Below are 72,089 nucleotides of genomic sequence, written 5' to 3' on the forward strand. Positions count from 1 at the left end.
TATATTTCCATTAGCTTCATAGAGTTACAATCTTTTGAGTGAGAAAATACTTTCATACTCAAAACAGCCCACCCGTTCTTGATAAAAACTATAGGAAAACAATTTCTCGCAGCCTTCTTAAGTGAAAATAATATATTTTTTTTTTCATTTAATTTTTACAACATTCAACCAACCATTGCAATGTCCAGATATAAAGTTTTTCGTGCTGAACAGCAAACTACGCTCCAATAATTTCCTCATTTAAAATAATCACCATAATTTTGCTTCAATTCAATTTAATTCACTTCACCTCGCAATTGCATCATTTGCCCGACAACAACAACCTCCTTCTGCTGTAAGCGCATGTGTGGTGGTGCACCCCTTTATCGATCGATCAGCCACAAATCGCTCTATGCATTGCAAGCAATTAATCTGAATAATGAATTTTAGAACACTTTCACAGGCACTCATCTACCAGGCCACCAAATAAGAGCACCACATTGCGCTCCATGATATCAACATGCGTTCACACACACACACCCATAATGCGATGCTGTTCACTCGCATAATCCAATTAAGAATAATTGACTTGGCGCGCGCGTATTTATTATGCTGTCAGTGTGGTCAACTCGTGCAGCTTACAATGAGCTATGAGCAGCGAGCAACTTGCCACAAGTACATTGCAGTTATATTTAGTAATATATACGTGCATCTATGTGTGTGTGTTTGCATGCTATGCAGCTGGAGTAGTAGTAGTGCAGTACATCAACGAGCAGCAGAATACCCGCATTCGAGCATTGCCATATTGGGCATAGACGCTAAGCTATGCGCAAATGATTGCTCGCTCGATTTCGCCTGTTAATAAGGAAAATCATTTATTCTATGAAATTGATTCTTATCCTTTTTTTGTTTGCATAATTTTTATGATTTTTTTATCGCCGTTGTTTTTCATTTTTCTGCTATTACTTCTCTAATGCCTTGATGATTGTGTCCATTCGCATGCGGTTCGTTGAGGGGTATGCAATTCCCAGCTAACCTTATGAGTCGTGGCAGAAACTTTACTAAGGAGCTTACAACTTAATAGTGCGTGAAATTTATTTAATATATTTATTTGAACATATTTTTAGATGTTCTAGGCTTTTAAAAAGCTATAAACTAAACATTAAAAAAAGGGTTGCTTTACTTTTACTCATATTCCAAGTCACACGAATAGCTCAACCTCAAACAATTTTTTTTGCTCCAACATAAATATTTATCCCGCCTCATAGTGAAGGTTTCTCAACAACTACAATTAAAAGTGATCATCGAGAAGCGGCAGATCGATTAGACCTGGGTGATGTTATTATGCCTCCTATAACAATATTACGATAACTGACAGAGGAAGTGGAGAAGAAGCTCAAGTTCATTTGATCCATGCTTTTGCTGTAAGATTATAAACAATCCGCATATATTTTTGTGGAATGCTACTAAAGTCGTATTCGTATCGAGGAACCGACTGTTGTAGAAATGTAACTTCCGTTTTCTTAGGCTAAAAGAAATGAAAAGTGTTGGAGGTCTTGTCTGAGTGAATCATTTTGATACACCACTTGTAGAAACACTACTTTTTATCTAACTATAAATCTGCCTATGTTGTCTATTTTCATTTCTGGAATTTCTTTTAAGTTAACCATCGAGAATTCCTCCAGCATTGTATATCGTAGAGCAGATGGACTTGGGCACTCGTGAAAAACTGTTTCCTTAGATTCTGCTTAATTACAGCTTCTACATTCATTTTTATACGGCCACCTCATTTTCCTGGCATGGTCCCCCAAAGGACAGGTCTACCAAAGGCCTCTTTTACCTCAAATTCTATTCGAAAGTCTATAGTAGCGGTAGTAAATTCTTATGAGTTGCTAGTAAGCCTTTCGTTTACTAAATAACTCTAAGACCAAATATCCTAGCATTCCAAAAACAACCTTATTTTATTCTGAAGGCGGTATTAGTTGCTGTTAGTCATAGTTTAAGTCTGCTGGACACGTTTTCATAGCTCATATTATTCCTGATGATTCCATTGATGAATTGCATTTTACTTGGGTTAAAATTTAGGCCACTGCTCGCAGCCGATTTTCTTAGTTTTTCTAGAGCTCCTTCGCTAATAGTAGAAGTAAATAAATCTGTTATTTGCGTACGCGACTACCTTCACTTCCCCTCTATTGAGTCGCAATAAAATCTTGTCAGAGCTAGGACCCGTAAAAGTGGAGACACGATCCCACCCCGTGGAGTACGTCTGCTTATAAATTGGGCAACCGATACGTCTGTGTGTGGTGGTAGAATAATTCTGTTCTGAAGCATACTTCTGATCCAGTTACTCATGCAGTCAGTCGTTCTGATAGTTACTAACGAATCGATTATGGTTTCTTCTGATATTTTGTTAAATTCTATGCCTAGAAAGGCTGCCATAGTGACTTGTTTCTGATGTATTGATTTCTCAATATGCCCAATTAATACCTGAAGGGAGTGTTTCCGAAGATTTACCTTTCATGCAGGCGTGCAGCGCTTTCTATAGTACATCCTCTTTTGCTGCAGACCTAATATGTATATCAAAGACTCTTTCTAGCGTTTTAAGGAGGTAGAAGGTAAGACTCATCGGTCGAAAATCCTACGCTGCTTCGCTGAAAATTAGTTCGCCCAAAAAGTTGTATAGCAACGGTTGGGATAAAAACGAGGAGGTTTGCATTTCTTTTTTTTTTTTTGTCAAAGAAAAGAAAATGTAAGGAGTTCACAACAAAACTATCGCGTCGATATTTTTACTCTGCATGTTAAAAACTAAAGAAAACCAGTTTTCAAAATGATCTAGTAGGCTTTCGAATGAGCCTACTTTCGTAAGCATAAGATTTGTGCACCAAGAGATATAGTACAGTCGATTCTAGGCACGAGCATTTTATTGCGCTCCTTGACAGGGCGCATTGATGGCTCATTGTGGGGGTGTTGCAGGGGGACATGAGCATCCCGTGATTGTGCTGACTGCAGTCTTTTGGCATGTTCCTTGGAGTCTTTGTAGCCGCTCACAAAGCACCCTCTATGTTTACAGACACTCCATGACTGCATGTCTTGCAATTATTAGCCTCTACTGCAATGAATTGAATTTTTATTAACTTTGATGGCACTTCAAGATTTATAGCACGTATTTGCTCATTGCATACCACTTTATTTTTATGTTTGCCCATACATACGTGTGTACGTGTATGTCTGAATGCATGAGGATCAACGTGGAACTGATCTTTTAGTGTTTATTTTTTATTGCGAATTTTCCATTATTCTAAATTGAAATTTCATTGAGTACCATTTATTATCCAATTGCTAGAGTTCTATTTTTATTTGCTTTACTTAGATGGTGAATTGGACGAGGCAGTGTCAGTCAGTCTGTCAGTTTGTCTTTCATTTTGATCGTTGGTTTAATTGACTTTTTACTGCTTCTGATTTATTATGGAAAGGGAAAATTTACTCTTCATTTTTGTAAAAGGAGTAAAACCTATTGGAAATTTTTTAATACTCGCACTACGAAGAATTAATTACTTCTATTTGGAGCTGATGACTTTCACTTTTGGGGAACTTTGGTGTATTTAAGTATATTTGTACGGAATAACTTTTAACAAATATTCTGAGAAGCGCTGTCGTAGTTCTTTCGTCGTTTTGAGCTTTGTTTGAGGAATCTTTTGAAAGGTGTACGCCAATACTTCAAAAAGCAGTTCTAAGCTGAAAGACGAAATTCGAAGCGCAAAAATTTCTTCAAAGGTAACCTTTTATCGGATATTGGTTTCTAGCACCAGAGCAATTATTATTAAAATTACACTTTATTTGAGCGTTGGACATGTTTTAAGTTCGCAACAGAGCCGGAATGTAACCTTGACTAAAGGTGAAACACCCGAAAAAATATGTAAAAGACCTCCTTTTTCCATTAAATTTATGCTGTAAAGGTATCCTCATGGTTAGGCCAAGCATAGGGTGCCGATTTGCTTCGTTTTCGCAAAAATATACTCACAGTAAAATGTGCGGCTATTGCATAAAGTTTTGATTACACTTTAATGCTAAAAAATTGTTCTTCTTAAGTTGATTTTCCAGCGAAATGAAGCAGTTATTTAGATTCAGGAGGTTATCAAATTCCCGACCTATCATGAAAAAAATTCAAAGATGTTGCCAAACTCAGCATCAGAACGTTAACATGTAAAATGATCGTGCAGAATTCGACTAGCGGAAACCTCTCTTGTGACGAGGCAATCGAAGTTACTCTCACAATTTTGTTTTTCACCTTAGCGTATGGTCAAAGCTGGTAATCTTGCAGTCTTTTTTTTGACCAGTCAGCTCTTGGTCTAGCTCCTAACCCAATAGAAATTATTTGGTCGATGCTATCAAGGCAAATTTTTTATGATGGATGCCCATTTAAGAAGGTTGTGCAGTTTAAGGAAGAAATGGAGAAAAAGGGGAAAATTGACGCCACCTACATTTCTCCATTGAAAAACTGTACGTCAAGGCATTTAGAATAAGTGATAAGCAATAATGAAGGAACACAAAGTTCTAAAATAACTGCCAAGTCTGCCAACCTCAGCATTTTGACCAGTTTTGATTATATTTGGTTTTTTTTTTTTTTTTTTTTTTTTCAATAAGCTTTGCGGTTTGCCGTGGAAAACACAATTTGATGGTTCGAAATACATTTTCTGATTTAGTATAGTTTCCCTGAACATCAATACACCGGTTCCAACGAGGTTCCAAGTTATGAATTCCGTCTCTGAAGTGAAAATCTGGAAGGGCTGCAAAATACACTTCCACAGCTGCTATGAACACGTCATTGGATGAAATACGCTTATCATAGGTCTGGAAGCAAATGAAAGTCGCTAGGGTCCAAATCTGGTGAATTCGGTGGATGCTCCAATAATTTTTCCTGAATTTTTCGAGCTTAGCCATTGCCAAAATGCTTTTTTGGCGATACATTGACCTGATGCAAAATATTTTTTTTCTTTTGGCGATGTTGACCTTCAGTCTAGACAGTGCGTGTCAGCGTAACTAGTGGGACTAGAGGATGCAGATGTCATCGGCAAAGTCCAGGCCCTCAAAATGTCTGGAGAAACTCTATACGATGACTTTTTTGTGCAGGGCCAAGGGGCAACAGGCGCAACCTCGCTTTATGCCTGCGTTGGTGGTGAATAGATCACGGGTATTGCCATTGTGAAGCTCTGCCAATTCGGAGTTCTTATAAAGGGCTCTGATGACGCGTATTATCTTAGCCAGAACTCCCTCTCTACTCAACGCCAGCCATATTGCGTATCGTTTGATTGTGTCGGATACCTTCTTAAAGTCAACGAACAGCATGGATCCACGTTGCCATTTCGACCATCTCTGTTTCCTTCTTCTGTTTCTTGCTCAGTGGTTTCTTTTATGATTTTGAGTATTCATTTTCAATTCTTCGGAGTCCCGATTTCAGGTCGCTATCCTTTCACGAAAGTGCAATTGGCCTAAGCGGTTATCTATGCAAGCAGGGAGGTCATGTGAGGGTTGACTCGACGCTTCATGGGCAATAGAGAGGAATGTATACTTTTCCTCGACCCGCTATGCACTTATAAGTAGGAGAAACTCATAGATCCTACTTATAAGTATATAGATATTAAGGATATAATTGTATTAGTATTAGTTAATTAAATAAATAAAATCAGAAATGTCACCAACTTTTCAAGTAACGTCCTTCAATTATGAAATTAGTTATAATTTAAACTATTTCCTGGGTACTTTTCACGAATTTTCCTCCGGTCTAAAAGGTTACAATAATATTCAGAATTTCTAATTTTACCAGTTTTCAAGTTATACACAAAATTTCGCAAAAAAACTGGTGCTAACACCTTCTTGGTCATTTTCTGGGCACGAACTCGTTTCGGAGCCAATGAACCAGGTTCACAGCAAACGTTAGCCTCTTGTTTTGATTTAGGATCATGGTCATAGACCCAAGTCTCATCGATAGTGATGAATCTATGCACAAAATCCAATTCTTGCCTTTCGGAAATGCTCTGAGAAAGACGCATTCCAAAGTGTTTTTGTTCCATTGTTAGCGAATGCGCACAGCTTTCTGAAACCCAATATTTCAGTCCAAATATTACTTACACAACCCAATGAGATATCTAGGGCTTCTACTAAATCTCTTTCAGTCATTCGATGATTTTCCAATGTGATTTCCATTATTGTTTCTACGATTTCTGGTGTTGCTGCTGTTTTTTGACGTCCTTGACGTGGGTCGTCTTCAAGGCTTGTACGACCACGTTCAAAGACAAAGGCAGAACACTTCTGTTTACAAGAGATAAATTATACACAAATTAAGTGGAAATCCGGAAAAACAACCTGGCAACATTAGATGTTTTAAAACGAAAATTATAAATAAACATACAAAGTTTGAAAGGACTTTAGAAATAGCACAGCTGTGCACCCATTTGAAACTTTATTGACGTAAAATGGTTACAAATTTAATATTCAAAATATTGTCCATCGCTTACTACTACTTTTTCCCATCTTTCTGGCAATTCACGGATTCCCTTTGTGAAAAATTCGGTCGGTTTTGCCGCAATCCACGAATCGATCCTTTTTTGACTTCATCGTAATTACGGAAGTGCTGGTCAGCCAGGCCATGTTGCATCGATCGGAAGAGATAGTAATCGGATGGCGCAAGGTCTGGACTATACGGCGGGTGGGGTAGGACATCCCATTTGAGCGTTTCTAAGTATGTTTTGACCACTTGTGCAACATGTGGCCGAGCATTGTCATGTTGCAAAATAACTTTGTCGTGTCTATCGGCGTATTGCGGCCGTTTTTCTCGCAGTGCTCGGCTCAAACGCATCAATTGTCGTCGGTAGACATCCCCCGTAATCGTTTCATTCGGTTTCAGTAGCTCATAATACACAACACCCAGCTGGTCCCACCAGATACACAGCATAACCTTCAGGCCATGAATATTCTGCGCCGACGTCGATGTTGAAGCATGGCCAGGGTATCCATACGTTGCCTGACGTTTTGGATTGTCGTAATGGACCCACTTTTCATCGCCAGTCACAATTCGATGCAAAAAACCCTTTCTTTTGTGCCGTTGAAGCAGTTGTTCGCATGCCATAAAACGGCGTTCAACGTCTCTTGGCTTCAATTCATACGGCACCCAATGGCCTACCTTTCGGATCATTCCCATGGCTTTTAAACGTTTGGAAATGGTTGATTGATCAACTCCCAAAGTTTTTGCAACCTCTTCTTGCGTTTGAGCCGGATCTTGATCGAGCAATTCCTCCAATTCGGTATCCATGAACTTTGGCGGCGCACCCTCGCGTTCTTCGTCTTCCAAGCCAAAATCACCACTTTTAAAGCGTGCAAACCACTTCTGGCACGTTCGCTCAGATAGAGCATGCTCACCATAAACTTCCACCAAGATACGATGACTTTCGGCTGCTTTTTTCTTCATATTAAAATAATGAAGAAGAATTCCCCGCAAAAACACATTATTTGGCACGAAATTCGACATTTTCAAGTGTGGTAAAAATATTGTTGTTTACGCTTCAAATAAAAAACTTATACTGACGTTTGTGCCTTACGACAGTAGCTCTCCAATGAATGTTTGGAAATATTATATTATCTATGTAGGTAGGCCAACCGATTACTGCCTGGACGTAGGCTCTTAAGCACGTGCCACAAAAACAACATTCACAGCAGTAGCTGAGCAAGCCGTCGAAAGAACTAAACAAACAAACCTCTGAACATATGAACTGTCTGACTAAAAGAGCCGGAGTAAATGAAAAAGGAATAATTTTCCGCATATGCAAGTACTTGCTTTTGCTTATCCATTTATTTATTTATTTCTTTTACTGGGTTGGTAGGCTAGGCTGACTTTATGACTTGACAAAAGAAAACTGTCAACATTATTTGACACTTTTCAATTCCAAACGCACTGACAACAGACAAAAATGATGGCGGGCAGCAATGGCAGGCAAGAAAGTGAAAAAATGGAGGATACTTTATTTAGTTGGAAAACAAAGTTTACATAGAGGCTCTGCAACACAAACACAAAGTGGGACAAACTAAATATTAAGTGAAGTAGGAGAAACGGGCGGGGGGGAAGCGCAAAACGAAAGTGGGGAGTACAAAGGGAGGCATAACAATGAACTCCAAGTGATGTTTGTATAGGCTTATAGTTACATACACATGCATGCTTGCGGCCAGTTTTGTTGGGAGCATATTTAAAGGGTGTTCCAAAAGGTGACTCCTTTTTTAAAATACTAAACAATTAAAAAAATTCAATTTTTTTGTTGTAGAATTCGTTAATTGGAAAGAGCAAAAATTCTCTCAACCTGCCTCGGCTGTTTTTGCAATAGCGTATCCACACTTCTCCGGCCAACTTTTTCGACTTTGGACGTGAATTTAACATATTTTTTTATAGCTAACGACTTGAGCTTCTAGGTAGCTGCCTAGAATTTAATTTTCTATAGATTTATGGATATATCCTTTTAAAAAGTGTTCTCGAACAGGGCAAAAAAAACTACATACCCGGGAGCCGAACCAGAGTTTTTAAAAAAAATCTAATAATCAGAATCTTCTTCTTTATTTGCAAATTCTTAATACAGAATGTAAGCGATCACAGCAATAAATCTGAGTGATGGAGGGCTGAAGACCTGTTTCGTAAATGAATTATTCGCACAACATTAGTCCTTGACGGATCCCCCAAAAATTTAGATCACTGTTCCAAGGTGATCAATTAGTATTGAATGTCTGGTATCGCGATTGTCAAACTTGGCGCGCAAAAGATCGATTGTGGCATGAATGACCTGTGTGGCATGGCGTGCTATTCTGTTAAAACCAAAGTGCGTCTAATTCTGATTCTTTGATCTTCGGTCAGAAAAAACCATTTATCATGCCTCTGTAGCGCTCACCGTTGGTCGAAATGGCGCATCCAAAAGAATTTTCAAAGAAAACTGGGTCAATGTCACTGTACGGGTCAATGTTCTATCACTCTCTGAGGATACATACAGATGCGTCACTTTTGCTTGTTAGCGTAGCTGCCGAGGTGCGCTTTGTCAGAGAAAATGATTTTTCGAGCAAATTCGTTGTTCATTTCGAGGTTTTCTAAGGCCCTAACCTTGATTGTATGTTTAGTGATTCTTTTCAAATTTTCATTTTACTTAACTTTTACTCTTGTTGGGTTGAAGACTCGCGCTTATTTCTTGCTAATCAAATATTATCAATGGAATCAGCATCGTCCTCAGAACTGATCTCATCATCGAATTCGTTGTCCTCATCGAAGCCATTCTAGACGAAGTAACTGTGTCGTTCATGCGCACTGATGGGCGGAACTCGTCATACGTTTTCAAATTCCTCGCCTCATCGGATGTCTACTTCAACATTACAACTGCGGTCGAATGCTGATAGTCACATAAATTGACCAGAATGATATCACCTTGATTGATCCAAACCTTCTTTAAGGGTTTGCCCCGAATGTGACACATACGTTTCACACCGTCGAATCCAGTCGCCTTGAGACGTCCATTACCAAGCATTTCAGAACTTGAGCATATTCTTGCTGATCTTCCTTGAATATCAATTCATGTTTCTATAATTCATTTTCATTCTTTCCGCGACGACGATTTTTACCTCCTTTCCTTTGTTTACTAAATGCCTAACTGTTGCTAGTTTAGCTTTCAGTTCGCACAATTTCGGATGAAAATTCTCGAAAACTTCGTGACAAGCTGTTTTGCTTCGAGTCTTTCGACACTTTTCTAAATCGAAGCGATGCGTTTCGTTCCGCGAAAATATGACTCGTTCTTTTTGTCCAAAATTTCCAGCGGGGAAAGACCTGTCACTGTCAAAATAACAAATCATTGAAAGGTAATAAAATAATTTAACCATTCACCCAATATGGACTACCCTGTATACTAAACACCAAACTTTAGCCTAAAGAATATTATTATATTGCCACTTTTTAGTTCACCAAACTTATTGGTTTTTTCACTCGATAAATTCGATTTCGTTTTCTCAATTTCGGGTTAAGTATTTATGTCTTTGTAATGAATTCGCAAAGCTAAGGCCGAAAAACTGTCCAAATCAGCTGTGTCAACTTCCTTGTAGGCTTCTTCACAATTTGGGTTGCTTTTTTCATATTATTGCGAGGAGGTGACGAAGAACGCGAGTGGGATGTTGACTAGTAAAAGTAGATAGTTTAACTTTCAGGAACCCAGTTAAAGTGCGCACTCCGCGGAAAACAACCATCATTGCTTTGAAATTTGTTTTACTCATTCGAGCTTTTCAGTGCTCATTGAAGCCAGTGAAGGTGAAAAGAATGAAAAAGGTATGGCCAATGTGAGGCCGTTAACCGGCTCTCAGCGAACAAAATCAAAGGGGCGGACGTCACTTCGGATGTGTTTACAAAAATACTGAGATTGTGTTAGTGATATGCGAAGAAAATAAACACGATGTCATTTCGTGGCCATCCGAAGAACGACTAATTGGACGAGTGTGTGAATGTATGTGAAATGATAGTGCGGAATTCGGCTGCCGAATCTCCCTTGTGACGTCGCAGCCGATGTTCTCCTCACTATTTTCTCTTTCCCCATAGTTAAAGGTCAAGTCTGATAAATATATCATGCTTGGTTGAAGTTAGGTTATTTCAGCACGTGAATTAATGATTTATTTCAGTCGCTTCCAATGCGTCGATCAAAATTTTGAACATGTTTGCGTGCTGCTCTGAGAATTTTGAAGCACCTTGACATTTTACCAGCGAAATAAAAGTAATAGACAGCTCCTACTCGAATGCGTACGAGGAGTTTACCCAGAAATTTTATAAAGATTCTTAAAAATCTAAAAATTTCATTGACATTTTTTTTTTCTTCTGAATTTTGTTCAAATTTTGGAAGTGTAATTTATAAAGTTTCTGTTTCACAATGAACTTAATTTTTATAGAAAATTAACGAAAAAAAAATTTAGCATGGAAAATCTTGGAAAAAGATAAAGTGACCCAATTTTCTGAGCGCAAGTGTATGCAAATTCAGATACCTACGTACACATTGACATGTTTGGTGTTTTTTGCTCATGGCTGAAATGGGCGTACACAATGGCAAGTGGAAAAGCAGGAACAATAGCAAAAACTATGAATTCTCAAGCAAAGTGAGGGACTGGCGAAACGCATAATTTACTAATGGAAATTTAAGGTAAATAAAGAAAGTAGGGACACTAAAAACAGAACAGGAATAGTAGATGTGAGTGACACGAAAAAACTGTTCTTTTGATGTGGCTCAAAAGAATAATTTAGGCCAAATATTTACATATCTCCATGTTAACAAGTCAGCTTTGCGTGTTCGTCTGTTGATATTTTTTCGTTGTGTGGGTGTGTAGAGGCAAAATCATGTGCGAGCATGTGACATAATGACATATGATGACTGGGAAGCTGGTTGGTTGCCTGTTAGGGAATACAAAAAACAAAGACTTGTTAGGAGATTTTTAAATGGAAAGTTGCTACATGGTTCATATTGGGTCTATGCACTCAAATTTGTGTTAGTTTTTGTTTTGTGTGTTTTTTTTTTTTATTCACTATGTTTAACTCAGAATGCAAAGTTTCGAGTGCTTTTTTATATGTTTTTATCTTTTTTTTTCTACTTCTTGTTTTTTTTTCTTGTTGCTTGCCTTTCTTTACAAATAGATTTTACTTGTTTTTTTTATTATATTTTCATGTTTTTCGAGCAAATGACACTATTTGGTGAAGCCAAGCTACTGTTTCTCCTTACCTCTTCCTGCCTCCGAATGTTTTATGAATTTCGTAGTTAAATCAACCGGTCATCTAATGCTTTTAGATCACGGGAGGTCACATCACAGCAAAGTTATTTAGTATGAGCTGTGACTTCTGGTGTTCAACTTGGAAACTTGTCTGAGGTCAAAGAGACGTTCTGGTTCTCGATATGGCTGATGGCAATGTCTTGGTTTTCAAATAATTTGATGGCCATAATAAACTGGCGGTCGCTGTAGCCGAACGAGATGATGCTTGACTACCATTGGGTTGTGGACGAGTTCGAAACTCCGGATAAGAAGCATCGAAAAATAGAACTTTTTTTTTTCTTACAGCAGTCAGTCGCTTTTCTGGGTGTTCAATAGTAAACTTCCGAGTGAATTTCTGACATAAAGCTCGGCCAAATACTCAACTAAAAAGTTGTCTACAAGTTGCTGTCTACAAATAATTTGTATGCCAGCATTAATACCAGTAATAATGTGAGCCAGAGATGCTCTCTTGCCAACAAGTAATGTTATGAGCTGAGTAGGCGATTGAGCAGTTATGTCCATAAGTAATTCACAATTCAACAGGCTCGTAAAGGACTTTTGATGTTGGGTTACGCGTGTTGCTTAATCTAATATTACCTTCTTCAAGTGTGCATGTAACCAAGAAGCTGAGGAGCGCGAAAGGGTTACCTGAACTTCGAAAAGAGCTCAACTGGTCCTTGCAACTCTTAGTGCAACCGAATGTGTCATAGCTAACTACCTGTTTTGAACCTTTCGGATCTGGAGACTCCCATAAAGAGTCGGACCAAGGAAAAACAGCGTGAGTCCATTGATAAAGTTGAACGCGCAGTACACGCTTTCAGTTTAGAATTTCATAATCCATCTACAAAATGTAGTTATTTACCAGGCAAACGAAATGGTAAAAGAAAATTGAAAATTATTGCAAACTTACATGTGAGGAATCGCTTAAACAGTGTTATTGAGTAAGATATGCTCGATCAGCTGATCGACAGCAGAGTGTAATATTTGAAAAATAGTGTATATTTTAAACACAGAGTGTTGCGTTCAATATTCGAATAAAAAAATTCTTCTACCTCGTGATGAAAAGTTAAGGAAGAATAGTATTCAAATATGGGCCTATGAGTTTTGAAAAATTGTGGTCAGCGGCTACATTTTGTATCCCATCGAAAACGTGATAGGTAAGATATTTTATTTGTGGGGCATACAATAGAGGAAGCTTAACTCTGGCCTATAAGCCCAGTGATTTATAACATTGAACGGGCTAAGATCTGATCGATCGCAGAAAAAAAGAAAGCGCGAAAGATTACTAACCAGATTGACAGGATGCTTACTAGATTATCAAAACAGGATCCGAAGAAAATTGCTGCTGGCATTCATCGAGAAATTTTTGTTCACTAATGAAAAGACAAGAAGAAGAAACCATTCGTAACGGCATCGCAACGACAATGCCGAATTGAGTTTGCTCGAGAAGCCATATTTTGGACTCAAAATCAGTGTTGTTGTATTTTATTCCGCGATGAAACGAAAATTAATAGAGTTGGATGGCAGGAAGTACATCCGGCGGCTAAAACGTGCAGCATTTGACCCCAAGATCTTCCTACCGATCGTAGACTAGGGGGTATGCTTAATAAGGGTGTGGGACTGGTTTTCGTGGTCCGGTGTCGGGCCTATTCATCGTATTGAAGGTAATATGAATGCGGTCAAGTACGTTCAGCTGCTTCAAAATGTAATGCTGATACCTCATGTGGAAGAGAATATCCGGTGATTTAGAAGACAACAACAAGGCAATGATCCGAATCACACATATTTTTTTTTTTTGTCGGGACAGACTAGCAGGTACAGCACTCAGGCACAATTAAGTCAATTGTACTGCACTCGGATTCCCTTTTAAATTTTGTGTAAATCTACTCGACCGCCGAAGAAATCTGAGTAGATCTTCATTCATTTCCGTTGAACGTTGTAGAGGTTGAATAATCTCAGTGCATCAGTAATAAAGCAAAAAGGATTTTTATTTGTTTTTTTTTTAGATAAAAAGACTGCTACAGATTTAAAACATTTTAAATTTATAAAATAAAATCTTGAATGCAACATTTAAGTGATTTTATTAAAAAAAAAAGTCTCAAATGGAGAAAACTGGTTATAGTTCTTAAGTATTTTTCAACGGCTGTATGTATGCATGTAGATATTTTTTTTGAAACGCGACCAGAACCTAAAGTGATGGAACAAAGTAGGAATAGACTCACCACCTTGAGTGAAAACCATAAAGTTATCTTAATCTGGGTCCCGGGACATCGGAGCATTGAAGCTAACGAAAAAGCAGATGAGGTGGCAAGAGGGAGATCTGCCATGAATAACGCTCTTGCAGTATCGGTATTCACACCAGACGAAATGCAAAATTAGCAGAACGTTATAGCCCACCTACAACCGCAAGCAATCGTCGACATTAATAAGCATGAAACGACGGGACGCTTGGCGACTCATGGCAGTCATAACTGACTTTTGGTCTATCGGAGAACAAGCAGCCAAAATGGGTATTCCTCACAATACATACTGTCACAGTTGTAAACAACCGGAGAAAAAGCATTTCCTCTGTGAATGCCATGCCCTATGTAAGAACATAATGTTAACCCTGGGCCAACCGCTGTTAAAGAGTCTCGAGCAACTGTCTGACTTAGACGTCAACAACCTAATAAGTTTCTTAAACAAGTTGGTAACGAGGATATGGCAACAAAATGGTGCGGAAGCGCTAGTTGGATTCGGGAAGAATCACCACTTTACCCAACCAACCAACCCAGCGACCAGAGTATAATTCTGCTTTCTCGGTCACCTTAAGCTTCTTGCGCTCGCTAAACCTTGCTTATTTTCCTCTCTACAGATCTCGCAATAATCGTTTCCATTTTTTAGCATGAGACTAGTTAGAACAGTGACGAGCGTCCTGGACTTTTCTGAATCGAATTGTACTCATATTCTTTAAGGCATCTGTTTTCCATTACGAATGAAAATTGAATCCATTGCTGGTTTGAGAGAGAAACTGTAACCAATCAATGTGGCATGAACACTTTTTGTTTTTTTTTAGAAAGCTAGAAACGATAGCTTAACAATACTCTTTGGACAATAATAGTTTCATCAATATTCCATTTCCTATTACGGTTTCCTTTTGTTTCGTGGTGATTGCACTCGTGTTCGTATGTTTAGGGTTCCTGAATAGGTGCGCTCTAACTTTAGCTGTGTGTAGCGGCCATTTTTGCTAAAGCTGCGGTGGCCAAATTTAAGAGAAATAGTTATTTTGGGCTTGATGTTAATACATATGGTGTTACATGAGTCGATCGTGCATTGAAATCATCAAAATTTATTAAGAAAATCAGTACTCTGCTCTGCAAACCTTTCGAGCGCTCTATTATGAGGCTTTCGGTGATGAGTGTCATTTATAATAAAGAGACTTCGCAAACAAGCAAAATTTCTAGAGAGATGCAATAGATACCTATTGGCGCTTACATCCTTTTTGGGTGTCTGGCCGAGTTCGTGCTTCTATTTGTGGAGTGCGCCTCGAGATACCTACAGTTTTAAGCCGATTTCGAACGGCAGATATTTTTTTTGAGGAGCTTTTTGATGGCAGAAATACACTCGGGGGCTTGCCATTGCCTGCTTAGGATGATTGCTGTTAGAAAAAAGTTTTTCTATCATTTTGGTGCTTTATGCACGGAGGTTCGAACCTACGCACTTCCGAGTAGTAGACAAGCACCAAGCCATACCGCGTTGGAAGCGTCGGCCCAAGCAGATTTTTACCATGGAACAATACACGCCACGCGAGCGCTCCCAAATTGTTGAAATTTGCACTCAACAAAAGAAGTCAATTGTGAAAACTCAACGTGCGTATAAAAAATTAAATAATGTGAAAAGTGCACCTTCTAAGAACACCATTAAACGTTTGTACGAAAGGTTTGCGACTGGTGATGCTCTTTCTAATCCAAAGAGGCCAAATCAAAACCGACCAAGGCTTCGCCGAGGACATTCCAAAATCGCCGTTCTCAGCAGTTGGGTATTGCTCGGACCACTTTACAACGAATTATCCGCATTGATATGCATTTATTCCCGTATAAGATTCAATTGACGCAAAGATTGTTGCCTGCGGACATGCCTCGTCGATTGGAATGGGCCCAATCATCGAAATCCGTCGGGTCCGTGTAATATGGGCAACCCTATATGTGCGCAGAGCTGCGCGTTTACTGGCAGCCATCTAAAAGCCGTCCATTAGGAAGCGCAACCTACAGCAGAGCTGCTGCGGCGCTTGTTTGCTTCAAATTATTTTCGTAAAATTTGTTATTTTATTAGTGTTAATTTCAAAATTCGTGTGCTCTCAATGAGAACCCCTACGCTTTGATCTACTAATGTACATATGTGCTTACTTACTCACACATACAACGACATCATCACAAGCAGCGTACAAATGTTGGTGACCTGGAAAGGGACTGTCTTTGTCAGGCGAGATGAATTTTAAATTGAATTTGTTATGTCAATCGAAGAAACAACAACAATAATAATACCAACAAAAAAGCTCACAAACCTTGTCACCCAACTACTAACCAACTTTGGTAGGTAGAAAGGACAAAAGGAGGACATACTCGAGTTCACCTCTTACGTAATACGATTTCCTTCAACAACCACAACAATAAAAATATAGAGTACATACATAGGTATGCCAAGGACTTGGAGATGTCAACGTCACCCTTTTTTATGCTTGCGTGAGTGTTCATCAACACTTGATTACGCCAAGTGCGTGCAAATGTGTGTGTGTGTGTGTGTAGGAGCGCTCGTTAGCGTGTGCCACATATCGAATTTGGCCCTTATTTAAACTAAACACCATCATGGGGCAAAAAAACACAAATAAATACATCAAATTGTTGGGGTCGCTGCCTGCCTGCCTGTGTCTTGAAAATAAAAAAACTGCGCTGCTGCAAGTCGCGCGTGTCTCTTGCCATTGTTGGACGGACATACAGCTCACTAAAGAAAAATCAATAGGCACACACGCCTGCATAGTTGCGTGCATCTATTTATTTATATCTTTGTACATTTTACACTGTAAACTATCTTTTTTCATTCAATTTTCCCCCTCGTCTCAATTGTTCACTCCTTCACTCGGCCGCGCCAGTTAAGCTGCCACACAGCTGCGCTATTTTTATTTTTATGTACATACATCCATATATTGACTTGTCTGTTTACTCTTCTTGCATGTGAGCCCATGCTCAGCATGTTACTTTTTTCTGGTAGTCTTCAACCAGCGTTTTGTATTAATTTATATTTATTATATGGAAGAAAATGCATGTCACCCTCGACAAAAAGCAAAATAATCAAAGATCAGTGCGAATTTTGCGCTGCTTGAAACTAGCACTTAATTATGCTGGAATTGGTTAGGCTACTGAACTGCATATCCAGAATTTTTTCAAAAGTTTACTAAATTTAAATTAAAAATTTACTAAATAACTTGACTAAAAAGTTTGAAATTTTGTTAAAAATTTGTTGATTTTCTTGATATTTTCTAAGAAGTGTGAAACTTTAGTGGCATATCTAGGGTAGTAGTAGGGTGGCACAAAATTAATCATCTGTTTTGTTTTTGTTTTTGGGAAAAACGTTTTTAGTAAATATAAGGAATTATTATTTTTTGAGTGAAAAATTTACTTAATAAATTTATCCAGAATTTTTCGAATAATTTACTAAATTTAAATAAAAAATTTACTAATAAACTTGCCAAAAAGTTGGAAATGTTGTTAAAAAATTGTTGATTTTTTCAATATGTTGTAAGAACTGTGAAACTTGAGTTGCATACCTACATATGTATATGATTTTTGTAGTAGAAGTAGGGTGGCACAAAATTAATCATCTACTTTGTTTTTGTTTATTTTTACTTTTTTACTAAATAAAATCACTATTCTGAGTGAAAAATTTACTAAATGAATTTACTAAAAAAATATTTTGAGTGAAAAATATACTAAATAAATGTACTAAAAGATATAATTTTTAGTGAAAAATTTACTAAATAAATTTACTATAAAGTTTGAAATTTTATTAAAAATTTTTTGGTTTTCTTGATATTTTGTAAGAAGTGTGAAACTTTAGTTAATTTTTGTAGTAGTAGGGTGGCGCAAAATTAATCATCCATTTTGCTTTTTTTTATCTTTTTTACTAAATACAAAAAATTTATTAAATTAATTTTTCCATAATCTGCATACCCAGAATTTTTCTACAATTTACTAAGTTTCAATAAAAAAATTGCTAAACAAAAAAATATTTTGAGTGAAAAATTTACTAAATAAATTTACATATAAAGTTAGAAATGTTGTTAAAAATTTCTCGATTTTCTCGATATTTTTTAAGAATTGTGAAACTTAAGTTAATTTTTGTATATTAGTAGTAGGGTGGCGCAAAATAAATCATCCATTTTGCTTTTTTTTTAACTTTTTCGTTAAATACAAAAAAATAATATATATTAAATTAATTTATCCATAATCTGCATAAATTGCTAAACAAATTATTTTGAGTGAAAAATTTACTAATTAAATTTACTAAAAGAAATAATTTTGTTAAAAATTTGTAGATTTTGTTGATATTTTGTAAGAATTGTGTAGCTTTAGTTGTAGATTTTTGTTGTAGTGGGGTGGCGCAAAATTAATCATACTTGGTTTTTTTTTTTAAGAATAAAGTGTTTACTGAATAAAAAAAATAATTTTCAGTGAAAAATTTACTAACAGAAATAATTTTCAGTGAAAAATTTACTAAATAAATTTACCAAAAAGTTTGAAATTTTGTTGATTTTCTCGATATTTCGTAAGAAGTGTCAAACGTTAGTTACACGTACATATATATGATTTTTGCAGTATTGGGGTGGCGCAAAATTAATCATTTTTTTTATTAATTCTTTTTATTAAAAAAAAAAAATATTTTGAGTGATGGACCTAATTATTTGGACCTTTACGCGCTCCATTGCTGGTCTGTTGATATACTGCAGTGGTCTAGTTCACAAGTGCCAAATATGACAGACGTACGACGCCATTTGCAAAAATTATTGATCTTCCGATAGGGTGATTAATTTCGCGCCACCTTGTTTAGCCTATTCTTTATAAAAACAAGGTAAAAAAATAAAATAAATAAATAAACAATCAAAACTTGTCAAAACGTTGCTGTGCTTTTCTTCCGACCGCGTCTGTATATGAACGCAGGCTCAGCATGTGTTCGATGATGATAATTTTTTATTCCCGAGATTTCTGCACCAGCGTTCAGAATATTAACATAAATTTATCTGCGTGCATTTTATGTATATTCTCATGCCTGTCTGTCCATATATCAGTGAGTGTGTATGTGTGTGTTTTCATGGTTCCGTTCTCCGTGTCGTACTCCGCTCTGTTCTGTTCTCTCAAGCTAGCTGTGCGTGTTTGTTTGTTCTTGCGTGTGTATGCGTGCACGCCTGTGTATTTGTTTATGCACAGCGTCATGATTTATTTGCGACTATTACATTTTTAATGCATTTGACCCAGTTTTGCTTCGCAATGGACCATAAATTATTATCGCGCCGTTGTTGTGTTTGGGTTTTTTATTTTGTTCTTGTTATTGTCATAGGCTCAAATGTGCATTTCATTGAACTGAGTTCAATTCTTGTGCGTAATTTTGTGCATAGTTTTTTGAATTGTTTTATTCGACTTCAAAAACGGAGGATTATCAATTCGATATAAAATGGATTAAAATGTTTATTTGCGATTTTTCCGTCTTGCATTTTTATCTTTATCGTAATGCGAGACAGATGCTGATTTAGGAAATTTACGATAGCAACGGGCAGCTGTTTAGCGCGGAAAGGCAGTTCGAGAAATTGCAATTTGAGATTTTTTTTTTTAATAATAATTTCTTAGTATCAGGGTAGCTCATACCTGTATTTGTTGTCTGCGGTCCACCCAATTTATTATCTTGGGTCCATCTTTTATTGGCGAAAGTATTCAATGTACAAATCAGCTGCTCACTACATCACGCAACAATTTTAATCAGAATTAATTCCGCCAGTAAAACTATTAAAGAGAAGGACCTCTGTAGGCTATAAGAGAAGAGTCGAATTTCACCAAGAGACCAAAAAGTGCAAAAAAATCGATTTCATAACAATCTTCATTCCATTTTTATGGGATCGACCAGATTTAGTGGTCGGAAATATTACTCACCATTACTTCATATCTTCGATTGCTTCTTAAAAGAATACGGTAAAAATAAAAATTAGCGGATTGGGAAAGGAAAGTCATAGATTCTGCATCAATACGCTGGCTCATTCTGCATTGTCTGTCAAAAGGTTTCTAGCCAACTACAACATCGTAGTGTTAAGCTTTGCTTTACATATATGGTTTTTGTTGTAGTATCGACTATAACTATTGGAATAAAATGAATTAATATTAAAAAAAAAAAAATAAATAAGCAACACCTGTCAAAATGTGTGGAGTACGCTTTCTTTTGACGTTGATTGTATATGTATATTCTATAAGTCTGTTGAGAATTACATTCCTGGTGAATGAAATAGTTAACTCACACTACGAATCAGTGAATACGCAAGACTGCACGTTAGGCCTAAATAAATAGTACTGTGCAAATTTCAAAAATTGGACATCCATTTCGTCAGATGTTTTCCAGTTTTCAAGATAACGGTACTTAAAATTTTCTATTGGGCAGCGCTGAGAGCTCATTTAGAAACAACCAAACAGCATAAATTTTGGAATCGAAAACTATTTGAGTCGTAATGTACTTGATATACGATGCACAAGCTAAACAAAAACAAAACACAATCTCCAATATAAAAGGTTTTCCAACAACAGGCGTTATTTTGGAATGGTTTGCGCTATCGAGAGGTGATTAACAATTTTATATGGCCGGAATTGGATGGTATTGATCTGGACAATGTTTATTTTCCACAAGACGGCGCTACGTACCACACAAGCAACGAAACCATTGATCATTTACGGGATAAGTTTTCGGATCGTGTTATCTCTCGAAGAGGTGATCACAATTGGCCACCGAGATCTTGTGATTTAACTCCTTGTGACATTTTTCTTTGGGGCCACGTGAAAAAGAAGGTCTATGCCAACAGCCCAGGGTCGATTCAAGACCTCAAAGATGGAATTCGTGAGGCTATCGAGGACATAGGGCAGCCACTTTGCGATTCGGTTATGGGGAATTTCATGAAAAGGATATTGCCCAGTAAGCGTGGTCGTGGTGGTCGTTTGCCTGATGTCATTTTCCACTACTAACGGCATACCTTCCTCTTTATAATAACTAATAATAAACATCCGATCATTTATATTAAAAAATAGCATTTTTCTTTGAATATCAAAATAACACCTCTTATTGGAAAACCCTATATTTGAATAAGTTTTTTATTCTCTTTGTTTCTACGTCTTTTTCTATGTATTTTTTTGTTTAAAAAAATTTGCTTAAATTAAAGTTTTTATAGAAAGCTCCCTCAGTTTTAAAGTTAGGCGTTAATTAACTCATATCAACTTTCAAAACTTATGGCCACTAAAAACAAAATTGAATGTCCGAGCACTGTGTGGCCATTCGGAATACCAAAAAGTTTATATTTAACCATATTTACACCAGTTTAAGCAGGGCAAGACTAGGCTGAAGATAGTCACTACAATTATTCTATGACGAGGGGACATAGGTAAGGTTAGGTTAGCCAGCGACACCAGATGAAGGCCGACCTCTATGAATACTGAAAGTAGACATAATGTAGGTTGTAAGCGCTTTTGGCGAATCTAGGCAGAGCTGGGAGATCCGCTTTTGAGACTTCCTCCAGACCCCAAACAGTGGGACTCGCAGGCATTTTAAACGCAGTCTAACAGCACTTTTTGCTACCTCATTTGCTATTTCGTTTCCCCATAATGCCTTTGAGATCAGGTACCCAATAGATATGCAGCCTTTTGTTTGCGGCTAGCCTTTCTATGGCCTCCCTGATTCGTTGAACTTTTGTACTTAAAACAATATGAGCTTATTGCTTTTATTGCTGCTTGACTGTCCACGTATATATTAATTATTGAGTTCTTTCTTGTTCTTGTGTAGGCTAACTTTCGCTTGGAACATACTGTTCTGGTCTGGCAACTTGATAGTCTGCCTAATCTAATTTTGAGCAGTAAATATCCGTTCACACTCCGTCTAAAGTTTTAGAGCCGTCCCATGGCCAGGTTTCATGCCTTTGTCCCGTCCCTTCTCTTCACTTGTCGTACGAAACCTTCTCCCCCAATTAAAGTGCGGAGTCATGTAGTCTGTGCAAACTAGGGACAAAGGCTTTTCAGATAATTTTATTTCTCAAAAAAGCGAAATAGTACCTCTTCTAAAAAAAATGCTTACGCTGGCAATATTGGTAGAAGTATTTAATATTTCAGCATGCAAAAGATTATTTGATTCAGATCTTCAACAGAATGGAGTTTTGAAGTTGAACTGTCGAATAAATGCCATTCATAAATAATTCATCTGCGACTTACAACAAAAATAGTTCTATTTATGCCTTAAGAAATATTTTAAACTAAAGTGGATTATATTTCTTTATCAAAAGGGTTTAAAGTCTTTTTGATTCCATTTTTCTTTTACCTCCCACTCAATGCTTCAACTGCCTAGCGTTATGATTTACGAACTCATAGCTTTAGTGTGAAAAATTATTTATTTATTCAAGCTCATTTATTTGCACACTTAATTGAATGGAAAGCACATCATAAAATTAATTGATTAAAAAAAATCTAGCAATAATTCGTCGGCAGTCGACACAAATAAATTACGTTCGTTTAGTCACACAGTTGGTCATACACAGTTAACCATACATACATACACAAGTGTAATGGATTATGTGAAAGCTCTGTGGTGGCTTACTTTTGTCATATGGAATTTCATTTGAAGTTCTCGGCAATGTAGAGCGAACTTGAAATATGAATTACCATACAAAATACGCGTATAATATAAGAAATTTTTCAACTTTGAGTTTACTTTTTAGCAACTTAAGTTTGTTTTGACATAATTGAGGGAGGAGGGTCTGTTTTGATAGATGTTAAGCGGAAAATGAACAGGGTCTGGCACTGGAAGTGTAATCAAATAAAAAGGCAATAAATTTAATTTGGAAATTTACTTTCTTTAATTCAAAGCAAAATTGTGAAAGTAATACAAAATTAAGAATAAATTTACTTTTGCTCGGTATGACCACCTTTTGCCTTGACTATGGCCTTGAGACGGTCTCGAAACGAATAGCAAGCTGCTCGAATTTGACTTGCAGGTGTTTTGGCCCACTCGCAGACAATGGTTTCTTCAGCGCCTCGAGACTGGCGAATCTTTTAGTTCGGACCTTGCTCTTCTAAATGGTCCAAAGAGAATAATTCATCGGATTCGCGTCTGGTGAATTTGAGAGCCATTGTGTAGACGTTATGAAGTTCGGAACGTTGTTTTTTAGCCAATCACTCGAGCTTTGTGAGTTGGTGCCGAGTACTGTTGAAACGACCACGGTCTACCACCGAAATTTTTATTTGCCCACGGCTTCAAATCAACCTTCAGAACACTTTTCCGATAATATTTCGCATTTACTTTGACGCCAGACTCGATGAAAACGATTGGAGAGCGCCCTTCTGCGGTTACAGCGGCCCAAACTATTACTCGTGACTGGTGCTGTCTCCTGGTGGCCAATCAATGATTCAAACTCCCATATGAACTATCTGCCAAATAAACCCTATCGTTTTGGGAGTTTGCGAAGGCAAGCGAAGCAACTCCTTCGCTCTCTCAAGTCTGACTTATTGCTGCTTTAGTGTGAAATCATGCGCCTTTTGGATCTTGTAAGGCTTCACTTTGAGATCATTTTTCAGGATGCGGGGATGCTACGGTCAGATATTTTCAGTTCTTACGTCATTTGATTGGTACTTCGTTGGGGGCTTCACTCAAGTCGCTTCTCCACCTTTTGGCATAGATTGCCAACCAGTTATATGAATGAGTAATCCCTTCGAAAATATGTAATCTCTCCTGAACCACGCTAAGATGCAATTAGTAGTTTTAGAAATGTACAATAGAACATAAATTTTGGCAGTAAAAAAAACTCCCAGGCGCAGTTTTCTGTTAGACGGAATAGAACTTTCATATCACTTGAGTAAATGTTCATCTCCATTTTAGCTTCGTTTTTATTAAAGAATAAATTTTTGAAAAATTCGTTTTTGGAAAAAGTTACCCGCTCCAAATTGGCTTTAAAGCTATGCAGTCATGAACTTTCTTCTTTTAGCTTTATGTAAAATCAAAATCTCTTACAAAGGCTGTCAAAAAATAGTTGACTCCCCCTAATGTATATTTTTTAGGCTAAGTATACACGAAAGTAAAAGTAGGGAGCGCCACAATAACAAATCAGCAGATATCGACCCCAGAGAGCATAACCTTGAACCTTTGCTTTGTTCCCTTTTTGCAATTAGCGCTTTCGTACCATTTTGTTGCCATATCCTCGCTACCAACAATTTAAGCGAGTTAGTCCTTCACCACTATATCCAGTCTGCGAGCTTAAGAAACCTTACAAGGTTGTTTGAATCTGTACCAGCCAGCTCTTCAAGGATCTCAAAATGCGGTTTGCCAAGGGTTAAATCCTCGCCTTCTATAGAGCAGGTCATCCACAGAGGAAGGTTAGGTTAGGTTAGGTTTGGTTGAAGCGGTTGTCCTGTGGGACACACTCAGGCTCATAGCCCATTGTGATGCCGCGTGCGGAGCTTGTCCCTATCTCTCCTAAAACTAATGTGTGCTTTTCAAAAATTTTAGAATAGCTCCTATTTCTGCAGAACTGAGATCTTCCAATTCGTTAAAAAATTCTCTGCCTAGAATAGCAAATGTCCGTCTGGATAGAGCAGGACAGTGGCACAGTGGGTGCGAGATTGTCTCTTCCTCCTCCTCATCTAGACAACTTCTAGAGAAGTCATGTGCATGTGATTTTATCGCCGCCTGGCTGTCAGTGAAAATCTAGGTGTCATTTCCAGATATCGCATCATGCAATGTACCAGTGTCGCGGCTTTTATTATTGCCATCAGTTCAGCCTGAAAGACACTGCAGTAGTCGGGGAGCCGAAAACTAAAGGGGATTCCTAGATGTTCGGACTACACACCTCCGCCCGCCCTGCCCTCGAGCTCTGAGCCATCTATGTATACATGAATAGATTCGCCCTGTTTACATCGTCCCGTTCCCACTCTTCTCTTGAGTGTAGAAGGGTCGTCAAATTTGTAATGGCAAGTGTGGGCGGGAATGCATAGCCCACCAATCCGGGAATCTCCGAAGTACCTGTCAGGATTTTACCGTCACCATAATCCGTGTTTGACCACTTACTTAGAGTGTTCAGCCTAATTGCCGCACTACGCGCGATATATTTTGCCTGCAGATCTACCGGCAGGAAGTTTAATGTCGCATATAATGCTTCGATGGTGTGGTTGACATCACGGCAGTTATGAGAACCTTGTCAAGTTTTTTGATGCTCTTCTGAAGGGCATTCATACAAATCAACAGTAGAGATAGTATATCATTCTGGGTTCCAATCCCCATTTTTTTCCCCATTAGCAGAGGAAGTTTAAGACAGTTTCATTTTTCTTCCGTCGATTACAACTATGACAGTATATATTGTAAGGGATGCCAATTTTGGCTCTGCTATAGACCAGAAAGCAGTCTGCGGGCATCTCTTCGGTTCATATTTGTCAATGTTGCCGTTTGCTTTTGGTTGTAGGTGGGCCACAACTATTTCCTCTCCCATGGGTTGTGTCTTTTTTGAGCTTTTACAGTTTGAAATTTAATTTTATGATTTTTTAACACATTTTGACTCGTGGACACGTTTTCTTTGAAAGATTCTGCAATTTGTGTCTGTAAGAACCTACCAGAAAATATTAGCTGCAAATAAAAAATCGCGCTGTGCAAATCAGAGCAGTCTGTGTTTAGTTATTAGCTTACATACATATTTTTGGACCTTTTTTCATATGATGTGGAGAAGAGAAAAACCGCTAGCTTCTGAATGAGCCTGACATTTCACAATTAGCTTACCCAAAGATACTTGAACTATTTGAATTTTATTGGTCCGATTCTCGATAAAAGACAATACATTTTTGTTTCCATTTCCATCGTCTGTTGCGCACGAAAAAGCATCCTTCAAATATTGTAACGCATTACTAATTTCCGTCATAAATACAAACATACATTTGATTTTGGCTTTGACACTTAAATTATTTGAAATAATTTCAAGTGTGTCCCAAATGCTCCGTTCAAGCACTTCAAAGGCGCGCCACAGCTTAACTGCCATTCTTTTCAAACAAATCTGAATTCTTATACTCCTTGGGTATGTATTTGTTATGTGAATGGGTGTGTGTGTGTGTGCACAAATAAATGAGTTTCGAACAAGTATCCTTTACATTTACTTTTCCAGTTTAAACTGATTTCCCTCAAAGTATTGTACAAACCCCTTTATTTTCTTTTACTTTCTCAACTCACGTACGCTCGCACACTTCCACACCTTGAAACTATCTAATATAGCTTTTAGTTTTGTTTTATTTGTTTTTTGTTTTTGGTTTTTTTCTTTTGTTTTTGTTTGTGCTTTTTTTGGTGGCTCATTTGTGCAAAAGTTGCACGCACAGTTTGCGCTCTCAAGCGTACACAGTTTGCAGATACTTTTCGGAAGCATCAAACCATCCAACGATGCAGCACCTTTTCCACGGCTTATCTGGCTGTCACATCACCAAAATCGCATTCACTCTACGTGTGCTTTGGGTTTAGGTGTGTTCTATGTGATTTTTTTGTTCTTTTTTTTTTGTTCGTTTTTTTTTTTTTGTTTTTTTTTTTTTCGTTTGTGTTCGTATTCGTGCCGCTTTGAACTACTAGCTAAAGTAATTTTATGCGCAACTTTTTCGTAAAGTCATTTAAAAACAATTTGAAAATTTGTAAAACCTTGCTTGGCTGCGCTCTGCCTGGCCTCATTCCTCCCAGCCCGACGATGCTCTCTAGCAGTCAGCAGCCCCAGAGCAACTGACGCCCTGTCGTCTTGTCATACTGAGCACTTTGTGCTCTAAGCTTTTCCTCAATTTCGTTGTTCACATTTTTTTCCATGGATTTCGTTTCAAACGAAGTTTTTTGCAGTAGTGAAAAAGTTTCTTTTACATACATAAATTGTCTTTCTCTTTTTCCACCTTCTTCAAACATTGTTTTTGTTATGTCTACTTAGTTTTGTATTGTTTGCAGTTACTTTAATTCATTTGGCGTCGATTTCGGAGCATTTTTTTCTGCTTTCTTTTTGTTGTTGTAATTTTTTGCTTTCTGGTTAGGTCCATTATGGGCGTCGGTGTAATCACGCAGACAGTATCAAATAACCATGAATGCGTAAGTTCGTTGCTCTAATTCGCGCGCCTCAAGCATACTTTCAGGCGTTTCATCAATGTTCATGCTTTTGTTGGCTGCTTTGCGCGTTTATTTGTTCATTTGATAGCTGCTTCCAAGTTAAGTGTTGACTCTATGTTGCTAATAAGATATTTATTGTGTATTATGATAGCGCCTGCTACGAGTATATTCTGTCACATATTGCATTTCATGAGACAGCCAGATGTCTGCCATATTACTTATACTTGCGAAATTTTTCCACATTATATTCTTTTCTTTGTATTTCTAAGCATTAATCGATTTTTTATTTCTTTTTTTCTATTCTTCTTTCAGGTGAGTTCCTGCATAATTGCACTACCTTTGATATTCGCGTATAACATTGCCGAAGACGCTTTGGTATGGGTGTTTGTGTGCATCTTCAATAGGTGACATTTTCACTTTTAGATGTATTTTATATTTAGTACTTTTTTTCTTAGTTTCATTAGAGGTCATAAAAATGTGTCACGGCACATCGAAATTGTCGCTGTTCGTTCTATTACCGTAATTTCCCATAAAACGCATGAGTGCACTTTTAAAACGCAAAATTTGTGTGTCTCTTAAAAGCAAATTCTGCCAAGGCGAATTTAGTTAAAGTATTTATTGCGCTTTGGGGCAGGTAGGCAGTAAATTTAACTATCACTGCTTGGAGTATCCTAAAATTATGGTACTTAACCGTGTTTCGAGTCAGCATTGAATTTAAATAGAACTTAAAAATGGATGCTGATATGTTCTCTAAGCTTGCTGGCTTTGGTTAAAAACAGGTTTCGAAGAATGAAAAACAATGTTTTCATTTAATTTTTTACAGTTTGAGATTTCATTTTATGATTTTTTAAAACATTCTGACTTGAGGACGCGTTTCCTCTGTAAGTTTATGCGTTTTGTGTCCATAAAATCCAGCGCAGATTAGCTGCAAACAAAAAAAAAAAAAAAAAAAAAAAAAAACGCTTTGCAAGTCGGAGCACTCTGTACCTAATTATTAACATATCTACATATGTACATATTTTGGGACTTTAATTTATAAGATGTAGAAAAGAGACAATCCGCTGGCCTCAGATTGAGGCCTGCATTTAACAATGACAGCGGCAAAAGAAAGACTTATTGACTGGCATTCTATGAAATTTACAGTAAGACACTCAGCCAAATGATTTGCACTAAAACTGAAGATAGTCATCTTCACAATTCTCACAAAAATTTGTTGGTCTCAGTAACATACAGAACATGAACGGAAGATCAGACTACGTTATAGCACAAGTAAATATTGAGAAAAGGCTTGGTTTTGTAATAGAACAGAAAGGCTGGCAGAAGGGCTTAGAATTCGATCACCACGCATACAATTTCTTTACAGATGATTCAAAAATGACGGAAGAAGTAGGAGCAGATGTTTTCTGCCCGCAGTTTGACTGTAGTATATTTCAAGCTGAGATCTATGCAATAAGCAAAGAAGCTGAATTAGCGCTGGAATTTACTCTCCTCGACACTCGCACAAACATCTTCATCGATAGTCAAGCGGCTATTAAAGCAATAATGGCTGTAATGACTAGCTCGGAATGCGGTAGATCCACTATAGGTTCAAAACGGATTAGCACTGCGAGAATAGACAGGTCACAATTTACTGGGTACCAATGCACAAGGGAATAGAGGGAAATGAGATAGTTAACGAGCTTGCTAAGGTAGCCACCTACTTATGTAAGATGTATGTCGAATTTATATATCTGACTATCGGAACTAGACGTGAAACAATCTCTGGAAGCACAGTCTATATGGCAAGCCTCGATCTACTACAGGATTGCGAAAATAATGCTACGAACTTCCTCTTCATTGGCGCGCTAACCGCTTACGCGATATTGGCCGAGTTTAACAAAGCGTCCCAGTCGTTTCTTTCTCGTTCTAACACGCGTCAGTTGGACACACCAAGAGAAGCCAAGTCCTTCACCACCTGGTCTTTCCAACACGGAGGAGGTCTTCCTCTTCCTCTGCTACCACCAGCTGGTACCGCATCGAATACTTTCAGAGCCGGAGCGTTTATATCCATTCGGACGACATGACCCGGCCAACGTAGCTGCTGGATCTTTATCCGCTGCGCTATGTGTATGTCGTCGTAAAGCTCATGCAGTTCATCTTTCCAAAAATCCTTCGCAGAATCTTTCTCTCAAACACTCCAAGCGTCGCTTCATCGGATGTTGTCATCTGCTACCATCTTTCAACAGAAAAAAAAGCCAACCAACCCAGGGAAGGAATGTAAAATATTTGTTAGAGTACTGACGGGACATCACTGCATATCACGCAGCTAAAATGGGATGAATCCGGAATGTCGCGTGTAACTTACGCGGAGAAAGATGGGGCACATTAGAACACATCCTTTACCACTGCCCTGCTCTAAGCAGAATTCGTTGCAACTGCCTGGGATCGGTATACTTTCCATCTCAGAAGGGTTTTGCTGACAATAGTTTATTAAAACTCGCGCAGACATGCATCTCGCGCTATGTACAGCACGACGCCACTGATAACACTACGGACCCTTGTAGTCTATGCGAGATCTATTCAGATCGGCCAGATATACCTAACCTAACCTGACCTAACAAGTAGCTTACCCAAGGCACTTGAATTGTCTGAATTTTATTACTCCAGTTCTCGAAAAGAAAACACTATTTTCACTCCATAGAAGTTTAACTTTCTTAAAGAACAAATAGTAGCAATAATTTATATTAGGTTACGTAACAAAGGTGAGAAAAATGAGCAATTCACAGTCGACACCAGCATTTCAGCGCCTGTCCATTGATCCTCGGCTAAGTGCCGGCTTCCTCCTGCCAATCAAGTAGTTCATATTGATCCGTGATTCACCATCGCTTAACAAACGCTCTTTCTAAGATATTCAAAGTCTCTAAACCTAAATCAGGCGGAGCGTAGCTTTGCTATTGAGCTATATGAGATTGACATCACAGGAGATCGTAGATTGTCTTGTCGAAAAGCATGTACTTCATCAGATCGAAGGCTGGACAGTCTCTTCGCCTATTTTTGCTATAATACTCATTCGAAGGATTGAATCCCGTGTTTCGGCCATGAATAGTTAGCCCAAGAACCGTACAAGTCTAGTCTTGCCACTGTGTGGGACGCCAATAGAAATTTTAGATGCCTTTTGGTGTGCGAAATTTCTCAGTATAAATAGTGTTTCTGTTCCAAAATCGGCTGACTGAAGCCTTGTGAGTATGCCGAGATGGAATAGTAAATGTTTGTTCCTATTTCTTCTTCTCTTGTTCCTGCTTATAAGATATTTTCGAAGAACCAAGCAAAGCATGCCTTCTAAAAGGGATTTGCAATTGCAGCTCCTGCAGAAATCATTATGAGGTACATCCAGTCAACTGGCTAGGGTGCCAATAGTGCACTGACACATTATATAATACCTGTGAGGACGTTGATTGGTGATTTGCTACATACAAACATACATTTGGCCTCTTTAAAATTCAGTTTTGGCCAGAACGCTTTGGGGACCCTGCAGCTAGTAGTCAGAGACCATCTTCTATTGGTTTCTGCTATTACACTCAAGTCGATCGCAGTGTATAGTTCGTCTAGTTAGTAAGGTTTGCCAGAGGTAAGTCTATTAGTTTTATCGTTTTTGCTACTTTGTCTATAGTGTAGATCTCAGCTTGGAAGTCGTTACACCAAACTGGAGGCCATTGTCCTATCACCTGATGGATCTCTGGTCTGGCAGTCTTTTCTGTAGGGTATTCTCTTTCTGTAGTCTTTGTTCAAATCTATTTTGGGAACCAGATAGTCTATTTTCTATGCGTCTTGCAACTGATAGTGAAATGCCTGCTACTTTAATCCTGAAAACAGATTTGGTCGCTATTCTTTACCATAAATATCAGTGGTTGGAATATGTAGGACCGCTTCCATCGCCGCCTGAGGCGTTGATCGGTGCGCTCCTATTATTCCTACGCAAGCTAATCGTTGGACTTTTATGAGATTTTTGAGGTAGGATTGTGTTTGCACCGCCTCTCACCACATGAAGGCTCCATAAGTCAAAATGGGTCTGATGATCGTATTTACATACAGTTTCAGACCCCATTTTTTGCTAAATATCCTCTTAAGATAGAGAAGGCATTACGAACTTTCTTCATCCATTCCTCGGTGTTCCTTTTCCAAGAATTACGCCAAGATACTTGGCTTAGTTCGATAGGGTTAGTGTTAATCAATCTATAGATGGTAACTGAAAACTCGGTATCTTCTATCTGCTAGTGAACAAAACTAGTTCGGTCTTGGCTGAGTTAAGCATTAAACTGTTGAAGTCGCCCACTCTTAACGCCGATTGCATGAGTCGGCCGTTTTTTTTTTTGTGTTTTGTTTTTTATTTTTTTGGAGGGTGAAGTAGTGTTCAAAATGCCTTCGCACTTACAGCGACCGTCGCCTACTACGTTGAGTGGTGTGTCCTCTATAACCATACCTCCTCTTCTTCTGAGAAGACATCCTACTTTCTGCATAACCTCAGAAAGTTCCAGAACGACATCCATAAGAAGAACCAATTCTGTTCACCCATGTCTGGGTCCACCTTATATGTAGCCAGTTTCATGCTATAGGCTCATCTTCTAGTGTCTCTACGTCAAGTAGTACGTCATTGCGGATCCATGACTCAAGTGTCTGGTTGATTGTCGTCGGCCTGTCAATTTCAGGCAGCCTCAACTGCACTGCTGCTAATGGTGATACTCCGCCTGGTGCTGCATGAGTCCACTGATAGTCGCGAGAAACTTCCCTGTCATCAGGATGACTACATCGTCCGCATAACCCACTACCTTCATCCTTTTCTTGCTCACGGTGATAAACAAATCATTTAAGACTAATTTTAAAGTCAGACTGGTGTCCAAAAATGTACTCGTATCTTTTGCCTAACGAAATGCATTTGCGTCGCATAATCACCTGATTTGCATAGCTAAAGACATCTGCCACATTAACATTTTGTGTACCCACCAGTGCTACTAAGAAATTTCGTCTTAACACCTTCTTAATTACAATATTTAACCCCATGGAAAGACCGCAATTAACTTGTCTCAATTAATTAATGACATTCTTCGAAAGGATACACAAAATTTGTTGTTACTTTTGCGAAGCACCTTCAAAAGAATGCGTTGCGTTGCGTTGCGCTGCTAATACTTATCCTAGCTGTCGGTCATTAAGTATGAACAAGGAATGCTTTAAGTACTCTATCGCAGCCATCGCCGACATCGCCGCCATCGTCGCCAACGCAGTCGCCAACTAAGCGCAGGGGCGCAAATACAATTAAAATAAAATAGAGCACAATTAACGTCATTAGATGCGAAAAGCGACGGAGGTCAATGCAATAGAAGAGAATGGGGCATAGAGCCCGCGTTGATGTTGAAAAAATTAATGTTTAATGAGCGCAGTCGAGAACTTGCAGCTGCTTACAGGTTGTTTGTTGATGCTCGACGCTCAGACGTGCTACGCTACAGGTCAAGGACTGCACTGCAGTGCGGCTATTGCACTCGAAGAGTACCCAAATTGCTGGCATTACTGCGAGAGGCATGGAATTTATACTACATAATGATTTTTCTCATTTCCTCGTATTTTTTAATTTTATATTTTGTTTGAAGAGTTTGGGAAAATCGATAGCCAACTTATACATATTTTTAGATTTTTTATATTTTTTTTTATGTTTTTATGTGTTCATTTTTGTGTCCTGGCTTATCAAAATGTCTACAATGTTGCGCAACAGCAACATAAATCATTTTAATGCTTCATCTTCAGGTACTTCAGTTACTCGTTTTTACTATAGCTTTCATTATGCGGTTTTGTTTTTGGCATTAATTCCTCGCTTGGCAAAGTCAAAAGCTCTTCGACTTTCTTTGTTGCAAGGATTTAATAGCATTTAAGCGCTAAAAGCCAGCGCAGCTGTCCCTGGGTTGCTTGATTGACTATTGTTGTTGCTGTTGTTGTTGTTGTCCACTAGCAACTAGCTGTTTTACGCTCCATGTACACACAAACCAACATACGTACTTACCCATAGAATCCAAATTGTCGAGTACAAAGTCAAGTGCAATATAATTTTGTGTACAAACACAGTTATTGTGTTGTTTTTGTTACAACACTTGCCTCTTTAGTATTGTTTCTGTTGCTGTTGTTGTTGTTGCTCTTGTTTTTGTACTTAAGACCCGCATTTCGTTAATGAAATGCAACACATTTGAAGTGTTGCCTTCACACCAACGAAAAACACTCGAAAGGTGCCTGCAGTCAAAGAAGTGGTGCATGCAACCATGCAATCATGTGGCAGCAATATGCCAACCAACCAACCAACCATAATGCAGGGTGTTTGAATAAGATCGCAGATTTTGTGTTAGAAATAAAAAAAAATGCAAGAAAATTTGTCTAAAAAAAATTTAGATGGCATACCAAGTTTTGTTGGGTGTTTGACCGAGCTCCTCCTCCTGTTTGTGGCGTGCGTTTTCCCGACTAGAAATTTTGGTAAGGCGGTGATTAGGCGCAAATAAGGTAGACCGCATTCCAAATTTGCGCCTCATAAGGCAGCCAAACTAGGCCCAAGTCCCGAAAGGTATCGCCACACGTCTTCCTCGTTAGGCGCAGGTTCGAAAAACCGAACTTCGGTAATACTCCGGATGCCCTTCTACAAATCAGTTAGGGATTCCAATTTATGCCTAAGTGAGACACTGCCACAGATTTTCGTGACCACAACCAAATTTGGTATTGTTCTGGCATGCCATTCTTAGCCTTGCCTAACGTGGGCCTGGTAAGGTAATAGTGAGGCGTGCTTCAGTAAGGCCTGCCTAATTCGGGCCTAACTGATTCTTCGGCATACCTCACTGTAATTCTAGTCGGGTTGATGTAGTTCCACAAAGAACCTACTCAAGGGGCCTACAGTTTTAAGCCGATAGTTCTCAGACCGGCAGATGGTTTATATGAGGAGCTTTTTCATGGCTTTTTTCGCTTACCGAGAGGCAATCGCTGCTAGAAAAACGTTTTCTATCGTTTGCTGTTTCATGCACCAAGTTTCGAATTAAAGCATTTGTGAATGGTAGCTACTCACCAACCCATTCGCCGAAATTATTATTTTTATTTTATCATGTTTTTAAGTCCATCGCATTTATGTATGTGGAACTCTTCTGGTAGCCGTGGACGAGGGAGACCAGCAAATACCTGGAGCCGACTTCTAGAACTAGAAAAACCGCTGCATGAACTGGAGTTGTAGTGAATTGAAAGCTTTGCCGCACAACCGATCCGAATACAGAAATCTTATTGTATCCCTTTTTTTAAAATTGCAACCCTAAATATGTAGGTAAATTACTTCGAGGCTTACACCTCGACCTCTTGGTATTTACTATCATAGTAGCACAAGACCCAGTTCCCTTATTTAACTCAGGATGGAGCTGGGCTGCATTGAGTGCCTTTCTTCTAGCTGCAGCTGACCGAGATGTCTGAGCCTTCTCCGCGCTCGACTTCAATGAGAAGGTGCACTGGAGTCTCTTGGGATTGGGCGCAGCAACGACAATAATCATATCCCGATCATGTGCAAATGATTACGCAGTCTGCAGTGGCCTGTGAGAATGCTCGTGAGTATTCTTAGTCTATCCTTGGGGAGTGTTTTGAGTTGTTTAAACGTCTTTTGGTTAAGGATTTCGGCTGGTGTAGTCTCATAGTTTGGTGCCAGCAAACCCATTTAACCTTACCTCTTCACTCCTAAGCTTCTGCTTGATGCTGTGTTGTCCCATAGCAAGGAAGGGCTCGGGTCCTATTAATTGCTAGGCAGCAGCCTCTCTTGCCAATGCATCCGCTTCATCGTTTCCAGTTATACCCCTGTGTTCTGGAATCCAAATTAGCCGGATACGGACTGTGCGTTCTTACTAGATTCAGTTTCTCAATACACTCAATAACCAGTTAGGACTTAATCTCACAGGATGATAGCGCCTTGAGTGCCTCCTAACTATCGCTCAGAATGGTAATTCGCTCACTCCGGAATTTTCTGTCGAAGTTTCTCTTCAAATAGATAGATGGCATACACCTTCGCTTGTGAGATGCTTGGAAAGCTACCCATCGCCACAGAACGCTTCGTTCGGAGGCCATTTACTCCAGCGCCTATGCCTTTTGATGTATTCGAGCCATCTGTGTACCAGTGCAGGGTAAACTCCTGGAGTTTCCTTTCAAATGCAGGTCTACTCCAATTTAACCCATCGTCTAGTTCAACTTGCACACTTAGAATATGCGATAAGTGCCCACCACGGCTCCTTTGGCACGACAGGATCCGCATACCACGATCCCCCACGTCTTTTTGCCATTGCTTTGGGTTGTAATTATTTATACCGCATGGGATTTCGTTCTTCAGCTCATGAATTGCCTTTTTCAGGCAGCCCCAGAGAGAGAAATCTAATGGTGTCAAATCGCAAGATCCCAGCGGGCCTGTTTCCTCGTGTTTCGTGTGATAAAACTGTGATAAAACATCCAGAGAACTTCTTTTGTAATACAGCCATTGTTTCATGCACTGTGTGGCAAGTAGCCCCGTTCTTTTGAAACGACATATCAGCCAATAGAGCTATCAAGCTCTCGATAATAATTCCATTCGATATTTAAGATGTTTAGAAAGAAAAAAATTAATACTAGCTTTCAAAATTTTCCAATATAAATATGCTTCTTTTTTTCAAATTAGTTCAAAAGCAAAAACTAAAAGATTCAATTGAAGTCTAAACACAATAACTGAATGCTATTGTGAGATCCAATACGACTATTACTGATGGCGAACACAGTTTTGCTGAACATTCGTCCAAATTCCGTAATGTTTATCATCATAAATTCCTAGGGTTCCAGTGTGTAACATAGGGTCTCGACGAATTTCTTCCATTCTCTTTTGCGCTATTCTCTTAACTTTATTCCGACTAATCTGCATGCGCCGGGTCTGACTCCCGCAGTGATCTGCAGGTATTCGTTGGTCTTCCACGTCTGCTGATTTCAGTCAATGGCGGTCCGTGTTAAGTCACCATTTCCTTTGCGTGAAACATGGTCAATCCAGCACGATTTTCTCTTTCAGATATGTTCGTGATGTTGCCGGGATTTTTTCTCATCCTTTTTGTAATCAATTACCAACTAAAAGGAATTGGTCTTTGACATTTTGTTGCCTTTAAATTTTGTGCATTTTGTTTACCCAAATTTTAGTTCCCAAGCCAAGTGTTTCGTTTATCTCATAAGGAAAGTGCTCTATTAGAAATAGTGGATAAAAACTATCGTTAGAATGCAAGAAAATAAAAAAAATCGCTACATTGGTAGTGCCATCGATAGCCTGCCAGCTCTATTCTCGAACTCCATATCATCAGTCCATGTCACCAGTCCAAACCGGTTGTTCTTCTTTCATCGTAACGGTATTCTCGCCATCGAGGAATCGGTTAGTGCGTGACTACCATTGCCTGGGTGCCTGGGTTCGAATATCCGGACATGAAACACCAAATGATTCGACAAGTCTTTTTTCTAATAGCAACCGCAACGCGACAGACAACACTAAACCTCCGAGTGTATTCCTGGCTTGAAAAGGTTCTCACAGAAAACCATCTGCCATTGACAGTCGGCTGAAAAGCTGTAGGTTCTCGATTTAAGGAAAAGCATCAAGGCACACACAAAAAATTGAAGGAGGAGCGCGGCCAAACACCATCCTTTACTTTTGCTAATCGCCAATTATTTATTTACAGATTTGTAATACCTCAAATACTGCCGTTTTGCTGATCGTCGACTCAGATAACCGGATATGTTGACCGAACGTTCCCAGGACAGTCGGTTCTACGTAACCGGAACGACCCGAATTTATATTTCGCTAAGGATTACCATCTCAGCAGCATTCTCCGTATATGTATGGCGAATGTTTGTGCTGCTACAACAACAATATCGCTCCATGACTAATTTTGCCAAAGCCTGTAGTACCAATTTTCTCAAAGCAACAAAAAAGTTTCGATATCACAATTAATTGCTGTCGAAGCTCTGCATCATCACCCTATACAAGCAGCTTACGTGCAGGTGGGACGACTTTTAAGCCTGGCTGACTAGCTGACTAACAGACTGCCTGACTGATTCTGGCTGAATGAATGAATGAATGGATGCTTGGCTAGCTTACTGACTGCCTGCTTGCCTTGCCTGCCTAGCTGGCTGGCTGACTGGTTGACTGGCTTAGCATTAGCGAATGACTGTTGCCACTAGCAACACGGCCACCAACAACCAGTAACCAGCAACCAGCAACACCACCATCACTATCACTGGCCTTGCCATCGAGCGAGCACATTTTGCCACTTTGGCATAATGCATTTTAATGAAATTATTATGTTAAACAGCATGTCAAACGTGTAAAATGCGCTCGGTTGGCTTTGATGTCGTTAGGGCGCGATAATAATTGAAATGAATGCACTGTTGCAAGCAATGCCAGCGCCAGCGCCACCATCGCCTGCGCCTTTGCATTCGTCACCACAGCAGCGCTGATGTTTTGTCGCTTACTATACGCTTATGCCACGCCTCTCATACTTTCAGTTTGCCGCATACATACAAACATTTAATGCTCTCAATGCGAGCTTTTATTTATTTAATTTTTCAAGTGGTCTTTTATGTCACAGGTTCAGCATCCGTCATATCCACTGTTTTTATTTCTTGCCTCTGAGTGTGGGGTGTTGTCTGGCTGCTGACTGCTGGCTGCTGGCTTACTGTATAGGTGTACCAAAATGCGAATTTTCAACTCCATTGTAGCTGCTTTTATTTGCACAAAAAAACTTTTTTTTGTTGCTGTAAAATCGATTGATTGTGTAATGTTATTATGTCATAAATGGATTAACTGTCGCTGGTGAATTTACATGCGACTGCCAGCTATGAGCCTTCTCTCCACATCGTTAATATTTTGTGGATTTTGTGATTTTCGGCGCATACATTTTTAATTTGTATTCAGTTAATTATGTTTACATAACGAAGAACAACAACAAAGAGAGACATTGAAAAGTAAACAGTTTCTTTATTCATTAAATTTTACAATTGGCTTTGCAGACGTCATTCAATTTTGTTTTATGGTCATTATAGTGATGTGCGCTAAAATAGAGCCGCATTTGTTAATATTTTTGCTATGTTGCCGGTTTGCTGTGGTTGCTACTCTCGCTTTGCGGCCGTAGTTACTGCGATAGCTGCTGTGGTCTTGATTTCGTGTTACAAATCATCAAAGATGTTGCTCAGATCGAGCAGCAGATAGTAAACTTCATAGTTTTCAAAGAGTTGTAAAGTACTGAGAGTCAATTTTCTTTTTTTTTTTTGAGATTTGTTATGCTGTATTTTTATACTTCCGCAGCAAAACCCACAAATTTTCATACGACAAAACTGCTGTTACCTGTCACGCCTGACCGACTGTCGCAAATCTTCCTGTCATTAAGCAGAAGAAACTATAGGCAGCTGGTTGGACTGAAGATGGCCCAGTCTCAGACAGCGCGCTCTGCCCAGCATGTGGAGGATAGGATGATACTCAGATCAGATCATAGGATCTACTCAGATTTCTTCGGAGGCCGGGTAGATTTAAAGAAATTTGAAAAGGGAACCCGAGTGCAGTACCAGGAACTTAATGTCGTTGGATGCTGTATTTACTAGTTGTTCCTACCACAGCACAAAAAAAGGAAGAACAAAACAAAAATGCCAAAGTCTGTCTAAGACAAGCGTTACCGCCATAACTTAGAAACCATTGAACTAATTCGATTCTAACAAATTGTGTTGCTTGATCTTGTCATATTTACTATACCCAATATTTTCAATCAAATTTATAGTCAGCACCTCACAGCTTTGAGCCATAGGTTGTTCAATAAGTTTTGCAATCCGTTACAAAAACACATTTTTGTCGTTTCAAATATACTTCATTATTCAATATAGCCTCTCTGAGCATTACTACACTTGTTCCAACGAGATTCCAATTTATCAATTCCATCCCGGAAGTGAGTATCTGGAATAGCTAAAAAATACACTTCCACAACTGTTATGTTATCATCCTTTCTTGAAAAACGCTTTCCACGCGTGAATTTTCGTAGGTCTGGAAACAGGTGGAAGTCGCTGGGGGTCAAATCTGGTGCATAAAGTGGATGCTCGATCAATTCGAACTTTAATTAATAGATTTTAGCCACTGTCAAAATGCTCTTCTGACATTGTCGGTGCATTGTGCTGATGAAAAAGATTTTTTTTCATTTGCAAACTGGGTTTTTTCACGAATTTTTTCCCTCAACTAGTTGAAGAGGTTATAATAACATTTACAATTTATTGTTTCACCAGTTTGCAAGTAATTCTCCAACGAAATTCCTTTCGCATCCCAAAAAACTTCTTCACCAATTTCTGAACACGAACTCGTTTTGTAGTCAATTACCCAGGTTCACATCACACTTTAGCCTCTTGTTTTTATTTAGGATCATGTTGACAGCCCCAAGTCTCATCCATTGACATGAATCGTTGCACAAAATCCACTTCTTGCCTTTCGGAAATGCTCTAAATGTTGCTGAATATAGTATGTGCCATTGGCAGCTATGACTTTACTCCGTCTTTCAGGCAGCACTCGCATTCCTCTGACGAAAGTCAGTTCAAGTTCTTTTGACTTGATCCATTTATTGAGCCAGTTTGCGATATTTTCGTAAGAAGTGAACTGCTCTCCAATAAGGGCTGACTGCATTGATCGGAACATATGGTAATCCGAAGGTGCAATGTCTGAGGAATACGGCGGGTGGGACAAGATTTCCCAATACAGTCCCACTTATTATTCCTGGACCGATTTAGCAATGTGTGGCCTGGCGTCGTCATGCAGCAAAATCATTTTTTCACGTCGACCGTCCCATTCCGGCCGCTTTTGTTTGAGAGCTGAATTAAAACTCATCAGCTGCAGTCGATAACGATCCCCCTGATGGTTTCAGATGACTTAAGGAGTTCATAAGGGATGACACGTTTCTGATTCCACCAAATGCACAACATCTGCCTTTGAAACGTAAATATTTTTTTTCACTGTCTATGGACCTGGTACACATGGCAGGCTCCAACATTTTCGACGCTTAGGGTTATCACAATAGATCCATGTTTCATCACCAGTGACGACGCGACGCAGAAAACCTTTTCTTTTCTGCCGTTCAAGAATCATCGCACACGTCACCAAACGTCTCTCGATATCTCTCTCCTTCAATTGATGTGGCACCCAGTTATCTGCTTTCTGGACAATTCCCCTCGCGTGTAAACCGATGGTCGATCTGTCAACATCCACCACTTTAGACATATCGTCAAGGGTTCGACATGCGTCTTCATCCAATACTTGTTGTAGTTGAGTATCTTCGTATTTTTTCGGTGCCCCTTCGCGATCTTCATCACTCACGTCGAAATTGCCACTTTGACGTCGAAACCACTCTTTACGAGTTGTATTTGATGGAGCATGATTACCGTAAATATTGGCCAATATAGAACACCTTACATCTGAATTTTTCTGTAAAAGGTAATAATGGAGCATAATAAAGCGTAAATGCTGTTTTTTCGGGACGGATGTAGCCATTTTTGACGTCAGATAAAAAAGGAGCTTTACGCTTTAAAGGAATGACAACCACTGTGATCGAGGCCTCACATATTCACCTTTAAATCACCAGTATATTATTAGAGCCAACACAAAAATAGTATCAGTAGCAGCACCGCTTTTACGAGGGCGGAAACTTATTCCCATACCCAATATATTCTTAAATTATTTTCTTAAAATTGTATTCAGAATGCTGCTACTCGTACTGCCAGTATGAAACGAGTGAAAGAAATGCTTTATTTTTTTTTGTGGTTTCTCTGTACATCTTTTGCAAGCAGGTTAATCGAATGATTAGATTTTACACCCGGTTTTATTTTTATTTATATTTTACAAATTGTGAACTTTATTAAGTTTAACTTTAGTCACCGTGATTTCAGCCGAATTGGTCTGCTTGCAATATAACTCCGATTCTTCTTATGCGAGTGCGCCGACTATTTTCGTTTGATACTTCGTCTTGTTCTCGTTCCCCATTAGATCCATTCGCTCTCGCTCCGTATCCAACGTAGAAAAGGCAGAACTAACAGCGCCGTTGTTAGGACCAATGATGCCACTCTATTCTTATTTATTAATCGTTATAGTATTTTTTGTATGCTATCGTTTCCAGCTAATAAATCTCGTGTTCTTAAAGTCTAGGCGTGTTCTGTTGTCGATGTGTTTTGCCTTTGATATTTGTACGGTTAAATACTAAGTTAAATGCAACCCTATCGTATGGTGGAAAAACTTCTCAGACAATATTCATGGAATTTTCTTCGAGACTAATACCGAGATTTCGAGATTTCGGGATTATAAAAATAGAAAAAATAATCATCCCTAATGTCTATGTAAAATGTGTGGTGTGCATGTTTAGTAGTATGGTGATAAAGGCAATAAATACGGTCTGCTGTTCTGCCACATGCAGCCGCCTTTCCCACACTCTGCGCTCACAATTATAATATTTTTCTCATTCACCTTTGAGCTGAAAATTAAATTTTGACTCAAACACAGTATAATTTGTTTATAACGCAATAGCTAAATTAGCTCATAGTTTTTTGTTTCGCGTTTGGTCATTTGTCTACTTCAATGCGTTGTCTACAAAAAGTCGGCAAACAAAAAACGCTTGAAGCGAACTAGGCGTGTGAATGGAGTCCCAGCGTTACAATTGGCGGATGATTAATTTTCTACTTTTAGAAGAAACCTTTTCATCATTAATATTTTCTGCGTTGCTTATTTCCATGTTACTATAAATTATTTTATTATTTACCTTTGCTGTCGTATTGTCGTACGAGGGTGGTCGCTATTTATTTTGTGAGGCTATTAATAGAAAAGCATTAAAAACATAAACTGCACAGAGAGCGATTTATCTTCTTTTTTTTTTTTGTTTTAATGCTTGGATTAATGGATGTGGGTAGCTTTTTGAAATTTATTTAGTAAACCAAAATATTTTATATTAGTAATTTATCAGTTGATACGAGTACTTTACAGCACTTTCCAGAACCCATGTAAAGGGGTTTTCAATAAGGGCGGGTAGATGTTGAAATGGAATAAAACAAGCTGTGTGTGAGTTATTGACAAAATTATTATTTTTATTTGAAGGCGCATATATGCCATTAAGTGTGGAATATGACATCATTCAAATGCCCGCCTCGGCTTCTTACGGTGGAACGGATCCGAGCGGTCCAATTTTCAATGACTCTTCCGCATAGATCCGCCTGAATTTGAGCGATGGCCTGTGTTATGTTCACCTTTAGAGCATCGGTCGATTGTGGTTTATTTGCATAGACCTGAGACTTCAAGAAACCCCACAGGAAAAAGTCTAGCGGGGTCAAATCGCATGACCTTGGTGGCCAATTCACATCACCCCTGCGAGAGATAACCTTACCCTCAAATCGTTGATGCAGAATGTGGCGTTTGCTGTGTGGCACGTAGCGCCGTCCTGCTGGAACATGTCGTCTAGGTCCATATGGTTCAATAGGGGCCATAAGAAATTGGTTATCATCATTGTGTAGCGCTCGCTGTTGACGGTGACCGCCTCACCAACGTCGTTTTCAAAAAAGTACGGACCAATGACGCCGGCGGCCCAAAATCCACACCAAACGGTAACATTTTGAGGATGCATTATCACCTGGTGAACCTCGTGTGGATTGGTGTCGTCCCATATACGGCAATTTTGTTTGTTAACACAGCCATTCATCCAAAAATGCGCCTCGTCACTTAAGATGATTTTTCGCCCAAAACTGGGGTTCTCTTCCAAACGATTCGAAGCCCAGTCAGCGAACAAACGGCGTTGTCTATGGTCATCAACTTTGAGCTCCTGGGTCAGTTGGATCTTGTACGGGTGTAGGCCCAAGTCCCGACGCAAAACTCGCCAAGTTGAAGTCTGCGAAAGGCCAAGATCTTGTGCACGGCGAGGAATAGACTGCCTCGGGTTCTGCTATACACTTTCACGGACCGCGGCAATGTTCTCGTCTGATCTTGCGTTCCTTGAACGTACGGGTGTTGGCTGATTGTTTACTGACCCAGTCGTCTCAAATTTGGCCATCAAACGTTGAAGAGTCGACTTTGAAGGGCCACCACGTCTACCGAAAAATGGGCGCAATGCGCGCAAAGATTTGACGATTTGGCATAAACAACTGAATAATAAACAAAAGATTTGACAGATGTCACCAAAACAAAATGGCTGCCACAGGGCGCCGAACCGCCGACCCGCGCCAATTGAAAAACCCTTTATAATAGCTCGCTGATTCCGAAAATCGAATAAATTTTTTGTTTTTTAACATGCTTGCGGGATGTTTGCAATTTAACGTTATTCAGCTAAAAAACATAAGTGGTTATACTTAACCCCGATTATCTTATGAACCAGTTGAAAAAACCCAATACAAATTATAGCAAATGAAAGAAAATGGAATTGCTCTAAGAGTTTTCGACAATTCGACAATGCTTCTTTCAGTTCTATTGAGGAAGGTATAGTTAAGAAGGAAATAGATAGACTAATTATAACGTGGATTCTCAATATGCTGAACAATAGAATGACAAACCTTGAGACTGGGTCAAAAAGATTATGTGTCAAGTCAATCAAAGGATGCCCGCAAGGAGGCGTTTTATCACCGCTCCTTTGGCTATTGATCATTGGCGAGTTCCTGCAGACTCTCGATGATCTCGGATACAAAGTTCAGGGCTTTGCTGGCAGGGCATCGCATGCAACTAGCTCTCGACATTACGCAAAACTGGTGTCGAGAGAAAGGACTTTCGTCAAATCCGAACAAACCATGTGCTATACCCTTCACCCAAAAAAGAAAATTAAGTCTACGGACCCCTAAACTAGGCACGCCGACTTAACTCCATCTGGGGACATGAAATATCTGGGAGTAATCCTGGATAAAACCTTCATCTGGAAAAATCACTTATCGTACATCACAAACAAAGCCTTGAGAGCAATATACCTACATATGCCAAAGGCTTTACGGTAAAACATGGGGTCTGCGGCCAAGGATACGATGGCAGGCTCTTATAAGACAATAATAATGCCAATGATCACCTATGCCTCTCTGGTATGGTTGATAGCCAAAAGTAGACCAAATTAAGACTTAGATAATACTTAACAAGGTATACAGAATAGCCTGTCTGAGCGTTACAGGAGCAGTGAGAACATTCATTCACCAAGCGGCTTTAGAAATGGTCCCTTGACCCATTCCACTATATCGTGTAGCCAAAGATATGGCAATCAGTGCAGCTCTAAGGCTTTCTGGTACACTCCAGCTCAAAGAAGGCAATCTTACAAGACATGTAAGGATTTTGGGTTCAATCCGGAACTCTCCGTGCCTGACAGTTCACGATAAGATGGAAAGGAAACTAGAATTCTCCAAAAAATTCAAAGTGGTCATTAGTGACCGTTCAGCGTGAAGAAACAATGAAATATTCCTAAAACAGGGCGCACAGGTGTTGTTTACTGATGAGTCCAAAATGAAAGACGGCAGTGCCGAGGCTGGAATTGTCGGACCACATTTAAAAAAAGCAATTACAATGGGAAAAACCACCTCCATTTTCCAGGCGGAGGTCCACGCCATAGAACTGTGTGCCACATAATATCTACGGAGAGGCACGCGCGGTGCCAATATAAACATTCTCTCTGACAGTCAAGCAACTCTTAAATTGCTGGATAGCATCTCATTCCACTCAAGGTTGGGGCTGGGAATGTTTTAAAATCTTCAACACCCTAGCATAAAGATACTCTGTTATCTTGATTTGACGTACGGGGGGTCTGAGGGGCACGAAGGGATTGAAATAGCGGATACTTTAGCGGAAAAAGGGTCAAACACTCCCTTCATAGGTCCTGAACCTTTCTGCGGGGTAAATAACAGCTGCAGAAGTGCCTTTCTACGTGAGCAGGAACAATGAGGCCTAATCGATTAATGGAGAGCCCAACTGGGCATGCGGCAATCAAAAAGACTCATAGACCCAGAACGGATGAAGGCCGAAGCAATCCTTAACCTATTCAGAAAGGGCATACAACTTTACACTGAACTACTAACAGGACACTATAAACTTAATTATCACATGAAAAAGTCAGGAGTGTTAGAAGACGATTCTTGCAGACTCTGCAAAGAGGCACAAGAAACAGCAGAGCACGTTCTTTGGGACTGCCCAGCAGTCTAAATTACCTGGGAAATGGGGCCATAAATCCAAACCTCCTGGTATAAATTAAGCCTACAGCAGTTTTAGGATTTATTAATAGCCAGCCACAAACAGCCAATCAATAATAATAATAAGAGTTTTCGAATTGCAAATTTTTTTTTTTGTGAGAAAAAGAAATCATAAACTCGAGCTGTGGCCGGAAATATTAAAAAAAACTAACAATGTTTTTCCATTAATATTCAAAACAATTTGTTCAATACCCACAACTACATTTGACCCTTACAAATTTTCCATTTAGATATATTTTTGGCTTTTGAGGTGAATTTGAGCTTTTGTATATTAAAGGACTTATAAAATATAGTTGAATTTTATGACAAATATTTTTCTGGTACATTTTAACTCGTTATATCCCGACCTTTTGGCCCGCCGTACAATAAAATACTGATGCAAACTTTTTAATCGTCGATGCACGTAAATATTTTTTTGTCCTTCCACCAGAATCCTACCTAGGTTAGGTTAGGCTATGGTGGTAGTCGGTCTGTACGACCAACTCACTTAAACTTACAGGTCCGTTGTGACACCACTGTGCGACACGGGAACCTAATTTTTTTTTTTTCTTGGTGGAGCCATTTTGTGACTCCTATGAAGCACAGGATTGGTTCCATCCCAACGCCAGACAGTTCCGTAAGGGAATTGAAAAAGTATCTACCTAGAAAACCTGCTGTGGTGTTAGCTTAGGCTGGACAATTGAAAAGGAAGTGCTCAACTGTTTCTTTCTGTTCCTAATCTCTACAACTTCAACAATATTAATAGGAGAAAACTCATAGTCTCAGAGAATGCCTGTCAAATAACCGATGGCCGGTTATGCAAGCCACGACCTTCGTGATATCCTGTTTTGAAAGGCTAAGCAGCTCCTTTGTCTTTTTCTTATTTATTTGCGCCCATAGTAGTCTTGCAGTTACGTTCGTGTCTTCATGTCCATGCCCTTTTGGCCTCTTGTGTAATGTTTCTCTCAATCCTACCTAACAACACTTAGACTTTCCAAACCTGATAATATAAAATTTACCCTCGTATTTAAGTTTTACATTGAAGAACTGCGTGGACATACTTTTGAAGATTAATGAAGCTATTTTTCGAGGCAAATATTAATAAACAAATAAAAGGCAATTAATTAAATACACATTTTTTCTATTTTTTTTATTGTTTTATGTAATAATTTATTATATGAAAAATTCTAACTAAATGCAAGGTGTCTTAATTAATACTTTTGAAATATGCAAATTCGAAATAACTTCCACTCTTAAAAAAGTTTCTGTTCGTTTTGTGTTTTTATAATTTTTTTTTATATGTAAGTAATTTTTTTTTATAAATTTTTTTTATATAATCTTTTTACATATGATTAAAATTATTTCTTTATTTAAAAAAAATTCTTTTAAACTTTGTTTGTTTATACTCATATAAAAATATTATATAAAAAAAATTAAAAACAAGAAATTATAAAAAAATGTTACTTATACAGATGTATATAAAAATTTGTTACTTATGTATATATAAAAAAACAATAAACAAAAACAATATATATACATAAAAAAATTGTTACCCATATATAAAAAAATTATATAAAAATTAAAAAAAATTATATAAAAACAAAAAATTTTCATGTAATGTTTTTATACATTTTTATTTTTTATTAGTTTTAATTTTGTTTTTTATGGTTTTTTTGTTATACATGTTTTTGTTTATTTTTTTTTTTTAAACATATATTTTTGTACATTTTTGTGGTTTTTTTTTTGGAAAATTTCTTTTATATAATTTTCGATTTTTTTTTTTTTTTTTTTGATTTTTTTTTTGTTTGTTTTGCTTTTTTCTTTTATTTAAGGAGTAGGCGTCGAAAGCCTACATCCCGCTAATTTCGATTTTTTAACTCAACTAAACCTCCTATCGTCCAAGTATTGAACGCCTCTCGGTACAACCGTAAACTAAATCGTAGAGTGGCTCTATAAGTACATCGGGTCTTCAAAAATTGCAACTAATTAGCACTTCCCTTCTTCTTTGCTCAGGGATGTTATCGAAACCACCTCAGTAGGCCCAGTAGGGTTTGTCCAACGCATCATTATTTGTAAGAGTCTTACGGAGCCGAGGTATAGATATAGACATATTTATATATGCATACCAAAACGTTCAGAATCACCTGAGTAATCGATTTAGTGATATCTGGGTCTCTATGAGCCTGTTCGATCATCTGTCCGTGTCTCTGTGCCTCTAATGGAAATTGAGTACAATTAGCTCAAATTTTGACGTGAACGAAATAAATAAACCTTTTTTTACACTTTTAAGAAATGTTAATGAAAATGTGCCTCGTAATTAGGCTAGGATGCGGAGGGCGAATCCCCAACCCATCTTAATTTTCACAGATTAACGAAGTCAAGAGGCCCTTTGTTGCTCCTAGAAACCACGGGAAATATGTATATATTTTATGGTGGCATGATTTGGAGTGCAAAGGTGCCCATTTCTTCATGCCTCTGTGACAGACTCTAATAGCGAGCAAGACCGACAGCCCAGATTTGTATCACATTATCTAAATTTTGTATAAGTTTTCACCGCTTCGAACTTTGAACAACTAACAAAAACATCACATTTGTAACTAACCACTCCAGAAATCCCGAAGTGGTCAATATTTTATAGAAGCTTAGCTTAAGGTCGTTTAATAATTTGCAATTCGATCTCAGTTACCGGGTCTTAAAGGATTAACTCCCGAATCTCTTGCCAATAAAATGCGACTATGGACTAAGTAGGCAGGCAATTGAGCAGCAAAGTTCTCTTTCCACGAACAAAAATAATGACGAAAAGTTCATGAGCTTCTCATCAATCCCGTCCTATTTTATCTCACTGAGGGTCGGACGATGGCAACATCCGATGAGGCGTCCCTTGAAGTGTTTGAGAAAAAGATTCAGCGAAATATTTTTGAACTTTTGTACCTTGGCACGACGAATGTCATAGGCGATGGAACGATGAGCTGTGTAAGCTTTACGACGCACAGTGCGGCCGATTCCCAAAAAGCTGGCCAAAAGTCGAAAAAAAAGGTTCTAGATAGAGCTTTTTTGTCTTTGGGTTGGCTACAGTAATGCCTTGAGTAGTGAAAACCGTTCATAGCAACGTCCTGTACCCTAAGTATCCTCTGTATTTTCAGTCGCAACGTGGCCTTCGTTTGAGCATCGTATTACTGTCGATGAATAGTGAAAGTTGTACACATTTGAAAGATTTTGTAATGGAGTAAATTGAGCAAAACCAAATGGAATCATCTTCGGAAGGTTAGTAAAATACGAGAAATCTTTAGTACATATCAATACCTCGACACAAAATTTTTAGCTGCAGCAATACGTAGATACATTTTTTGCAATTTTTTTTATAAAATTTGAGTTTTCAAACTGTATAGTAATACAACGGCGTCATATGCTGCTTTGAAACCTATTAAAGGTTACTCAAAAAAGTAATGGTTACTGAATAAAACAAGATTCAGCTGCTACCACTTGCTACCTTGCGACCCCGAAAACATATAGATTTACATGCGGCGTCAGCGCAGAAAGATTCAGTGCAAAATTGTACCTGTTAATCCACTTAACTCGTTTTTGATTCATTCCACTGTCAGGTGGGTGGATGGAGTTCAGTTTTGCCCGAGCTTACACTCTTCCGTACCTGCTACTCTTTGCTTTTACTTACTTTACATTATAATGGAATTAGTTATTTAAATCAGCATTAAATTAGCATCAAACATGTTCACCTCATTTAACTTACCCGTCAGCAGTGCATGGCTTTTCCCGTCTTTACTCATAATGCGTATTTAAACGTCCATGCGCCTTAGGGTATGCATTGCTATGTAGCTTTTTCCATTACGCGCTTCACCTCCCAATCCACAAATTTGTTAGTTAAATATATTCCCCATCACTTTTATAGGCTTTCAATAGCGTCTTACACACACATACACGTGGACATATCTGCACTCTCGTTTTCTTTTAGGCTTTCTCGTCCACACTAACTTTTACTTCTCTCTTTAATATGCAAATCACATTTCCGTTTGTAATCTGAGATAAGAGCTAAAACTTTGTACAACTCACTGCTTTCATGTAACTGCTCTCATAATTTTTGCCTCCGGTGTTACGAGCGTCCGCATATATCCAACAATAACAAAGTTCATTTGCTTTTTCTGCTTCATCAACAAACATTTCACTTGCAATTATTTTCCAATTACAAAACAAAACTTTTTGTTCACTCCATACCCAGCCCGCACTTGCTGCTACTGACTTTTAGTGGCCATATACAAATATATACATACATATTTGTTGTTGTCTATGTTTTTTGTTCTTTTTTCTGCTGCCCCGCAAAACATTTTCAAGTATTATTGTTCGAACTTTTAACTTTACCATTAAGAAAGTTGTAAATTTTCCTGATATTACCAAACATTATTTGTGGCAATGTAGCGATGGCTAGAGTGGTGAGAGGAATTTTGGAGTGGCGGGCATACAACTTTGATAGGTTTTGCTTGTTTTCATATATAATTCCAGTTCCGACCGCAAGTCGAGGAAAATGCCATACAAAGCATTTACTTATTTTCTGTTCATGGCCCAATAAGGGGAGAGAGTGGGAGCAGCGCCATTACTCACTCAATTCAGGCTACGCTCGAGCTTCTTCTTTGAGTTTTTGTTGTTTTCTATTTCTTTTCCTGTGTAAACGTGTTTGTTTTTACAAGTTCCAACCAATGCCCTCAATGCTTTCCTGGCTGCGTAATTGATTCAATTGACCGCAAGTAGCCAATTAAACTCGTAATTGAATGAGATTTTGCGAAAACTGTGTACTCTTGTAGCGAAATTATCTGCAAAAGCATAACACAAACAAAGTTGCATACTTTGGTGTTAATAAACTTCTTCATTGCAAAAATTAGAATGACGAATGAGATTATCGTAAGTAGTAGAAAATTTGAGAAAATTCATCACTTAAAATCAATTAAGGAATGGGATGTAAATTATAGTGCTTTGATTGCTGTGTGTGATGGAAACTACCTTTTTGGCGTATAAAGAGCTTTTCTTACGCCGCTTAATCAAAGCACTTTCATCGTAGCTTCTTATTTAGTCGATTAATTTCGCATTAGATTGAATTAACAAAGTACAATGAACATTTATTTGTCTGAAAAGATATGAATAGCTCTTCGTTCCTCACAAGCAGTTTTTGGTTGTTTTTGCTTTTACGTAATTCGTATTGAACGTATGCAGAAATACGACACTGCAGTTAATGGTTGTTGAGTACAGTTCTCTTTTATTACTCGGATTAATGTCTCTATACGAAATAAATTTGACTGTTGAGTGTTCTTTTAATTTGTACAGTTTACCCTCTCTCTCCATAGAATACTGCTGAGAGTTGGTGCAGAGTGATGCAAATAAGCATATAACGAAGCTAATGCAAAACAATGGGTAGCCTCTCGACATGATGGAAAGAATAATGAGGTGGCGCCTATCGTGGTCCCGTTACTTTGCGCTCAGCGAATTTGACAACTAGTTACGTGATTTTAGCTCCAGTATGGCCAGATTACCATTTTCGTAACTTGATTTATTTTCTTTTTTGTTATTTTTATTATTTTTTGTCTCGGAGTTTTAGTTCTTTTTTCATGACATTTTTCTAGCTGTTCTAATTAAAATGTCATGTTTATAATTTTGTGAAATATATATTTTTTAATAATTATTTAAATAATTCACTCAGTTTTATTTAACTTAGTTTTGTTTAACAGCTGGTGGCATTGCCCGCGAGTGCAGGTGTTGTTGGTGTTCTTCTGCTTTCGGCAGTCAAATCTCTCTCTCGCTACTGCAGTGTTGCCTAGCTTTGGATATAAAAACGCATTAAAATGCCCATTCAAAGAAAATAACCCAACAAATTTTTATTGAATCACTTAAAGAACTTTGCATGTGTGACAAATTGTCTTTAAAATGTGCGTTTTTTTAAATAAATGTGTCATGCTTATGTACAATTTAATTTATGAGGTTTTTTTTAAGCGAGACTCTTTGAAGTTATGTAACTAGATAAGGTACTCTTTTTGTAAAAATGTCAGTATGGTTTCTTTAGTATTTTCTGGTATTTTCTTGTTTATTTTTTCAATGAATATAACTCTTAATGTCCTATGTCTCACTAAGGATTGATGACCGGAAGAAACGGTTACACCTCTATGGTTTTAATTCACATTCAATAAATTCAAAGGCTTTTTAAAATGTGTAAAAAGGTTTTCAATCATAAGAAGAGTTGGAAGTGGGGCATTTAATATTTTTGCATAACCTTAAATGGAGCCAAAAATTAAATTTGCACTTTCAAATTATCAAATTTTATAAGAGTAAAAAAATTTTCATTTGGTGGATGGTTCCATGTGTAGAAGTCCACGCAAGTGGGGAAAGTTACTGATCGCCATTCACTTGGGAATGGCCAGGACGATTCTTCTGCATATGGTTCAAGCAGCTCACAACGGCCGGGATTAGCCCACGTATCCTCTGGGTAGCTTGCGAACACCCGTTCGGGAGTGAGCTAACGTGAGAAGGCGAAACATTCCAGGATAGCTGGTTGTGCGTTGGGTTTGGGACCCGCCACTTAAAAATCCCCCCCCAATGAAAAGTTTGAAAAAGCCTCGGATGAGACCTCCCTATGCTGATGACGACCCCTGCAAACGAAATAAGGAATATGATTTGAGGGCATGCACCTGGAATGTCCGGTCCCTTAATGGGGAAGGTGCCTCTGCCCGGCTGGTTGATGTCCTCGTGAGAGTAAAGGCTGACATCACTGCCATCCAAGAGATGCGATGGACGGGGCAAGGTAAGAAAACCATAGGACCTTGCGACGTCTACTACAGCTGCCATGTAAAGGAGCGCAAATTCGGTGTCGGATTTGTTGTGGGAGAGAGACTTCGTCGCCAAGTACTGTCGTTCACTCCGGTGGACGAGCGTCTCGCAACAATCCGCATCAAAGCCCGTTTTTTTAACATATCGCTAATTTGCGCCCACGCCCCGACGGAAGAGAAGGACGATGCGACCAAAGATTCTTTCTATGAGCGCCTGGAACGCTCCTATGAGCGCTGCCCCCGCCACGACATAAAAATCGTGCTTGGCGACTTCAACGCCAGGGTGGGCAAGGAGGGAATTTTTGGTCCCACAGTCGGAAAATTCAGCCTGCACAACGAAACATCCGGTAACGGACAGAGGCTGATCGACTTCGCCGGGGCCCGAAACATGGTAGTCTGCAGCACCAGATTCCAGCATAAGAAGATTCACCAAGCCACCTGGCTGTCTCCTGATCGAAAAACATGAAACCAGATCGATCATGTTGTGATAGATGGAAGACACGCTTCTAGTGTATTAGATGTACGTACGATCCGAGGACCCAACATCGACTCGGATCACTACCTTGTTGCAGCCAAACTGCGCACACGCCTCTGTGCAGCAAAAAACGTGCATCTACCTACGCAAAGAATGTTCGACATCGAAAAGCTGCAATCACAACAGACAGCCAGAAGATTCGCCACTCGACTCTCACTCCTGCTCTCAGAGAGTACTGCCCAACAAACCGGCATCCACGAACAATGGAGCAACATTTCTCGTTCTCTACGTACCGCCGCCGAAGAAGAAATCGGATTCCGGCGAGCCCGAAAAAACAATTGGTACGACGAGGAATGTCATGCTGCCGCAGAAAGAAAGGATGCCGCCTATAGAGCCACGCTGCGATCGGGCGCAACGCGAGCCATGTGGGATCGCTACAGAGAGCTGAAAAAGGAAGAGAGACGTATTATCCGAAAGAAGAAACGAGAGGCCGAAATACGTGAGTGCGAAGAGCTTGAGATGCTGGCCAACAGGAACAACGCCCGAAAATTCTACCAGAAAGTTCGGCGGCTTACAGAAGGTTTTAAGACCGGGGCGTTTTCCTGTAAGAACAAAGACGGCGAACTGGTGACTGACGTACAGAGCAATCTTAAATTATGGAGGGAACACTTCTCGAACTTATTAAACAGTGACAGCTGCGCATGTCACCGAGAAAGTGAAGATCCCGATACCCAAATCGTTGACGACGGAATTGTCGTTCCGCTGCCCGATCATGACGAGGTGAGAATAGCGATAACGCGACTAAAGAACAACAAAGCCGCGGGCGCCGACGGACTGCCGGGTGAGCTATTCAAACATGGCGGCGAGGAGCTGGTAAGGTGCATGCATCAGAAGGGCGATCCTGCAATTTGTGCCAATTACCGCGGGATTAGTCTTCTAAATATCGCCTATAAGGTTCTAGCGAGCGTATTGTGTGAAAGGCTGAAGCCCACCGTCAACCAACTGATTGGGCCTTATCAGTGTGGCTTCAGACCTGGAAGGTCTACCATCGACCAAATATTCTCAATACGCCAAATCTTGGAAAAGACCCATGAAAGGAGAATCGACACACACCATCTTTTCGTCGACTTCAAAGCTGCATTCGACAGTACGGAAAGGAGTTACCTGTATGCCGCGATGTCTGAATTTGGTATCCCCGCAAAACTAATACGGCTGTGTAAGATGACGTTGCTCAACACCAGCAGCGCCGTCAGAATTGGGAAGGACCTCTCCGAGCCGTTTGAAACCAAACGAGGTTTCAGACAGGGTGACTCACTGTCGTGTGACTTCTTTAACCTGATGTTGGAGAGCATCGTACGAGCCGCAGAACTTAATCGCTCAGGCACAATTTTTTATAAGAGCGTACAATTGTTGGCGTATGCCGATGATATTGACATCATCGGCCTTAACAACCGCGCTGTTAGTTCTGCCTTCTCCAAACTGGACAAAGAGGCAAAGCGAATGGGTCTGGTGGTGAACGAGGACAAAACGAAGTACCTCCTGTCTTCAAACAAACAGTCGGCGCACTCGCGTATCGGCACCCACGTCACTGTAGACAGTTATAATTTCGAGGTTGTAAAGGATTTCGTCTATTTAGGAACCAGCATTAACACCGATAACAATGTCAGCCTTGAAATTCAACGTAGAATCTCTCTTGCCAACAAGTGCTACTTTGGACTAAGTAGGCAACTGAGCAGTAAAGTCCTCTCTCGACGAACAAAACTAACACTCTACAAGACTCTCATCATGCCCGTCCTAACGTATGGCGCAGAAGCGTGGACGATGACAACATCCGATGAAGCGACGCTTGGAGTGTTCGAGAGAAAGATTCTGCGTAAGATTTTTGGACCTTTGCACGTTGGCAATGGCGAATATCGCAGACGATGGAACGATGAGCTGTATGAGCTTTACGACGACATAGCGCAGCGAATAAAGATCCAGCGGCTACGTTGGCTGGGTCATGTCGTTCGAATGGATACAAACGCTCCGGCTTTGAAAGTATTCGATGCGGTACCAGCTGGTGGTAGCAGAGGAAGGGGGCGGCCTCCTCTGCGTTGGAAAGATCAGGTGGAGAAGGACTTGGCTTCACTTGGTGTGTCCAACTGGCGCCGGTTAGCACGAGAAAGAAACGACTGGCGCGCTTTGCTAAACTCGGCCAAAATCGCGTAAGCGGTTATAGCGTCAATTACAAAGAAGAAGAAGAAAAAAATTTTCATTAGCACTAAAATCTTCTCAGAGATCTGGTCACATTGCCCATGATTGCGGTTATTGTTGATGTTTATGAATATTCGTTTCTTCTTTGAAATGTGCGTTAATAAGAACAAACGGTAACAAACGTTTTAGTGAATATTTACGCAAAAATAAGATAATTCGTGAAAGTGTACTCGTATAAGTGAAACATAAGAAAACATGAAATGTGCAGTGAAAAATTGTGCTAGTAAGAACCTCAATAAAGCGTATGATATAAGCTTTTTTATATTTCCAAAGGATGAGGCGCTCTGCAAACAGTGGATGCATTTCTGCCGGCGAGGAAATGCCTTCAATCCAAAAACGAGCTTTATATGTATGAAGCATTTTACTAGTGATAGCATTGAAAACCAACTAATGTTCGATATGGGTAATGTATATAATGTGTAGTTTTTAAAACTTACAGCTTCGGTAGCTTTAAATTAAACGCAAAAAGAAACAAACACGAAACTTCAAAATTTTCGCATTTTCGGTATAAAAAAGCACTAAATTTATTGCGAAGAGCAAATGGTTGGCAATACTGCACAACTCAGCAAACATGACGTCACGTACGCTCTGATGGGCGCAATCTTGTTTCTATCATTCTTGGCCTCTCGAACACTTTCTGTTGCTTTGTTGTTTTCGTTGCTCAACATTCAATAGATCGCGGCCTAACAGTGTATACTCTCCCTTCGTCCAGTTCTCGAGCACTATCAAGGAGATGAGTAGTTTGCAAACGCCAATGAAGCACCTGTGCAATGCCTACGCATCGTACAGCCTCTTTGCCGTACTTGGAGTCATTTTTTGTGTTTTATGCAAAGTTATTGCTTACCAGCTATGAGAGAGTGAGTTTCCATCTAGCGAGAGTAACTTGAAGTAGTTCATAGATTATGTTTTCAAGAGGTTGTTCATTCAGCGCGCAAAAACTAAAGGCACGAGTGTTCCTAAGATTGTACATTTAGTGAAACATTAATGCTAACTATTGTGTAGTCCAATGTGAGATTATGTAGGTCTACCTAAAAATGCCCAACTTGCGTTCAGTGCTCATTTTCTTAATCCCTAACAACGTATCCACCTCCCATAGAATATGACTTTAAGGTGCCATAGTATGACTTCTATCAATCCGAAATTTTTATAATCAGTAAGATTTCCCGCCCTTTTATTACACAATAACCAAGACAGGGGTGCAAAAGACCATGAGCTCGATGTGCAAACCTTATTTTCATTCAAGACGTTTTGTGTATTACGATTGCTCTGCCCTTAGGTAGGTAGGTGGTAGGGCACTCCTCAAATAGCACTAAAGCGCCGCTTTGATATCATTATGAGACCTCCAACAGGCAAATATCTACAGCCAGCCTGATTTAGGTTGGTGCACTGCCCCAAGCTGTCGAAGAAAGGAGCACCCAGTGACCTTAATCGTCTAGCTGCCAAACCCGGACATTTACAGAGAGAGTGCTATACAGTCTCCTTCTCTGAAAGGTCCTCACAGCTTTTGCAATGCGATTTAATGGTAAACCTAGCCGAGGAGTTCAAAGGACTTTCTGAGTCCTTCGTGTATTGTACTGGGGCCAAAGGGTTTTCGAAATAGCACATGAAGAATTGGATCTGTTCTGCGCTTTTCTGAGAAATAATTTGTGCAATTTCCCTTTAACAGCAGTCAGGGGGACGCCGATGACCGGGTAGAAGGTCTCTGAGGCCAATTCAGTCCCTCTCCTGGCAAGCAAGGCATAAGCAATTTCATTTCCCTCTATGTTCCTATGCCCTTAAACCCAGATCAGAGAAATGTTACCTGCACACCCAAGAGATTTGATCCCCGCTCTGCCACTTAAATTTGCGCTTTCTAAATAGTGCTAGGCGTTTGCCGTAGTGGAATTGAGTTGAGTGTGATTACCATTCGGCAGAACTCGTATTCGAAACCCACTAAGGGGAATGAAAGATCAAATGGTGGAAAGAGCTTTTTCTAAAAGTGATTGCCTCATGGTAGGTTATGTGAAACATACTCATGTATTTCGGCTATGAATTTGTAAAATAACTTGAGGCACGCCACACAATGATGGAGCAGAAGCTCAGCCAAACATCTAGCGAAGGATATAACATACGCTTCACAAACTTTCTGTTGTTGGTACTGAATTGCTCTAGTTCCCAGTTGTTCTTAAGATTTACTCCTTAATCAAGGCTTTTTACTTGTAATGTACTGTTCTCACTCTGCTTTGACTAGAAAGTACAATCTCTTTGATGTCATATTTCTTCGTCAATTCGTAGCTGTTAATATTGCTTTGAAAAAGTTCTATGCTAATATTTAATTAAAGTTTTAACCACTTAAAAGCGTTCTTATCACTATAGAAATCAATTATTCGATAGGCCAATGGTTTGACCAGATATGGTGTTTGGCCAGAATATTCTGCAGATGATACGGAGGCATTTGTTGACGAAAGATTGTAGCCTCTGTGTGATGGTATTGGATACCAGCTATGTTTCTCTTGCATACAACAATACAGACTTCACACATGAGCTGAATATTCGCAGTTTAGAGCGCCTGGAGATTTGCGAACCCGCCCATACTGCATGCAGTCGCATGCCACCCTTGCTTTGTTTAGCCTGCAGTCTGTCGTGATAGTGCAGCCTTATGTATGTAGTTCATATATTTCCACACATACATCCAATTGAAAATGTAATGAAGTTGATTTTAGGTGACTTTTAGATATTCTGAAATTTACAGACATCCATTTCAAATAATATTGAGCTTTAGCAAAAATGGTGCAGGCACATCAAAGTGTTAATTTGATCGTTTCCACTTGTTGAGATAATAGTCAGGTGTGAGAGAGCTCCCTGGGCTGACAGTTCGAGCTTGTTGCATGCGGCTTGGGTTGCATGAAATTCACTCTTAAGTAGTTGAAAAAAATAAAATATTTTAAAAAATATGATTCAAACGGCAAGCATGAAAAATTATAAAATAAAACACAGTCTCGATGTGGGAGCCAAAGTGTCAACTGTACCACAGGGTATATGCCAACTGTGATTAAAAATTATATTTCGCGATAAGATCAATCCAAATTCCAGTTTTTCAAATAAGTTACGTTTTGCTCAATTTAAAGTTTAATTACTCGAATAAATTCACTCTTTTATGAATCGGAAACTAACATTAATTGATTAATTGAGTAACTGAAATTGTGGCTAACTAAAATTTCGAATATCAGTTAATCTGTGCCCTGCTATGAGCCTCAATGTTTAATTGCCAATCTGAGTTGCTATTCCAAACGATGTATGTGGAAGTTATTTGTCTCAATTACCTGCTGTTTTAGTGCATTTTTTTAATTTTTAATATAATATACTTAATTCATTTATCGATTTCCCTTAATCAAGGCAAAAATACCCATGCCACTTCGATATTTTCTCCGGTCGTGTAACTGCAGCAGCCGCCGAAGCGTGGAATTGCAAACAAACATGAAAACTTTGCGCTTTGTAATTTGCAAGTAAAATAAAAATAAAAAATTTGAAATGTGTCCGGCTGGCATAAATAAATACAGCCGTAGCCGTCTTTCTGAATTTGGCGGCAGTTATTTACTTTTGCACTGTTTTTTTTTTATTTGAACCATACGATTTTTTGCCTTTGAAGTATTTTCACGTTAATTAAGTAATTAAGCGCAAATACAATCAATTCGTTTGATGTTTAATTTTTTTCTTTATTTGCTTCTGCTTTTGTGTTCAGTTGAGAATTATATCAGATAACAGGCACACAATGCCATGGATATCGGTAGCAAAGTAAAAAATTCATTTAAATGAAAATTACAATATAATAAAAAAGGAGTGAAATAAAAAAATAAAAAAAAATATGTCACAGCCTCTTTATTGAAAAACATCCCAACGGAGTTACGAACATCAACTGGGTAAACCCAATCTGCGATATGTTTGCACTTTGCTTTGTAAATTTTTTGCAAAGTGCGTACTTTTTCATCAAATATAGTGGTTAGATATTTTTGGAAAGATTTTATTTCTTGTATAGAATTTTCAATATATTTTATGAAGACAGTATAGTAAAAACCAAATAAATCAAAGTTATAAGCTTTATGCAAATAAAAAAAAACAAAAACAAAATGAATAAAAATTTCATACTTTCTAATCAGGCTTGAAGAGGCTTGAAAATCGCGTTTACAAGGTCCGGCACTCGAAGTGTAACCAATTAAAAAGGCCATAAATTTAGTTTGGAGAATTGCTTTTATTCAATTCAAACTAAAATATGTGTGAAAATAATACAAAATTAATAATGAATTTACTTTTGCTCGATGTGACTACCACCTTAACTATGGCTTGAGACGGTCCAGAAACGAATAGCAAGCTGCCCGAAAGTGACTTGCAGGTATTTTGACCCACTCGCGGACAATGGATTTTTTCAGCACCTCGAGACTGGTGAATCTTTTAGCTCGGATTTTGCTCTCTAAAATGACCCAAAGAGAATAATCCATCGAATTCGCGTCTGTTGAATTTGAGAGCCATTGTGGGGACGTTATGAAGTTCGTAACGTTGTTTTTTTAGCCATTCTCGGTTCACTCTAGCTTTCTGAGACGGTGCCGGGGCCGGGTGAAATGTCCGTGGTCTGCCACCGAAATGTTTGTCTGCCCATGGAAATGTTTGACGCCTGACTCGATGAAAATGATTGGAGAGCGCCCATCTGCGGGTACAGCGTCTCAAACCTTTACCTGCGGCGGGCACTGCCAATCGATGACTGAAATTCTCGTATGAACATTGGACAAATAAACCCTATCGTTTTCTCAGAAAACACAATGTTCGGAAATTTACCGCTTTCGGCCAAGAAAAGCAACTCATTCGCTCTCTCAAGTGTGAAATCATTGGTGTGAAATCATGCACATTTTGTATCTTTACTTTTAGATCATTTTTCAGTATGCGGCGGATGCTACGGTCAGATATTTACAGTTCTTTCGCCATTTGATTGGCACTTCGTCGGGGATTTCGCTCAATTCGCCTTCTTCACTTTGGGAATCATTTCACATGACGTTGCAGTATTTTGATGGCCACCTGCATGACGTTTCGTGATGCTACCAGTGCATCAGCTGCGGGAGCGATCTGAAGCTGGCTACACTGCGAGAGGTGGAGCTTGTACTTTTCATATTGTTTCTTTGTTAGCGACATTGGGTGGGGAATAATGCATGGAAATGGTTTGCAAAGTTCAAAAATGGTGACTTTGACGTCGATGACACGTCTCACAGCGGAAGGCCTTCTGAATTCAGTGAAGAACGTCTCAAATCACTTTTGAAGGAGAACGGTCGTTAAACCAGTCGTGAATTGCCGGAAAAAGTGAACTGCGATCATAAAACGATTCTCAGTCACCTTCTTTCAGTGGGATTTAACGAAAACTTGGGAGCCTGGGTGCCTCACGAGCTCATCGGAACAGACAAAGAATGTCGTCTTCAAATTGCTTCTCAGCATCTTGCTCGCCATCGAGCAACGTGCCGTCATAAGCAGTGATTTTTGTACCGAAACGTCACCGGAGATGAGAAATGGTGCCTATATATCAAAGTGAAGCAAAGAAACGAGTTGGTGGTTGAAGGAGATAAACCAAAGCCGAGATTCAAGCCGAATCTTCATTCAAAGAAGTTGATGATATGTGTTTAGTGGGACTGGGAGGACATGGCGCACTGGGAAATGCTCGAAAAGAATGCTACGGTTAACAAGGAGCTCTACATTGCTCGGCTACAACGCATGAATGATGCTATTCGACTGAAAATACCTGTTCGACATGGCCAAACCATACTCTTTCACGACAACGTCAGGCTCAATTTTGCACAAGTCGTCAAAGCCGCACTCCAAGAGCTCGTCTGGGGGGGAGGTCCTTCATCATCCTCCATATTCTCCAGACCTCGCATCGACCGATTGTCATATTTTACGCTCCTTGTTAAATTATATAAAGGGCGTTACTTTCGATAACAAAGATGTCCTTGAAAACTGGCTCAGCCACTTCTTTGACGCTTGGTCCGATTTTTGGCGGAACTGCATCAACAAATTAGTCAAGATGTGGGAAGGGGTTGTAAACAGGAATAGCGAATATATCATTGATAACTTATTGACATAATTATTGCTTTTTGTTTGAATAAAAGTCTTCGTTAAAAACGCTGCGAACTTATTGCCCAACGAATATAAAGAGAGGTGTCTGATTTTGTTTCTTTTAAGGTATCTGATATTGTTGTAGGGAAAGTCGATACGTACCGCTTTTGTTTCATTTAAATTTATGCGTCATTTTTTCTGCATTCAGAGACTATTAAAGAGAAGATTTAATAAGATTTTTAATCGATCAAAATGCAGGTTGGTGTCTCAATTAAAAAAAATTTAAATTTTTCAAAAATTATCGAAATTTATCTGGAAGTATTAATGCCATTTTTAATTACCATAAAAACTGCACCAAGTTGAATATCAAAATCTTATTATTAAATTTATATCTTTCTAACCAAAATTGTATATCTTCATCAACTATTAATCATAACCGCAACAATCTTTGCCTCAACCTTCTTTCAAACCATCGCCCCCGTGCGTATGCCCTCAGAGTTATGCAACCACTCGCTTAAGAACTTTAACTTTTTCACAAGTTGCCACAATGCTTGAGTGCGCATTATAAATATTTTCGAGTATATTTTATTATATAATTTATGAGTGTTTGCGCATTTTGACGCTTCAACGACCAACTGGAGTAACCAACCGTCACGGCAACTGGCGTATTTGCCGGTTGCAAGCCAGTTCCAGTTACTCTACACTACTTGGCTCGTATCCTTGTCATACAACAAACAACAAATAATACATTTCAAGTGCTTTGTGTAGCACCAACTGACTCACGTACTTCATAATTGTCTGGATATACACCTGCTGAAATTCATACTTCAAAAAGATAAAAATTATAATTTTTCCAGCTGTGAAAACAACCACCGGAACCAGCAAAGCACGGATCTGGAAAAGGCAAAAAGTCCTGCAAAAAAAAAAACAAAATGGGTTTGTTTGTGCGGCACAATAAATTACTTACAATTACAGAGGTAGCGCGCAGATAAACGAAATCGCATTAAATCAACTTTGAAGTTAAAGGCAGCAGCATTTTGCACTGTATTTGTTGAAAGTATTTTGCTTTTTTTTCTCAAGTTTTTCTTTTTTTCGGCGCGTCAACAAAAACAATACAAACGCGCAAAAAGGCGAAAATTTACGCTTGAAAAAGCATTTTTAACAAACGCCGTTCGAACATAACTACATATATATCAATTTACACACACATACACATGCACACGCACACATAAATGCATGAATTTGTACATAAATTGGCGATTTTCATGCGCCAAATGAGCCGCTTTGCATTTGAAGGCAGTTGGTGTTGGCTGCAACACCAAACAACAGCTTGCCAAAGCAGTTGAAGTGCCAGCCGCTGTTGCTGGAAGCGCTTGCGGCGGGTTGCTTTTGGTCCAATGCAGTGCGCCGCTCAGCTCAATTCATTTCGTCCCGGTGCCCGGTGCCTGGTGCCTGGTGCTTGGTGCCTGGTTCAGCTCAGCCCAGCGCGGTGAGGCTCTTCTTGCCTCGTCTAAGGTGTTGTTGGCTTAAATAAATGGCAGACATTTATTAGCTCGTTTGTAAAGGTAGCACCGTTTAACTGTTACCTCAAGTGGGAGAGTTACTCTGTGTGTGTGTGTGGGTGTGTGTGTTTGTGTGGCGATATGCCTATTAGTGATTTTGCTGCCACGACCAACAACGCTTTTGTTAACTTACCTTTGCTTTGGTTGTCGGCTATTTGCTCAACACTTCTGGCGCACATTCGGCACACATACATACACAGTTACACACTCGCAAGTGTAGGGTACACAATTGCTTACCAGGTATACCTCGCAGTAGTTGTTGCTTTATAGGTGTATATATGGCTGGCTATATTTGTGTGTTTCGTATGCTCGCTTATATATTAGAAATTTGCTTTGCCGATTCAACATTTAAGTGGCTCACTAACGAAGCTGCCACTTAGTTAAATAGTGTTGCACGTAGAGCAAATATGTTTTTTTTTTTGTAATTTAATCGTTTTCAAACAAACAGTACTAACCAAATGTTTTATTCGCATGGGTACCTTTTTTCCATGTTGTGGAGTATAAATCTGGGTGGGTGATACGGGTTTTTACAGGCGAAAGTGCGATATTTACCGAAAATTGCTTACACAGCTCTGATATCTTTCTTAAGTGAGTCGAAGGTATTAGTAAAATTGGTCTGACAAATGAAATAAAAGTAATTTAAAAAAAAATCAGTTAATCCTCTTAATGCGCAAACTCGCTTAGACTGTGGCGAAGAGTTCATGATTTTTGTTTTCCTGAGCAATTTCGATACAAGGAACTCAAATCTGAGATCGAATTCGCATTGCATAGGTGGACAAATAAGAAGGAAGTCTACGTAGCTGTGATATAAAATTTGTTTTCTATCAAACACCATACGCTTATTGAAGCTAAAGCGTCTTTCCAAAGACGCACCTAGATGTTATTTTAAAATAAAATAAAAAACATATACAAATTTAGATTCTCTCAGGTTTTATTATTTATTAAAAGTACGGATCTTAATACTTTTATGTGAAAAATGACTTCATTTAAATGCCCACCATGAGTGCGTCTACAAATAAAATCCGCCAAACAATCGACACTGATGCCTAATTGTTGAGAAAGTCGTGCTATCGATAGCGCAACACTTTGGTCGGACAGAATCAGAATCATGTTTTATTTTAAGGGGTCAGTCTACTTTGGAGACTCGAAAAAAAGGCTATATTCGTGATTTTTTTTTTTAAAAAACTATAAATGATAGTAATATAAAATTTGTTTGATTTATTAAATAAAGTCTTAAAATTCAGAAATAAATTTTTTTTTATTCAATTTTATAGTATTTTTAGTAAAAAAATAGCAGTGAAGCGTAACGTCTCAAACATCAGAACTCAAGAACGGCTTGTCTGAAACAAAAAAATCAAAATGTTTCAGATTCAGTAAGATACTGGCTACAAAATGACCCTCGGATATTAGGTTTTAATGAAGACAAAAAAAATGGCTGATAAAAATGGAAAATTTTTGATAGAACGGTTTTTTTTTCGCATATTTAAAAAAAATATATAGTAAAAATTTAAAATTTCAAAACCCCCGAGCGTCAATTTGGTGCAAATTATGTCTAGAATAGGTGATCCAAATTTTATGAAAATCGGTTGATTAGTTTTTGAGATACAGTGGAGCTAGATTTTGAAAACGTTGTTTTCAGAAAAACGCGTTTAAAGTTCATCGATGCACGCTATACGCGCAGGTAGACGAAATAAGGTACTGATGTTCAGGTAAAAAAAAAAATAGTTAGAGTGCTCGGATTTTCTTAAAATTTTTACACAATATTTCTGGATATATATACTTTCAAATTATGCAAAAAAAAAAAAAATTAAAAATTTTAAAGTGACAAAGTAGACTAACCCCTTAAGTATATGAATATACAGAAAATAGCAGGAAATAAGAACAGCACTAGCTCAAGGCCATCAGCTGGTTTTACAATAAACTAGGATTAATTACAATAATTGGTAGTCTTATATTTAAAATAAGGAATATATGTGTAATACGAGTAAATTTGGTCCGACAGCCTTTTTTCTATACTCTGCAAAACCAGTTTCTTGAAATTTTTTCGCCAACCTTTGAACTTGTGACTAATTCGGATTATTTTTTCTACCAAAAAAAATCTCGAATTTTGCGATATGTTCTTCTTAAAGATTGACCATTTTTAATGCGTTGGTCTATCGATAAAAGTGTACATCTGCCTTATTGAAAAATGTCAATTTTGACATAGAAAAGGTACTTTCTCCGAATTCTTAAGAACTGGCATTTAGGCGTCTATTTGGAAAGATCCTTTATAGACTAATCATAAACTTCATGCGACCAATAGAAAATAGAAGAGGTGAGAATAGCAATATCACGGCTAAAAAACAACAAAGCCGCGGGCGCCGACGGACTGCCGGCTGAGCTATTCAAACATGGCGGCGAGGAGCTGGTAAGGTGCATGCATCAGCTCCTATGCAAAATATGGTCGGATGAAAGCATGCCTGCCGATTGGAATTTAAGTGTGCTCTGCCCAATCCATAAGAAGGGCGATCCTGCAATTTGTGCCAATTACCGCGGGATTAGTCTTCTAAATATCGCCTATAAGGTTCTAGCGAGCGTATTGTGTGAAAGGCTGAAGCCCACCATCAACCAACTGATTGGACCTTATCAGTGTGGCTTCAGACCTGGAAAGTCCACCATTGACCAAATATTCTCAATACGCCAAATCTTGGAAAAGACCCATGAAAGGAGAATCGACACACACCACCTTTTCGTCGACTTCAAAGCTGCATTCGACAGTACGGAAAGGAGTTACTTGTATGCCGCGATGTCTGAATTTGGTATCCCCGCAAAACTAATACGGCTATGTAAGATGACGTTGCTCAACACCAGCAGCGCCGTCAGAATTGGGAAGGACCTCTCCGAGCCGTTTGATACCAAACGAGGTTTCAGACAGGGTGACTCGCTGTCGTGTGACTTCTTTAACCTGATGTTGGAGAGCATCGTACGAGCCGCAGAACTTAATCGCTCAGGCACAATTTTTTATAAGAGCGTACAATTGTTGGCGTATGCCGATGATATTGACATCATCGGCCTTAACAACCGCGCTGTTAGTTCTGCCTTCTCCAAACTGGATAAAGAGGCAAAGCGAATGGGTTTGGTGGTGAACGAGGACAAAACGAAGTACCTCCTGTCTTCAAACAAACAGTCGGCGCACTCGCGTATCGGCACCCACGTCACTGTTGACAGTTATAATTTTGAGGTTGTAAAAGACTTCGTGTATTTAGGAACCAGCATTAACACCGATAACAATGTCAGCCTTGAAATCCAACGTAGAATCTCTCTTGCCAACAAGTGCTACTTTGGACTAAGTAGGCAATTGAGCAGTAAAGTCCTCTCTCGACGAACAAAACTAACACTCTACAAGACTCTCATCATGCCCGTCCTAACGTATGGCGCAGAAGCTTGGACGATGACAACATCCGATGAAGCGACGCTTGGAGTGTTCGAGAGAAAGATTCTGCGTAAGATTTTTGGACCTTTGCACGTTGGCAATGGCGAATATTGTAGACGATGGAACGATGAGCTGTATGAGCTTTACGACGACATAGACATAGCGCAGCGAATAAAGATCCAGCGGCTTCGTTGGCTGGGTCATGTCGTCCGAATGGATACAAACGCTCCGGCTTTGAAAGTATTCGATGCGGTACCAGCTGGTGGTAGCAGAGGAAGAGGAAGGCCTCCTCTGCGTTGGAAAGATCAGGTGGAGAAGGACTTGGCTTCACTTGGTGTGTCCAATTGGCGCCGGTTAGCACGAGAGAGAAACGACTGGCGCGCTTTGTTAATCTCGGCCAAAATCGCGTAAGCGGTTATCGCGCCAATTAAGAAGAAGAATAGAAATGTATTTTTAGATTTCCACAGCAAATGGAAGACTGCGCTCATTAATTTTTTATTGATTTCTCTCGATCACTTCTGACTCTTAACAGGCAATAACTTCACAATTTTCCATAGTGGTTCGAGTTGTTCTAGCGTTAGTGGTAGAAGCGCATTTGGGGGTGGCCTAAACAAACCAGTAGCTCATACTATAAAAAAAACCATTTAACTTAGTTTCGTTAAAAGTTGAAATAAAAAAATTTTATGAAAATTCAAAAAACAAATTTATTTAAAAAAAAAAACTAAAATTAAAATTCAAGGGACCAATTTATTTAAAAAAAAATTAAAATTAAATTTAAAAAAACAAATTTATAAAAACAATTTAAATTAAAATTCAAAAACCAAATTTATTTAAACAAATTAAGTTAAAATTCAAAAAAAAAAATTATAAATAAAAATTCTTAATTCAAATTCAAAAAAAAAAAAATTTATTAAAAAAAAATTTTAATTGAAATTCGAAAAATAAATTTATAAAAAAAATTTAATTAAAATTCAAAGAACAAATTTATTAAAAAAAAAATTACATTGAAATTCAGAAAACAAATTTATTACAAGAAATTTAAATTAAAATTCAAAAAACAAATTTATAGAAAAATTTTCAATTAAAATTCAAAAAACAAATTTATTTAAAAACATTGATATTAATATTCAAAAAACAAATTTATTACAAAAAATGATATTCAAATTCAAAAAACAAATTTAAAAAAAAAAAAATAATAATTGAAATTCAATAAACTAATTTATAAACAAATTTAAACAAATTTATTTAAATAACATTTAAATCAAAATTCAAATAACAGATTTATAAAAAAAATTTAAATTAGAATTCAAAAAACCAATTTATTTAAAAAAAAATTTAATTGAAATTCAAAACACAAATTTATAAAAAAACTTTTAAATTAAAATTCAAAAAACAAATTTATTTAAAACAAAGTTTAAATCAAAATTAAAAAAAGAGATCTTAAAAAAACAAATGTTAAGTTAAAATTAAAAAAAAAATTATAAAAAAAATTTGTTTATTCAAATTCAAAATACAAATTTATTGAAAAAAAATTTAAATTAAAATTCAAAAAACAAATTTATAAAAAAAAAATTTAATTAGAATTCAAAAAACAAAAAAAAAATGTTAAATGAAATTAAATTAAATCATTTAAAATTAAAATTAATTGTTTTTTTTTATTTGATCAAAAGTCCAAACTTTTTAATCTCAAAAATCCTGGGTTTGTAGTTTGGAGTTCATCATCATTGTGATAGCCAGTTTAAGTGGCCTCAAAAAAAAAATTTAATTACCATTAAAAAATAAAACAAATAAATAAATTAAAACTAAAAAATAGAAAAAATAAGTAAATTAAAATTAAGAAACAAAAATCAGTTAAAATTACAAAAAAAAAAATTATTTGATCAAAACTTCAAATTTTTTAATCTCAAAAACCCTGGGTATGTAGTTTTCAGTTCGTTAAATTATGGTGCCAGCTTAAGTGGCTTAAAATTCGCCTTGATTTTTGAGAATTTTTTTTGGACTTTTTTGGTTATCGGTTTAATGCATTTTCTTCCATAGGAATATTAGAAATTGAATGGGCTACAAAACTGCCTATCTCAAACTTTTCTGAAAATTCTGGTTTTAAAGTTTGATTTGTACAAAGTTTATTTTTATTTTTTTTTTTTTTGTTATTGCTTCCATAAAATATTACACCCATTGTTAGAGAATAAATAATTCAATTTAGAAAGAGATGGAATGGGAGTGATATCGAAGTGCCATTGCCTTCAGGTTCATTAAGAAGAAATATACATAGATTCTAAACAAGCGACCAACAAACAATGATTAATACGATTAGTTAACAATTAGATTTTGCACGATTTCTTGGTGTTTGATGGTTAGTCCGGCTTTGGGTAGATTTCTCTTTATTTGGCAGCCTTCTCCTCATAGAATTTGTGGGTGTCAATAATCTATTTATGTGTCTTCTACTTGCGCTTTGTATTGTCTCGTCAATAGACAAAATTACCCCCGCCGAGGTAACAGGAATACTTTTTACGGGCGGAACTAGAATTCATATTAGTTTGTGGAAAAAGAAATCCATTATTTTGGCGTAAAACTGTTGTGCAAATGGTTGAAAACTGTTTTATGGTCCATCATTAGATCCAGGGCGATGCTACGACTACTAACATGTCGATCAACTTTGATTATTTCTCTGATTTTATCGAAATTTTCTTTAACATCAAAAATGCCTGAACGGAATCGACACGAGCAGAATTGCTCTGCTTTATTGTTCCAGTATCGGCACCATAAACACCGTTTACAATCTAAGTGGCTTGGCTTGCATTTTCATTTCTCGCCTTTATCGAAGAAAAACTGCAAAATCTATCGAATTTTCTCTTTGTTTACTTCCATTGTTAACACCCCTAACTCACAACTGCATGGAACAAACAAAAAACAGCAAAAGAATTTTTCTAGTGTGAATTGTCACCTTGGCTACGAGCATAAACTTTAAATTGTTTGATCGATACTTTACGAGATATCGATCACTACAGCCTTCTACCGAGAAAATAATAGAATTATTTTTCCCCAAAGTAATTTATTCAGACTTCGTAAACTTATTGGTTGAGGTGTCTCGACACTATGATTAAATTATTTAATTCTGAAAAGCTCGAACTTCACAAATAAATATAATTTATGCCCCAGACAAGCCGTTCGCCTTTAAGTCTATTAACTGGTTATTGGCATGGCAGTTAAGGCAATTGAAAACGCGATCACAACTTGCCAATTACACCTTTTCGAGTGTGCCGTGTGTTGTTGCCAAGCAATTTGCATGTAATGTCAGGCCACTCGAAAACTACAGCATAAATATCGCATACGTACATACATCAAACACACACATACATATGCACATTTACAATTAGTTACACACACACACACGTACGAGTGTGGAGTGCAGCACAGTGTGCTGCGTTGTCTGTTCAATTAAACATAATTTACACAATTTAATGCCAGTCATGAAAATATCACGCATTCATTCAGCCAATTCGATTTGATCGCATAAACACCAATTGATAGGTGCACGCCCACTTCTCATGCGCCATCGCGCGCTCGTATGCGCTTTATTAGCATATGCACAGAGTGTGCGTGTGTATGTGTTAAATATTGATGCAGGTAAATTGCTTTAAAAGTGTGCTTTCAACAGCTCCGAGACTCGAAATTAAATCTCAATTCCAATAAAAATTCGCAGGCAGTCAAGAAATGGTTCGTGTGGTGTTTTGTGCGCGTGTGTGAGTGCTTAGTGCATGTGCGTGGGTGGGTCGTTTACATTCGACTTTGCAGCAACGAATGCAACAGCAACAGCAACAGTGATAAATATAAAATTTTATTGCCGCAGACAAAATGCCACTTAAAAGTGTATAAACTTTGTGTTGTTGCGCGCGCCAGCAAAATTTCATTAAATGCTAAATAAGTTATCAACCCAACCTGTACTTATGCAAATACCTACTTGTTTACATGCATACATACATACGTGCATATGTACTTTTGCTTCATAAATATAAAATTAGTATGCACACACACACACACATACGTGCTCGTAGCTAGTTGAAGGCTTTACACACTTCCATAGCTTGATTTAAGAAGCTGCGAGGCAATTCGTGGCGCTAAATGCTCACACAAAATGCGAAGTGCTACAAGTGTGCCGTTATGATGAAGCATTGCGCATGTAGGCAGCAGGCAGCCTACTGTTGTTGCCAAGTCACAGCTATTTCGATCGGCGGCACCGATATCGCACTTGCATTGGCGATATTATTACTTGGTATTTATTAGCAGTTCACTGCCTTCGAAAAGACTTAGCTTTTCTAGCCATTTTTTTAGTTTATTTTGTCTTCGCATATTCGGTGGTTGAATATGGCAAAATGACTATTAAATTGCATTTAAAAGCAGTTGAATTATAGAACGGATTTTTTTATTTTTTATTTTTATTTTTTGGCGTCTCGCTCTCAGTGACCGAGTTGGGTAATCAAACCTGTCACTCTCCTATGCAGTTTTTTGGCATTTTAATCGCTTCTATTGTCACCTTGTAACTGTAATTATTATTTGCTGGATTTTATGGTATTTTATTGTGCTCACGCGTGCACCAGTAGGTTTAGGTAGGTAGGTGAAATGGTTAAAGTGCCGGTCTGGCACCCCTCAAGTAGTACTAAAGCGTCGTTTTGATACCATTATGAGACCTCTAAACAGGCATATATCTACAGCCAGCCAGAGCTGTTGATATAATGGAGGAGATTTAGGTTGGCGCACTGCTCCAGGCCGTCGAAGAAAGGAGCGCCCAGTGACCTAAGTCGCCTAGCTGTCAAACCCGGACATTTACAGTGAAAATGCTCTGCTGCCTCCTTCTCTGAAAGGTCCCCATAGCTTTTGCAATGGGGGTTAAATGGCAACCCTAGCTTTTCCGTGTGTGTGTGCCGATCGTCCAGTGACCGGTAAACACAGCTACGAGTTTGGAAATTGAATGGCGAGGAGTCCAAAGGACTTTCTGAATCCTTCGTATATCGTATTGGGGCCAAAGGATTTTCGAAATAGCATATGAAGAAATGGAGCTCCATCTTTTCTGCGCTTTCCTGAGAAATAATTTGGGCAGTTCCCCTTTAACAACTGTCAGGGGGATGCCGATGACCGGGTAGGAGTTCTCTGAGGCCAATTCAGTCCCCTTCATGGCAAGCACATCAGAAATTTTATTTCCCTTTATATTCCTACATCCTGGAACCCAGATCAGAGAAATGTTACCTGCACACCCAAGAGATTTGATCTCCTCCTTAGAGGAGTTTACTAATTTCTAGTACAACGTCTACCACAAGCGGCGAACAGTCTAGAAATCGTCGAGCATCAATCAGAATACTAAAATAAGAAATTTCGACAAAAGTACGAGGGGTGCCTTTCATATGTCGGTATTAGAGAACAAAAACAAATTTTAATCATCGAAAATCACTTTATTGTTTCTCAAAATATTCTCCATGAAGATCTATACACTTTTGCATGCGTTTGAACCAATTGTCGAAGCACTTTTGCCACTCTGAATGAGGTACCTCCAAAATATGCATTCTGAATGCCGCAACCGCTTCTTCAGGTGTCGAAAAACGTTGACCTCTCAGTTTGTTTTTTACGTACGGGAATAAAAAGAAGTCATTCGGTGCCAAGTCAGGACTATACGGCGGATGACCCATTAATTCGATGTTTTTGGTGCTCAAAAATGCAGTTGTTTGAGCCGATGTGTGAGAGCTCGCATTGTCCTGGTGAAGAGTGATCCGTCTTTGGCGATTGGTTTTCCTAATTTCTTGGAAGACAACTGGCAAACAAATGGTTGTGTACCACTCAGAATTTACTGTTCTGCGTTGTTCTAGTGGTACGGTTGCGACATGTCCAGTTTTTCCGAAAAAACAGGCGACCATTTGCTTGGAAGTGCTTCGTGCGCGAACAACTTTTGTTGGATTTGGCTCATCTTGAAACCCCCATACAGTCGACTGCTGTTTACTTTCGGGCTCATACGCGTAAATCTATGATTTATCACCTGTCACGATGTCATAGACGTGTTTCGAAGCCCCGCGATCGTATTTTTTGAGCATTTCCTTCGACCAATCGACACGAACCTTTTT

At 38.6% G+C, this 72,089-nt stretch overlaps 1 pseudogene; it reads right to left on the bottom strand.

Moving 5' to 3' along the window:
- Positions 1-9,204: 9,204 nt before the first annotated feature.
- LOC128855365 (eukaryotic translation initiation factor 1A, Y-chromosomal-like) lies at positions 9,205-27,564 on the bottom strand (annotated as a pseudogene).
- Positions 27,565-72,089: the final 44,525 nt, after the last annotated feature.

Source organism: Anastrepha ludens, chromosome 2 (genome assembly GCF_028408465.1).
Source record: "Anastrepha ludens isolate Willacy chromosome 2, idAnaLude1.1, whole genome shotgun sequence".
NCBI lineage: Eukaryota > Metazoa > Arthropoda > Insecta > Diptera > Tephritidae > Anastrepha > Anastrepha ludens.